Below are 72,089 nucleotides of genomic sequence, written 5' to 3'. Positions count from 1 at the left end.
GCAAAATGTAGTAGTCTACCACATTTTTTACTAACCTTTAAAGACCGTGACTCTTGTCCGGACTCTAATAATGGCGTCTCCTCTCGACGCTGCCGGTGTGTTGACGATTCTGAGACCGATAATGTGCCCTGGGCCTCTTCGGGTTGCTGCTTGGCCGACTGTTTTGTAATGGAGTGCGTTTTTGACTTCTGTGGCCCATCTGCTGCACCCCTCTTGCAAACGGGCGACGGTAGTTTCCCTGTCTCGAAGTAGTGGCTAACATGGAAGCAGATAGCTTATTTCTCTTCACCTTTAGTTGCTCGCCCGACTTCTCCAGCTTTCTTGCAGCTTCAATGGTGTTTTCTAGTTCTTTACCAAACAATAACTCGGAAATCGGAGTATTCTGTAAGGTTTCTTTAAGGTCCTTATTCAAGTTTAGTAGTAAGAGCTCTCTTCTTGACACTGACTCGTGATGAAATACATCACAAAGCAGGCGCAAAACGTCATTAGACATTTCAACCTGTTTAATATTATCCTCCCCCCCTTTTTTAACTAAATCAGAGGTAAATCGAACTAAGGCTGAAATGACCGCAGCTATTTGTTCTTGTATTTTTGATAATCTTGTGTCTCTTTTAAGGGTGTTATCCTGGACAGCTACCCTAACCTCTGGGTTAATTTTGGGAGGCACAATCTCCTTAAAATTTTCAGGGGGGAGATATTTCTTAATGAGGTCTGTCTTTACCTCCTCCTTCAACCCATTTACCAAAAGCTTTATGTAACGTGGAACTAACTCCTCAAGAATGGGTTCAGAAAAGTTCTTCTCTTGAATCTCGTCTCCTTCAAGAATAGAAATGATGTTTGTTTTTGGCCCTGTGTCTGGTGTTAAGGTATCTGTAAAAACCAATAAAAACAAGGAAATATAATATCCAACCACTCTAGGTTTTGCTAGGGAAAAACTCGAAAAAGATAGGTACTTTTCGCACCCATTTTAAGGTAGTATAAGTCACTCTAGACTCATGCTAATTTTAAGACTTTACCACTCTAGGTAAGTACAATCCTAGAGTCACTCTAGACTCAGGCTAACCTTAAAATACTTTACCACTCTAGGTAAGAACAGTTGTTGTACATGTAAACAACTTTAAGCGCATGAACTTATGTCACTCTAGACACAAGTAAAATTTTAACATGCTATGTTAAATATGTGCCACTCTAAGCACAGAAAATCAAGGGAAAAAAACCAGGAAACAATAATAATAACAATATTTCATAAAAAAGAAATTTTCCTTACCAGTACCCCCAGGAATAATATCATTCTTCTGAAAACTATCCTCGATTCGTGGATCATCTTGACTAACAGATAAACTCTCATCTACCTCTTCTCCGTCGCCATAATCAAACTCGCTGTTGCTTCCACCGCTTCCTGTGTATTCACAATCACTAAAAGTAGGCGAATAAGCTGGCGAAGACCAACGACGACGCTTTTGTTTGTGTTCAATCGCATCCAGTCTTCGCATCACTGATTTAAGCATAGATTTAATCTCAGCACCATTCACATCTGTCTTACCCGAACTTCTTGATCTTTTCTTCCCTTCGCCTGACATTTTTCGCGATAAACAATCGATACGAATGAGAAATTATTAAAAAATAAATTTTCTACGCCGCACGTGTGTGGCCCGGCGTGCACAGAAACGAAGACTGGATGATACCGAAGGTCAGAGCCGAGAGTGACGTGCTAGGGGAAGTAGGCTTCTTTCTTTAAAAATCTGTGGTCCGGAGCGGGAAGCGGGGGTACTACAAGACATTTATTTACGAGACGGAACAGTAATATAATTGCAAACTGTGAAAACCTCGTTTAAAAGTAAAATAATCCGAAGGCAAGCACAACGAAAATAAATTTTCGTTACAATTTGTACCAGCTCTGTTAACATTTTGCTGATATTTATTTATTCTTTCATCTCTTAATTAAATCTATTACCTTTTTCAAAAGATACAAATTTTAAAAATAAAACTTTCGTAATGATATAAATTGTAAAGTTAAAGGTATAGAACTGATACGGAACGGAAGCTTACGTATATCTTCAATAAAATAAAAAATACGGAACGGATATGGAATAGAAACGGAAGGTATAGTGAGAATCAACCTTTAAGTGTCCAGGTTTCACATGCATATGTTATGACTGGTAGTACACATTGGTCGAATGTTTTCTTCTTTAGATAAATTGAATTCTAGATTTGAATATGATTGAGTTTCTTCCATAAGTACTCCATGCTTATTTAATTCTTCTATTGATTTCTGGTAGTAGAGATCCAGAGCTGTATATCAGTTTTCCCAAATATCTTTTGCTATTTCCAGTATTGTGTTATTTATTAGAATAGCCAACAAACTCCCCAGAAATATTTCAGATAATTAATCAACTAAATTATACAAAATCTGTCGGTGATGACAACTTACCTGTGCATATCCTTAAGAGTATTTCTCATTATATGTCGGATCCTATAGCGTATATAACAAACTTGTATTTTTCTACGGGTATTTATCCTGATCAGTTAAAGAATTCATTAATTAAAGCTGTGTTCAAGAAAGGACAGATCGACGATGAACATAATTATCCACCTATATCTCTACTTCCAAACATCGGGAAGATTTTTGAAAGAATAATTTACAGTCGAATATCAGATTTCTTAGAAAGCCGCGTCATTATCTCGGATAGTCAAAACGGTTTTAGAAAAGGGAAATCGTCAGTAAGAGCGATTTATCAAGTACTAACAAAAGTACTAAATTCATTGAATAAACAAAGCTAACTGTAGCAATTTGTATTGATTTATCAAAGGCGTTCGATTGTGTAAACCATAAAATACTATGCCGGGTTCTGGATAAGTATGGCATCCGGAGTATGGCGTTGGAGCTAATAAAATCTTATTTAGTTAATAGAACCCAGCAGGTTTTTGAATATGACAGTCAGGGTAGATTGTATATAATTTATACGAACGAGCTACCTAATATAGCGAGAGAACATACAACTCTCTATGCCGATGACACTACGCTGATCTTTGATGCAGAGAATGCAGAATTAATGGGAGTTAAAATTAAAAGAACTTGTGATATATTGGTGGAATATTTTTCGTGAGAATGGGTTTATCGATGAATACATCTAAAACGCAATGTGTAGCTTTTGGTAACAGAGCAGAGAATGCGTTTACACTTCAATATAAAAATGATGAAATTATTACAACTAAGAACGTTTCTCTGCTTGGTGTTGTCATTGACAGCAGATTGGATTGGAAAGCGCATGTTGATGGTGTTGCAAAGGGGGTATCAAGACACGGCATTGACAGCTGCATTGACAGCTTATTATGCTTTTGTGCAATCTAAAATGAGATATGGCTGGGTCATTTGGGGAAATTGTACTGATATAGGTAGAATCTTTCTGCTACAAAAAAGATGTATTTGAAATATATTTAGGATGAGCCGTTTAGAAAGCTGCAATCGGAACAAATAAATGAATATCTATCTATCTATCTACTTTTTTTGTGTGATAGTTTGTTGTACATTACTTTACTTTTTGCTAAATTCATTTTGAGACCTACTTTATTGCCGGCTGTATTTAGTTCGTTAATTTGTGCTTGTAGTTCTTTAGGACTATTGGCAATTAGAACTATGTCATCAGCGAATCTTATATGGTTAAGTTATTCTCCATCTATTTTTAATCCTTTGTTGGTTCCGTCCAGTTGACGGAAGATTTCTTCTAGTGTTGCTGTAAACAGCTTTGCAGATATCGCGTCTCCATGTTGTACTGCTTTGTCAGGGAAATCTGGTGTTGTTTTATATATCATTACTCTTGGCTTTGACTTCTTTGTATATATTAGCGAAATTATCTATATAAGACCTGTCAGTACTTTCTACAGGGCTTCTATTAAATATTTTGCATTAAAAATAAATAAATAATTGAAAAGGCTCCAGAATCGCCATTAATTTTGTATTATTCAGATTAAATTAAAATTCAGACTTTAATCCCCTAAACGAACCTCGTAAAGGAATCTCCTAATTTTCTCGGTTACGGCCGGCTAATATATTACACATAAATTAAATTTTTATTAATCCATTTACAGGCATAATGATATTATTATCGTTGATTTTAATTTTCTCAAAATGTCCGCATCTCATTGAATAGCCATTCTTAATTAAAAGCTTATTAAACGAATTAGTTAAGCCTTATGGCGGCCTATCAAAGGCACCGTACTCATGACAAGGCTCCTTTTGATGAAATAATATATTGACAAAAGATTAACGGAATGGATATGTGAAGCGCTTTATTTGAATGGCGAATTAAATAACAGGTTCGTATGTCTTTTCTAGGAGGCTTGAAGAATTTTATGATGATATATAGTCATAAATACATGTAAACGTACTAGGACAGGAAATATTTTATTATTCACACAGATGTATACAAAATATCAGGGTTGGAAAAAATCATGATTTTTTAAAAAAAATAAAAAAAATCAGCTTTTTTTAATTTAAATCGGATTTTTTTGATTTAAATCAGATTTTTATGATTTTAATTCAAAACAGTATTTAAATCGTATTTCCAAATGACTAGGACTTATTTCCAATTAAAGTTCTATCCTAAATGGCTAAATCTTAATAACTCTGAGCGATACCGATAACATTAACAATTCTACGGGGCGTGTCATTTTTCCACATCGGTCACCAATATATTCTGCAAAAAAGTCACTCGCTTCAGATCAAAAGGATTTTTTTTCAAACGTCTCAAAAGTATTAATTTTTGTCATTCTAACGGCTATAGGCATAAAAGTAAAGCACTGTTACGCCTAAGCACAAAAGTACACAAATATATTATTAAACTGATATTAGGTGTCAAATTCAACGAGTTTACAAATCGTTTCTCGATTACTGTGTATTATTTGCAATGTTTGAAATTGATTAAAAAATTATTTGGAATTTAAAAAAAAATAGTTCATTATTCGGAGTAAAAATGTACTTTTTGTGCCTCCTTGTAACGTCGGAAAAGCTTACGATGGTATAGCTTTACGATGGTCCTTCAAATGTACAGCATCGTCAAAAAAAGTATAATTTCTACTCTTAATAAAACAATACACTATTGTTCGGAAATAGTCTTAAGTCGAGAATGAAAATAGTATTATCTAATGCCAAAGTGTAAAGTACCCGAACTTAAAACCATCTCTACTAGAGTAAACGTTAATACACAATAATTATATTACTGTTCCGTCTCGTAAATAAATGTCTTGTAGTACCCCCGCTTCCCGCTCCGGACCACAGATTTTTAAAGAAAGAAGCCTACTTCCCCTAGCACGTCACTCTCGGCTCTGACCTTCGGTATCATCCAGTCTTCGTTTCTGTGCACGCCGGGCCACACACGTGCGGCGTAAAAGAAATTTATTTTTAATAAGATTTCTCACATTCGTATCGATTGTTTATCGCGAAAAATGCCAGGCGAAGGGAAGAAAAGATCAAGAAGTTCGGGTAAGACAGATGTGAATGGTGCTGAGATTAAATCTATGCTTAAATCAGTGATGCGAAGACTGGATGCGATTGAACACAAACAAAAGAGTCGTCGTTGGTCTTCGCCAGCTTATTCGCCTACTTTTAGTGATTGTGAATACACAGGAAGCGGTGGAAGCAACAGCGAGTTTGATTATGGCGACGGAGAAGAGGTAGATGAGAGTTTATCTGTTAGTCAAGATGATCCACGAATCGAGGATAGTTTTCAGAAGAATGATATTATTCCTGGGGGTACTGAGTGGCACATATTTAACATAGCATGTTAAAATTTTACTTGTGTCTAGAGTGACATAAGTTCATGCGCTTGAAGTTGTTTACATGTACAACAACTGTTCTTACCTAGAGTGGTAAAGTATTTTAAGGTTAGCCTGAGTCTAGAGTGACTCTAGGATTGTACTTACCTAGAGTGGTAAAGTCTTAAAATTAGCATGAGTCTAGAGTGACTTATACTACCTTAAAATGGGTGCGAAAAGTGCCTATCTTTTTCGAGTTTTTCCCTAGCAAAACCTAGAGTGGTTGGATATTATTACCTAAAAATGGGTGCGAAAGTACCTATCTTTTCGAGTTTTCGCAGAAAAAAAATATCCAAAAAAAAAAATTGGAAATTTCCCTTGTTTTTTATTGGTTTTTACAGATACCTTAACACCAGACACAGGGCCAAAAACAAACATCATTTCTATTCTTGAAGGAGACGAGATTCAAGAGAAGAACTTTTCTGAACCCATTCTTGAGGAGTTAGTTCCACGTTACATAAAGCTTTTGGTAAATGGGTTGAAGGAGGAGGTAAAGACAGACCTCATTAAGAAATATCTTCCCCCTGAAAATTTTAAGGAGATTGTGCCTCCCAAAATTAACCCAGAGGTTAGGGTAGCTGTCCAGGATAACACCCTTAAAAGAGAAAACTAAGATTATCAAAGAAATACAAAGAACAAATAGCTGCGGTCATTTCAGCCTTAGTTCGATTTACCTCTGATTTAGTTAAAAAAGGGGGGAGGATAATATTAAACAGGTTGAAATGTCTAATGACGTTTTGCGCCTGCTTTGTGATGTATTTCATCACGAGTCAGTGTCAAGAAGAGAGCTCTTACTACTAAACTTGAATAAGGACCTTAAAGAAACCTTACAGAATACTCCGATTTCCGAGTTATTGTTTGGTAAAGAACTAGAAAACACCATTGAAGCTGCAAGAAAGCTGGAGAAGTCGGGCGAGCAACTAAAGGTGAAGAGAAATAAGCTATCTGCTTCCATGTTAGCCACTACTTCGAGACAGGGAAACTACCGTCGCCCGTTTGCAAGAGGGGTGCAGCAGATGGGCCACAGAAGTCAAAAACGCACTCCGTTACAATACAGTCGGCCAAGCAGCAGCCCGAAGAGGCCCAGGGCACATTATCGGTCTCAGAATCGTCAACACACCGGCAGCGTCGAGAGGAGACGCCATTATTAGAGTCCGGAAAAGAGTCACGGTCTTTAAAGGTTAGTAAAAAATGTGGTAGACTACTACATTTTGCCTATAGATGGAAGATCCTAGGTTTTCATAAAACGGTTATTTCATACATAACTGGTCTTAAAATCCCTCTTGTTAAAAAACCTTTACAAAGGTTTATCCCTTTAGAACCAATCAGATCACAGAAGGAATGTGTCATCATTGATAAGATGATTAAAAAATCGTTATTGGAAGGGATTTTCTCTCTAGTAAAACCCTGTAAAAATCAATATATATCAACATTTTTATAGTTCCTAAACCAGATGGATCTTATAGACTGATTATTAATTTAAAAGCATTTAATAAGTTGTAGCGACCTCACATTTCAAACTAGAAAATCACAAAACTGTTACTCAATTAATTACAAAAAACTGCTTTATGACAAACATCGATTTACAAGACGCCTATTATTTGGTGCCTATACATAAGTCATATAAAAAATATCTAAGATTTCAATTTAATGGCGACATTTACGAATTTAACTGTTTACCGTTTGGTTTGAGTTGTGCCCCTTTAATTTTTACGAAGATTTTACGACCAGTTATCTCTTGTCTTAAAAAATGTGGTTTTCTTTCGTTACCTATATAGATGATTTTTTACTTCTTGGAAAAACTCATGAAGAATGCGCCATAAATACGAAAGAGACTATATTTTTCCTAGAGCATTTAGGGTTTATTATAAATTATAAAAAAGCACACTTATTCCCAACCAAATTTGTAAATTTCTTGGTTTTCAATACAATTCTGTTAATATGACTGTTTCATTGCCTCAAGAGAAACAAGTTAGGTTACAAAAACTACTAGAACGTTTTGCTAAAACTAGGATTTGTACCATAAGGGTTTTCTCAAAATTCGTTGGCAATTTGGTTTCAGCAGCGCCAGCTATAAAATATAGTTTTTGTACTAAATTGTTCGGGCAGAAATTGCAGGGCTTTATGTGAGCAAACCTTAATTATGACGCAAAAATGAATATTTCTCCACATTTGATGTCTGATTTTTACTGGTGGAAAAAACATATAGCTTTATCTAGTAATACTATTCACAATGAAACATTTGCTGTAGAAATCTTTTCAGACGCCTCTAATCTGGTTGGGGCGCGCATTGTGAGAATAAAACCACTTTTGGTTTCTGGTCAGATCAGGAAAAGGAAAAACATATTAATGAACTAGAATTATTAGCAGCTTTCTTTGCATTAAGATGTTTTACCAGAAATCTATCAAACTGTTTTGTGCTATGCAGAATTGATAATACAACTGCAATCTCTTCTATTAATAGATTTGGTAGCGTACGCTTTTCAAATTTAAATAAATTAGCCCGAAAAATATGGCACTACTGTGAGAAAAAACAAATATTTATTTTGCTTCACATTAATTCAGTAAAAAATATACATGCCGATAGGGCTTCCAGGCAGTTACATAGTGATACTGAATGGTCTCTATCGAAATATGCTTTTTCTAAAATCCGTAAAAAATTTGGCGACCCAAAAATTGACTTATTTGCGAGTCGCACTAACAAAATGTAATATTTTCATATCTTGGGTTAAAGACCCAGAGGCTCAAGGGGTGGATGCTTTTACCTTTAACTGGGGAGAGATGAACTTTTACGCATTTCCCCAACACTGCTTTAATATTAAGGGTATTACAAAAATTAAAAAAGACTAAAGCTGGGGGGCATTGTTGTCGTGCCTAGATGGTGTTCTCAACCTTGGTATCCCATATTTAAATCCCTATTGATAGGAGAGCCCTTAATATTCAAACCTAATATAAATTTACTTTCATTTAGCGGAGCCCCCCACCCATTATGGAAAAAGCTTTCCCTGGTAGCCGGGAAGTTGTCAGGGAAGCGCTACTACAGGGAAGAGTGCCTTTAGAGGCCTTGGACATATGTTTAGCCTCAATCACAGAATCGACCTTAAAACAGTATAGTGGGGGTCTACGCTTATGGTGGACGTTTTGTATGAACAAGAATAGTAATCCATACAATGTATTAGTCGAAGATGTTCTGGAGTTTTTAACTATACATTTTAATGCTGGCGCCACTTATGGGACCCTCAATTCGTTTAGATCCGCCATATCTCAAATTGCGGGGCCGAACTTAGGTCAAGATTTTAGGGTCAAGCGTTTTTTCAAGGGAATTTTTGGTCAAAAGACCTCCTAAGAGCTAGATGTAGAGAATATTTGGGATCCATAAATAGTACTTTTCACATGTAGAAAAGACACTTGAAACTAATACTCTTCCCCTAGAGACCTTAAGCAAAAAACTTGCAGTTTTATTGGCGTTGGCTACCGGCCAACGATTACAAATATTGGCCCTTATTAAAATTGGTAACATTTCAATCCAAGCTAACAGAATATTAATAAAAATATCAGACCGTGTTAAAACTTCATCAACAAATAAATCTCAGCCCCTCTTAATTTTGCCATTTTTAATGATCCTCAATTATGTGTTGCCGAGACACTTAAAAGGTACCTAAGCTTTACACAAGAATTGAGAAATTCTTGTGATTCACTTTTTATTACATTTAAAAGACCATATAAGAAGGCTTCTATATCTACTATAAGCCGATGGATCAAAAACATATTAGAAAAGAGCGGGGTGGATATGTCAATATTTAAACCACAAAGCACAAGACATGCTTCAACTTCTTCGGCAGCAAGGGCTGGGGTCAGTTTTGATACCATAAGATTAGCGGCAGGATGGTCTAAGGACTCCAGAACGTTTGCTAATTTTTACAACCGTCCTGTTATTGACAATGATGAGTTTGCAAGAGTTGTATTAGATTCATAAATGTTAGATTTGGGCATTCCCAAAAAAAAAAAATGTCAAGAGAATTTAATTTATCTTTGGAAAGTTTTGTTCATAGGTTACAAAGTTTTTGCTCTTTATTGTTTTAAAATAAATTTTCTTTAGTTCTTTGGTTGTTGCATTATGCTTTAAACATCTACAAGACATTTATTTACGAGACGGAACATTAATATAATAATAAGATCAAACGAACTTACCTTAAGTGATGTTCGATCTTGATTATATTACTGTTCCGTCGAAGTAAATAAATCCTCAATAAAAAATAAATAAATGAATAATTCTAAAATAGATACACATATAGAATTTTAAAATTAATCATTACCCCTTTGCAACAACAACTTTAAAATAACTGGATGATACCGAAGGTCAGAGCCGAGAGTGACGTGCTAGGGGAAGTAAACCTTTCTTCAAATCTGTGGTCCGGAGCGGGAAGCGGGGGTACTACAAGACATTTATTTACTTCGACGGAACAGTAATATAATCAAGATCGAACATCACTTAAGGTAAGTTCGTTTGATCTTATTATAATATGACTTTTCAACGACAGTGACATTACATAAACCATAAACACTATTTTATAAGTGTGTTGATGAGGCATGCTTTCAATGCTAAAATTGCTGTAAAAGCTAATATCTCCAATAACAATAAATCTATGGAGATGAATCAAAACACAAAAAAAAACTATCGAGTAAAGACGTACCTAGATGAAGAAATAATTTTTATATCCTTTGCTTTGTTCCGATCATGTTCAAATTTTACCAAATATTTTATATTTGTGTTCCCTCGTATAATTGAATGGAAGTTTTATTTTTAATTTATAACGAGATACTAAAAAATCAAATAATTTAATTACAAATTGCTTAAAATCATCAAAATCGGGCCACTACAAAAACAAAATATATTATTAAACTTTAAAAATACTTCAAAATTTCAAGGTGCCTGTTTTTCGTGTCAGGTAGGCTAACCCTAACCAAGTATCCTTAAAATATTAAAAGACACCTTATATATTACTAAGCTATTAAGAAATTTGTAATAACTAACTATTATGGGCTAATTTAATAAAATTCATGTTGCAAAATTTTCACTTTGCTTGCAAATATTGACTATCGTATGTATCCCTCACGTAAACGATCACAACATTTTTAACAGAAAGAATTCACTTTACGGTAATCATACCCCATTTAAGGTACTTATTAGTAATCATTTAATAAAATCTTGGTTCGATTACCATTATCTCAATTATCTTACATACGAACGTCTTTCATCAAGTACTAACTCGAAAAAAAGCGACACGTTTTTCGCTTGGCACAAATTATGATGTAATTTCGGAAGAAACAAAGGATATAAAAATATTCAAGACCGAGAAAAATCGGCTCGAAAAACTTTAATTTGAAGGCGGTGTCGCAAGAAGAATTTAAAAGGTACGCTAAAATAAGAAATGAAGAATTCACATCGACATCTGCTTTAGACTATGTTGAGATGTAGATAGATTCTTTCAATGGTACTATTCGAAACAAATACTGTAAAAGTTAAATGCGGACGAATTTTGATATTAAACACTCTATACCTAACATTAACTGTTTTTGAGAGAAAGAAATATTTAAAATTTTTGGACGAAAAAAACTACCTATCAAAAAAGTTTGTATAGCATAAAAGTCAAATTTAGTGATTACCACAGCCACTGTGACATAAAGAGAAGACATGTGGCTATCTATTTCAAAATTTAAATTGTTCCAAAATGTCATATAATAATGGCGGTAGCTGTCATGGAGTTGAGCGATTAAAAAATTATCATAAATCATTTTGTTTAAATGGAAACCCACTTTTTTTACTTCACTAGTGCAAAGGTTTTCCAATTCGTTACATTTTGACTATACATGTTCCTATACCTAAAATAAATCGTTTTTAAGTTATTTAAGATTTAGTTTGAAAACATATATATATTTTCTTGATTTTATCAAGCTTCCTTTGAAATTAAGTGTCAAACAGTCAGACAATTTATTTCCATCTGTCAGAAAACGAATTATTTCAATTTCCTATATTATAAATACTGACTGCTTAAAAGTTTAAAAAGTGTATTTATAAAAATATATCTGGTATTTTCGCTCTTTAGTGATATCTAATAGTTGATATTATTAATAATATACCGTATGATCGAAAAAAAAATACAGAGTTGGCTTGGAAGTGATGATCGATAACATACTGCTTTTTGAACAAAGTATCACAATATGACATGGCCATCATGATACAAAGAATACAAGGTAAGATATTGCGCAGGTTGGTCACTACGTCACAGCGCGCCAATTTCAAATTGTCAAACAGATGACACAAAAAATGTGAAAATAATTTTTCAAATGTCAAGCTCCATGATTTGACATAACTTTTGGGGTTATGTCGTAATTCTTCCCTATTTTAGGTCTTTTTTTATTAGTGGCAATTGAACAATACGGATATTTTTTTGTATGACGTATGACGTCACAGGTGGTATGCGCAAACTTAACGAAATTGGAGCCGCTATCGATCATACCTTGTTTTCTTTGTACCATGCATGGCCATCACTAGACGTTTAAAGTCATAGGCTACTGGTTATAATCAAGAAAAATATACGCTTTAAAACTAAATCTTAAATAACTAAAAACAATTTATTTTAGGTATAGGAACATGTATAGCCAAAAAGTAACAAATTGAAAACTAGTCTTAGTCTTACTAGTCAAATAAAAAAAGTGGGTTTCCATTTGAAAAAAATTATTTATGATAATTTTTTAATCGCTCATTTCCATGACAGCTGCGGCCATTATTATATGACATTCGAATAATTTCATTTTCGAAATAGATAGCCACATGTCTTCTTTTTATGTCACAGTGACTGTGGTAATCACTAAATTTGACTTTTAGAGCGCATGCACACACACCGGCAAAATCGGTGCCGGTGTCGGAGCTGAAGTCGATTGCAATATAAATAAATTAGCCTCTTCACATATACTCCGATCCGGTAAAATAGGCATGGACCGGCAAATGCAATAGAATTAAATGCAACTGTTGGAACGTGTGCAAAGCCGGCGCCGTTTCCGGCACCGATTTTGCCGGTGTGTGCAAGGGCTCTTAGGCTATACACATATTTTTGACAAGCAGTTTTTTTCGTTCAAAAATTTTAAATATTTTTTTTCTCAAAAACGGTTAATGTTCGGTATAGAGTGTTTAATATCAAAATTCATGAAATATTACAGAGAATTTAAATATGTAATAAAAAATGGGGGTACCCATTTAAAATAAGAAAGTTGCTGTTAACTTCCGGTATTTCCGGAAGTGCCGCCATATTGAAAATATTTTTAATCGATAGATCTCGTTGTAAAACAATGATATGCAAAAAATCTCCGATCTAGGTATTGTAGTTCTCGAGAAACTTCTAATGCACTCTCAGCCTGGGACACACTGTATACCCATTGAGAAAAGATTTCGTCGGAGAACCGCCTTGTAAAATTCGATTATTCACCTAACCGAAATTGAACTGTCGGCATTGTGCTGTATGTTCCATGTACAATTCTGACTATGGTACTGTTGTGCAGTCTTTGTAGGGTGAGATAAATATGATAACAAAAATTAATTATTAATAATTAAATTATTGTTGTTAATATTTATTATAGTACGTTAATTTAAGAAATTAAACATACTTGCGTATACGTATACGGGAGGCAAAACATCAGGCATTTACCCAAATTTCAATATAGGGTGGCGCACCTCATTCACCTCGGTTTATTATACGAAAACGGAAAGATGTAGAAACAAAATATTTCATGGGTACCTATATGTGGGAGGGCAATGTACATAATTTAAAATTATTTTGAAATGTACAGGGTGTGTCAGAACTAAGATCCATACCAAAGTTATATTTTTTCTTATGGGACACACACACGGTATTTTATTTCATTTATGGATTCTTGGGCATAAAATAAGGTATTTATTATAACGGTTTAATATGTTTAAATGCTTTGGTTTTTGAGATATTTAAAGATATTTAAATGTACTTGCTATAATATAAAAATTTATCAACACCATGTACATTACTTTTCAAAATTAATTCTTGTGCTGACTTTCAAGCCAGAGAAATAAATCTTACTAAAAAAATTGATTGCTTCTTTAAATTTATACAGGGGTATCAAAAATTGCTGGTCTATTTTAAATATTTATTTTACATAAAAACTTCGTTATATCAAATACAGTACTATGTATTTTTCTGAATAAGTCGAAGCAGATTTAAATGATCTTTCAAACTATATTAGGGTTTCCTATACCTATCTGGCTCAGACTTTGAATAAAAAACGATTTTTCAATAAAATTGGCTGGTGTCAAAAATCAAAATGGCTGGTGTCGCAATAACAATTTTCTAGTGACACCTAGTAGATATTTTCAAAATCGACACTAGTTTATGGACTTTATTTAAATTTATGACGGGTTATTTTTATTTAATTTACCTACAATAAGTATTTATTATTTCTTCTAGTAGGTAAATTAAATAAAAGTAAATTGTTATAAATTTAAATAAAGTTTATAAAACTAATGTCGATTTTGAAAATAGCTCCTAAACTGTCACTAGCAAATTGCCATGGCGACACCAGCCATCTTGATTGCCATTTTATTGAAAAATCGCTTTTTATTCAAAATCTGAGCCAGATAGATATAGGAAACCCTAATATAGTTTGAAAGAGCATTTAGATCTGCTTCGACGAAAATACATAGTGCTGTATTTGAAATAACGAAGTTTTTATGTAAAATAAATATTTAAAATAGACCAGCAAGTTTTAATACCCCTTTATACATTTATCTGCACGACAGAGTTTCCAGACAGTCAATCGTCACAACCGACAGAGTTTCCAGACGTCGAAACACGGTTTCGTAGCTGATGGGCGACACTGGATAAAATCTGTTTTTAAATAATTGGGTATTTTTTAATTTGCTTATGGATGTTTTGGATACTATTATACTTACTGGTGGAAACACTGTCAGTACTGACAGAAAATTTAAATTTGGTGCAGAATGCTTTAGGATATCCACTCAATGCAGATGTTCTAATTATATTTAGGTCAAAGTTGAGAGTTTAAACAAGTAATAAGTATGCTAAAAAAAGGTTAAAGTGTAAATATAATATTATAAAGTTATTAATGGCATTACATTAGTTTGGAGTATAGATTGCAAAAGACGTGTCTATAGTTAATATATTTATGGTATAAAGAGTTCTGTGATCCGATACCTTATTTTTTCTCGAATGCCACAATATAATGAAGGCATTATTGCACGTGGCATGGCTAATTTGACACTTCAGACGTGCGTGTGTGAAAAATTCGCCATAACTAAAGCTCGGTTTAGATTATACCAACACTGCGAGAGCCTGAATAATATACTGAAACAAAGGGCTTTTGTTTTCATGGTAAATGATAAGTACTTTGAATTTTTGTAAAATGATTTTTCTAAAACCTTCGGTATACTTCAATGTAAGTATCAATAAATGATATAAAGCGGTTATGAACTTTTCTGTCACTGTTAACTTAAACGTTTTTATTATTATTATTTAATTATTAATAATAGCGATTTCTTATGGTAGTAAGATTATTCAAATATTATTAGAAAATTACAATCAGTTTTCTACAAAATGTCTTCGTATTGTAATTTTATTGATTCATAATCAATAAAAGGAAGTAAAAATTAAAAAGAATTTTTAGTTTAAGAGATGTATCTCTAAGAATTATTTCGTAGTTTTGTGCTTTTATTCTTTTTGTTTTTATAATAGTAGCTACTTCTAATCAATTTGTACTGCTATTTTCTTGATCATTTCTAAGAGATGATGTTGGCTTTACGTTTATTAATTCTGTTTTATAATTAATTTAAAAATATATTTTTATTAATATATTCATTAATAAATCAGCATTAGATAAATATTTAGCATAAAGAACGATATAAATATACGTGTCAAAGTAAATGTTCTGTCGCTAAATCTAATGTCCTTCATTATAATAAAATTTTACTATTCATGTATAACATCTGTTTATATGGCATATTCATTCAAGAAGCAAAAATTAATATCGAGTTTCATCACAGGTAACATAGTAGGTATGTGTTATCTGTGGTTTCATAGAAACCCAAACAATTATTAAGATATTTTAACAGCTTGTTAGGTTTATTTTTCATTTTAACTTATTTAACTATATTGGTTTTAATTTTCTACTGAATTGAATCTTGTTTTTCTATTATGGTATTATTTACTTACATAGAATTATTGAAATAATTATGTAATTTGATATTATACGTGGTATATATATAGAAGAGTAGTAGAGGTCGAAAATAGGTTACAATAATTACTTAAATAGTATACATATACCGGGTGTTAAAGTGGGCCCCTATAGCTTTTTTTTAGAGGCGCCCCTACAACTTTTTTATTTTTTGCAAATCAAAAACGACATTGGTATGTTAGTATATGACATAAATGAGAATTGATTGACGTTTAGTCGTTCGTAGAGTTGATTTCGTTTATTTCCTGTTTCACCAGAAATAACTACAACTTTTGATTTTTAAATGGTACCTTTACTATTATAGACATGGCCATAAAATAAATGTAACGACAATTTGACTCGAAATACCATGTGGTACCAAATTATTTGTAAAAAATGCTTTTCCAAATATGTTTTGAGACACTCTCATTCCATTAAAAAAAAATAGTTATGATTAAAAATGCGATTTGGGCATCATTGATTGGGCTAATGCGGCCAGGAAAAGAAACAGAAAACATTAGACGATCAGGTCTATTTTTCCAAAGCTCCTTGATTAATAACTAATGGTTTTATTAGTTTTTATTTTTTTTAATGGTTTTATTAGTTTTATTTAATGACTCTCGATTTCAGTTGAAATTTAAAATGCTATTTTTTTTAACTGAAAATATTAAAAATTGACATATGACATATGGGTCATTCTATTCAGAATATTATTTTCTATGAAATAAAGTCAAAAAATACTGAAGGTCCCGTTTAAAAATCAAAAGTTATCGTAATTTTCCGGTGAAACAGAAGGCTACCGAAAATATTTGAATACGTCAATCAACTCCGATTTATATCATATATTAACATACTTAAATTTTGTTATTTTATATGAAAAAAATAACAAAGTTATAAGGATATATGTGTGATAGGATAGCCTATATTTTAAACTAAAAATAAAATTATTCTTTAAATTATCCAGGTAAGAGTACGAGGTTAGCTCTGGGATTGAATAGAGTTGAAGGGGTGAATTATTTTAAAACCTAAATAGTAGTTAGGTCTCTGTTTAATTCCATTACTAACAGAATGCTTTCTCATTCTTTTGCAGAGTGTAAATGCCCAGGGAGTGGTTGGTGGTAGTGACGAGAATATTCAAGAAGTATGCCATTCCTGTCTCAGAGGAGCTTGTAGAGGCATCAACGGTATCTACACTCGTCCAGATCTACCGCCAGGGTACTCATTGGTAGCCCAGGTTCCAGCAGGTGCTTGTGGATTACACGTCCAACAACTCAAACATACCAGAAATTTAATAGGTAAATTAACAATCTTATTACCACTAGTAAATATGTAATATTTAATAATACCATACGATTCGAAAAAAACGGCGTCAAAGTTGGCTGGGAATGACAATCGATGATAATTTCGGCGAGGTAAAACATCATAGGCCTTAAGAAGGTTGCAATTTATTTTTATAGTGAGTAAATATGATTTTAAATGGAGTAGTTTAAAATTCGAGGAGAAATAATTTCTTCGAAATAGATTTGTAAAATGTCTGGAAACGTTCTATCCTTTTTAATCGATGTATAATTAGTGTTAATTTATGACAAATTAGTCGTAGTAGTAGTAAATATCATTTTTTAGTAAATGACGTCTAGAGATTGATCTCGCCAAAATTATCATCGATTGTCATTCTCAGCAGTCTTTGACGCCGTTTTTTCCGATTATATGGTACTAGTATCTAAAGTAATAACACCCGCTTCTACTTAAAAAGACTTCTACCATTATTTTTTACAAAATAAAACTAATTTACCAAAATACACCAAAACACTAAACGCCCGTTTAACTCATATTATCAGATGCGCTTTTACCCTCTACTGAATGAATAACAGTTAGCGAAGTGTTACAGTGTTAAAAATAGTGTTTTGGTGTATTGTTGTGAATTACTGTTTTATTTTGCTGTTGTACCACCAAGAGTTCCAGCCCAAGCTTTATTATACTAACTTTAAAATGATTATAAATTTATTACAAAATAACTTCTCATCTTCAAAATACACACAGATGTAAAAAAACGCAGCGAAAATATTTTCCGTCCAATTTACATTATTATAGTTTTTTTTTTTATTTTAAGCCCTATTTTCATGAGTTTTTTAGAAAATTGCATATAAATATATAAATTTTAATTCGTAAACTCAGTTTTTATAAGCTTTAGTATTTGGCTTATTAAACTTAATCAAAAGCTTGTTTTTTTTTAACCTACGCTACGTTTAAATCACCCTGTGCAATAATTTGGTAGCCAAATATTCATAAAACATTATTTTTCGATCAGAATGCATGTCTTCTGAGCATTTTGTTTTTTGGCACATATCAACACATGCCTTGGTTAATTTTTAAGAGCGAAACGAATTTGCTACCAACAGTTTGCAATTTTTTTAATAATCATTACTTTTTGATGATATTTTTCAATGTGAGGAGGTGGCTTTGGTGACTATCATCGTAATGTCACATTGGCATCGCATTAGAACTCTATATTGAAATTTAAAAAACGTTAAAGAGTAACGATACAGTCTTGGTTTTAATAAACATTATTAACAATACTAGAATTAACGATCTTAATAAAATATAACTGTATTGAATTAGTATAGAAGCAAAGTATGGAAAAAATAACCTTATCTTCTCTGGCTGCTATAATTGTCATGTTAAAATGTATAAAAATAGTTGAACTACCATTTTGATCGTAGAGTGATGAGTGTGTAGCACTCTAGCCACATATTCATAATTTCGGCCATGTTCAACAAGAGCAATGGTTTTTGCAAATTCTTTGACACTAAGTTTTAGAGATGAGCAAAAAATCGCCAACTGCGATTCAGCGAGATTGCGATTTCTTCGATTAGCGAGTTTCAATTTAGGCAACCAATATTACTAGAGCTATTATCGCAGCCATATCGCAGCTATATTACTAGAGCTGCGATTTGCGACCTTGTTGCGATTTGCGATTTTCATTTTTTTTTACAGCGATTGTGATTTTGTAAACTAGGATCGTAATTTAACCTTCTATCTGCGAGTTTCAATTTTTAGGAGTTGCGATTTGAGATTTTGTTTACGTATCTCTACTAAGTACCAATTCAATGGCAGATATACAATTACAACAATAGTCACCAAAGCCATCTTGTCATATTGAAAAATATAATCACTAAGTAATGATAATTGAGAAAAATTACAAATTGTTGGTGGTAAGTTATTGCGCAATGAAAATATTGCACAGGGTGTTTTAAACTTAAGGTAAAGAACAACCCTTTCGATTATTCCTGTATAATAACCCAAATACTAAAGTTTATGAAAAGCTGAGAATTGAAATTTACAAATAAAAGTTGATATAAAGGGACATTAAAACAACTTTGGTTGCACACCGTCATCAATGATACCATGCCATGCGTCGCGTCGTCTTATGGAGTTTGTTGGTGGTCGTATTATGATGTGCAACCAAAGTTATTTAATTTCCCTATATTTATATATACAATTTGCTAAAAAATCATAAAAATAGGATTTAAAATAAAAAACGTATAACAATAACACGTTAAATATGACGAAAAAAATTCCGTTGCGTTTATTTTGCATCTGAGTGTATATTAAGTGACTGAAACTAAAAAAGAAATATGTATCCCTTTTACGAATTCGCCAAAAATTCATCAAAAAATTGTTCTTCTCAATATTTGAATTTTAAACAACTTTTTCCTGTGATCTGTGATGAATTTTCTGTTTAAAGGGAGAATATATAAATCTGGAAAGACATTATGTCCAGGGTTTGAGTTATTCTTATATTGTGAATCTCTTAAAGCGTGATATGTGATATTGATGTTGTTGCTAAAATATTGATGCCTCTAGTTTAGCGTGTATGCCTTTTTGTCTAAAACCGTTCAAAATTTGCTTTCACATTCCATTCCATTTTTTTTGCTATTCCTAAAAAAATTAGGTACGCAATATAATTACCCTTAGCTCTCTCTAGGAGGTCTATATATCAACGATAATTTAGATAATCGTTCGAACTTTGCATAAGTAATAACATGTTAGTTCAAGAATTAAGCCTGAGACGCGATATAAAATGCAAATATGCTCAAGATTTTCTACGCTTGTTTGTTCCTGCTTTCTAGGATTAATGAAGCTATTTTAGCCTGAGATATACGTTTTATTAGTTTTAATTTTATCAAGTCTTGTTGATTTTTGCATTTTTCTTGACTTTTCAGCTTTAAAAGTGTCTAATGGGTCTTACATCCTCAACGGAGATTGGAAATTTAGTCCCAGCAAGTCGTTTGAAGTTGCAGGGACGAGATTTTCTTATATAAGCCAGGATGGGACATCTTTGGAGACAGTAACAGCACCAGGACCCTTACCGTTTCCAGTTGATATAATGGTAATTTTGTTTTCTAAAGTAACTAAAATATCTAAGAGGTAAATTTTAATCTTTATACAGGGTCCGGCAATAATGCGTGGGGCATTTAGAAATTTTGTTCAATTGCAAATCTAAAGTATGTTCTAGGATGTATTTCAGGAAAATATTTTAACTTCTATAGGGTGGCTCAAAAAAGTCTGAGTGGATCGGGATGATGTTTTTTAAATGGAACACCCTGTATATTATTGCATTTTTGGCTTCTTTTCAGATCACTTTACATAATCCTAAGATATGAGTAAATATATTTCGATAGGTTCAGATATACATTTTTCAGCCTTTGTGAAAAAGAATATTAAAAATACAAGAACTGTCCTGAAATCAAAACTATATTACATATTTACTTTAGATGGTCTGTACTTACTTTGCTGTAAATAAGGTACCTGTATATTATTGCATATTATTGCATTTTTGGCTTCTTTTCAGATCACTTTACATAATCCTAAGATATGAGTAAATATATTTCGAGAGGTTCAGATATACATTTTTCAGCCTTTGTGAAAAAAAAAAAAATATTAAAAATACAAGAACTGTCCTGAAATCAAAACTATATTACATATTTACTTTAGATGGTCTGTACTTACTTTGCTGTAAATAAGGTACCTGTATATTATTGCATATTATTGCATTTTTGGCTTCTTTTCAGATCACTTTACATAATCCTAAGATATGAGTAAATATATTTCGAGAGGTTCAGATATACATTTTTCAGCCTTTGTGAAAAAAAAATATTAAAAATACAAGAACTGTCCTGAAATCAAAACTATATTACATATTTACTTTAGATGGTCTGTACTTACTTTGCTGTAAATAAGGTACCTGTATATTATTGCATATTATTGCATTTTTGGCTTCTTTTCAGATCACTTTACATAATCCTAAGATATGAGTAAATATATTTCGAGAGGTTCAGATATACATTTTTCAGCCTTTGTGAAAAAAAAAATATTAAAAATACAAGAACTGTCCTGAAATCAAAACTATATTACATATTTACTTTAGATGGTCTGTACTTACTTTGCTGTAAATGAGGTACCTGTATATTATTGCATATTATTGCATTTTTGGCTTCTTTTCAGATCACTTTACATAATCCTAAGATATGAGTAAATATATTTCGAGAGGTTCAGATATACATTTTTCAGCCTTTGTGAAAAAAAATATTAAAAATACAAGAACTGTCCTGAAATCAAAACTATATTACATATTTACTTTAGATGGTCTGTACTTACTTTGCTGTAAATAAGGTACCTGTATATTATATCATATTATTGCATTTTTGGCTTCTTTTTAGATCACTTTACATAATCCTAAGATATGAGTAAATATATTTCGAGAGGTTCAGATATACATTTTTCAGCCTTTGTGAAAAAAAAATATTAAAAATACAAGAACTGTCCTGAAATCAAAACTATATTACATATTTACTTTAGATGGTCTGTACTTACTTTGCTGTAAATAAGGTACCTGTATATTATATCATATTATTGCATTTTTGGCTTCTTTTCAGATCACTTTACATAATCCTAAGATATGAGTAAATATATTTCGAGAGGTTCAGATATACATTTTTCAGCCTTTGTGAAAAAAAATATTAAAAATACAAGAACTGTCCTGAAATCAAAACTATATTACATATTTACTTTAGATGGTCTGTACTTACTTTGCTGTAAATAAGGTACCTGTATATTATTGCATATTATTGCATTTTTGGCTTCTTTTCAGATCACTTTACATAATCCTAAGATATGAGTAAATATATTTCGAGAGGTTCAGATATACATTTTTCAGCCTTTGTGAAAAAAAAAAAATATTAAAAATACAAGAACTGTCCTGAAATCAAAACTATATTACATATTTACTTTAGATGGTCTGTACTTACTTTGCTGTAAATAAGGTACCTGTATATTATTGCATATTATTGCATTTTTGGCTTCTTTTCAGATCACTTTACATAATCCTAAGATATGAGTAAATATATTTCGAAAGGTTCAGATATACATTTTTTCAGCCTTTGTGAAAAAAAAAATATTAAAAATACAAGAACTGTCCTGAAATCAAAACTATATTACATATTTACTTTAGATGGTCTGTATTTACTTTGCTGTAAATATGGTAATCGTAAATCATACAGGATGTTCAAAATTGTATGCCAAACTTTCTAAAATATAAAATATTTTTTCTTCGTTTTTTTAAATAGAACACCCTATATATTATTTTTTCAATAGATGGAAAATTAAAAAATGAAAATTTTTTGTATTTATAGCATTTCAAAATTTTCAACGGTTTTGCAGATATTCGCTGTTTTATATTTTATATGGTATTTTCCATAGTAAATTTTTATAAAAGCCACCCAATGATTTTTCTCTCGTATTTTACCGTTGAGAGAGCCATATGAAATAATACTGCGTGTATCTGCGAAACCATTAAAAATGTTGAAATACTTTAAATGCAAAAAAAGTTCATTTTTTAATTCTCCATCTAATAAAAAAATAATATACAGGGTGTATCATTAAAAAAAACAAAGGAATATTAGTTTATATTTTAGAAAGTTTGGCGTAGAATTTTGAACTTCCTGTATGATTTAAGATTACGATATTTACACCAAAGTACGTATAGGTCATCTAAATTAAATATCTAATATAGTTTTGATTTCACAGGACAGTTCTTGTATTTGTAATATTTTGTTTAATGAAGGTTGAAAAATATCAAAATATATTTATTCATATCTTAGGATTATGTAAAGTGATCTGAAAGGAAGCCAAAAATGCAATAATATACAGGGTGTTCCGTTTAAAAAAAATTGGCGCCGGGGGCACGTATAGCCGCCCATACTAACATATGTTAATAAAAAGTTGGTAGGCAGCCCTTTTAGTTTCAAAGTAAAGGATTTTTTCCAATTTTGGTCCGCGGTTATTTCCCCTATCCACCACCTGGGGTCGCGTCCGATGGTTTGGAGTTCTTCACACGGATTTTCTCAAAAACAGACTACGGAAACACGGAATATCTGGAAAACTGCGACTTTGACTGATTTTGATGTTATTACAAATTTTGTTGCAAATATTATTCCTAATCTTAAATTGAAAACTGCGTTTCGCTAGCTACTGTGATTTTGGAGTTACGATTTTTTAAAATTTTTAACCCCCTCCCCTACCCTCTTACCAACCCCCCAACCCCACCAAAAACTAATGGCCATTCTCGGGTGCCACAGTATTTTTGTGCCAAATTTGGTTAAAAGCGGTTTAGCGGTTTTTGAGTTATCGTGTTACAGACGGACAGACAGACACCATGAAAATATTTTGTATTTAGGTCATTTATGACCCAAATAACTCATATTGAGTGAAATTAAAAAAACTTTTTTTTGCCGATCTTAATAGCCTACCATACCTGTTGGTATGGTCGGCTAAAAATCATTTCGATCCACTCAAATTTTTTTGAGCCACCCTGTAGAACCGAAAATATTTTCCTGAAATACATCCTGGTACATAGTTTAGGTTTAAACTTAAACAAAAGTTTTTTATTCCAGGAGCTACAGATGCCCGACGCACTATTGCTGGACCCTGTAGAGGAAAGTAGTCTATACTGTATCGGCTCCTAAATCGTACTTCTACATATATGATATTTATAATTGCATTGGCCAAATATCTTATAGTATATTTTGTAAGCCCAATAAGACATCCAGAAGTGGATAATATATTATCTTCTATATAGGGTGCTACAAATTCGAGGTACGAGCATTGGTATCTCGGAAACTACAAACATGGTTAATTACTACCTCGGAAAAGTAATAGATACGAACATGGTTAATTTGTGGTTAGGGCAAATTTGCACCTAAGGATGTTCACGAAGATGCCATCAAAAAAGTTTCAAAAATTTCAAGGTTTGACGAGTCATTTGGAAAAAAAAACGATTTTTTGGGTTGGTTTAAAATCAATTTTATTTTTTCCTGTCGTTACTTTTTAGAAAATCCATAAATTAATTGCACATTCTCATACCCATTTTATCGTGGCTACCTGATAGTATTTTTAGATTTTCAAATTAACTGATAATTATTTGTGAGACATATTGGCCAACTTATTTTGTTTTAATACGGAACTGCAATTTTTTTTTCAAGATTTAAAAGAATTCGGTCTCTTGAGTGCAACGATATTTATATTATTTTTTATTATTTTGTTGTATTTGATTTTCAGTATCCTTTGTTTTACCACACGTTATGTGATATGCCACACTTAATATTTTTATTTTGTTTCGGGCACTTGGAAGCAAATTATTTAAACGAATTTCAAGTATGGCTCTGTTTTTTTTTTCTAGGCATCGATCACTAGAATCATTAGCCATATACAACTCGTTATTGTTAACAATGCAATTACAGGGATCTATCTCAATATCCTCAAGGGGTCCACTCTTACAAGGACAATTCAAAATTTAAAAATCTGCATTGACATTAACATTTCAAGTTGAGTGGACAAAAAGATAAAAAAAAATTAAACACAAAAAATAGAGAAACAAAAAAAGACAAACAACAAGAAAAATAAGTAATTATTTACATCACAGTACAGTGCGTCTATCCGTTCTATGGCTACGGGGTATCTGTGAGAGGGGAAACGATATTCTCTCGATGTTTTTCGTAAAAAAATTAGACGACGCGTCCCATCAATAAAAATTCGACAAATTTGCAAGTAGCCAATAAAATGAGTGGGCGGAGCGATTTGCGGTGACGTACTCGTTAAGTCGACGTATAAAATATATTGCTGTTTATTTAAATGTTTTTTGTCCGCATTCCTTTCATAGACACAGATCCAACAGACGAACTGTATCACAGCTGGATTAGAGTATCACAGGCGAGTTATCACACATCATAAATTTCAAAATATTTTTAATTCTTTCTTTTTCAGTTAAATTTTTACGAATTTCACCACGTATATCGAATCTATTTCTTTCTACCGTATATTGAGGACATTCACATATAATGTGAGTTACTGTCAACTCGACATCACAGACCACAAAACACATACACAAGAAGAAGTGCTAGCGCCTTGCTAAATATTGGAAAGTGAAATTGACGTTTAAATTTGACACTGTTGACAAAGTCTACTGCTACTAGCGACCCTAATATCGCTTGTAGGAACTACGGACTAGATTGTCACGCATGGCGGGAAGTTTAAAAAAATAAAAAAAAAATAGTTCTTCATTTATTTTTAAATATGACATACATAAAAACACAAAAAATACACCATTTTTTAAAAATATGTTTAATATCAATATCAAATATACAACAGAAATTAATTTCACCACAATAAATGAATAAAACTAAAAGAATAATGTTACAAGTAGATCAAGAGACAAAATTAATTATAACAAAACTGAAAAAAATGGCGTCATAGATGGCTTAGAAATGAAGATATATATCATAATTTTGAAAGTAAAATTATATGGGAAATGTCATCGATCATCATTTTTAAGCCAAATGGACGATTATTTCAAACATACAAGCTGAGTTCGTTCATGGTGCTCTGAGAAATCTAGATAAACAAAGAATAATAAATTAAGTATTCCAGGGGAAAAGAGAGGAAAAATCTGTATCGTCTCTGATATCTGTCAGGGTATTGTTGAAAGTGTCATCTTTTTGCTCGAAGTTTTCAGGTAGATCAAAAAAATGACAATTACAACAATACTTTGCCGCAACTTTCACAAATATCAGAGAGAGTACAGGTATTGCCTCTCTTTTCCTCTGGGATGCTTTATATCTGTTGTTCTTTGTTTATCTATATTTCTCAGAGCATAATGCCGAACACGACTACAGTATATAATAATTTCAATATCCTAAGTGGCAAGAAAAAAGATCACCTTTCTGTTTTGTACTATGGTCCCTTTCTTCCGATGGCTCATCTCGTTGATATTTAGGAAGGTATCCATAAAATATATATTTTACTATCGGTCTTAGTATGAAAAAATATAAAATTCAATTTGATTTGATGATCCTTTTCTGTCACCTAAATCAGGAGAATGACAATGAGCATGTTAAGATGAAAAAAAAATATTTTTATCAACACTTGCCTACACGTTAGTCCGAGGAGTTTTATCAAAAACCTATATTTGCCTAAATAATTTATGTATTAAATTTGCAAAGCAAACTGCAGCGTGTAAACAAAAAAAAATAAAATGGCGACAAGTCAACGTCAAGGACCCGACAAGGAGAAAAGTGTTCAAATAACAAATTATGGGTCACCAAAAATTGTTTTTGTCTCCTTTCAACGCACACTTTAGAAAGAAAAAGAGATGAACTGTAATACTGAAAGAACGTCAAGGTTTTATCTGTCACTCTTGTCAATAATTTATCGGTAAGGAAGATTCCTAGAAAATCGCTTGTAGTCAAGTTTTGAACCATTGCCAGTTCTCCCATAAGAAGTGTCATCCACCTGTCACAGACTATGCATATTGGAGGTATTTCTCTTTTAAGCAGATATGCATGAGTCACCGCAGTATGCCCAATACGAACACGATGCACTATAGATTCAGCCGCTCGTCCTAGTGCAAGACGTAAGGATGGGGTTGACGGATCCTGTTTTATTGCGCAAAGCTTTGAAGGTTTACCTGTCCACTCATCCTGCCATTCCCTTTCTGTTCTTTTATGCAGTAGTACTTTAAGATCATATTTACTAATATAAGGGAAATCAATAGTATCTCTTCTAGCAGCTTGCTGAGCAGCTTCATCTGCCATTGTGTTGCCTAGTATCAATTACGGAGTGTGGCTTGGGACCCATACAAATATGAGTTTGTTTCCTTTTTCGATGCACTCTAGAATAAGCGTCTGAATTTTTTGATTCAGAGGATCATGGATAAATATGTCATTAATTATAGACACGATTTTTAAAGAGTCAGAAACAATTAAAACTCTAGATTGATTATATTCCTCATTGATGACATGATGACATAGGATAAGGCTTTCCAGATCCCAAAATGTTCTGTGAAGAAAGCTGATGCTTCATGTCTCAAAGTCTGTTTTTCTTAAATATATGCATCCTAACAATATTGACGAGCTTTAAAATTTAACAATAACGTGTGGTAAAAAATTGAATACGGAAAATCAAATACAATAAAATAATATAAATATAATATAATATAAAAAATCAAATAATTTCCCTGGAAGATGGATTGGAAATGGTTGAGCAGTATAATGGACTGCGAGGTTTCTGGACCTGTCTAAAAGTAATATTCTCCTTTAGGGGGCATTTCTTGACGTCATTGGTAGGATTGAAAGAGTACAAAATTCATTCGGAATTATAAGAAAATCTGTTGAAAGGGCTAAACTTAAAATTGAATAAAAAATAAATTTGTGCATTACAAATGGTGCTGCATTACGGAGGATGCTTTCGAACATGTAGAATATTAGAAACTAGCTTGTAGAAGTTTTATTTATAATAATTACGATTAATATTAAGCATATTATAAGATTGTACACTGAGATTTCAAATTTATAATACAGAAATTAAAAAATAATATTTTTTAAAATACTGACATCCATATTATTTATTTGAAACTTTCAATTGGCTCGATTTTTGTTATTCATTGTTAATTAGCGCTCATCGATATTGTTACGATAAATATAATGAGGCTAACTAATTCAAAAACCAGAGCCGGACTTGAAATTAGTTTAAATATTGTTGTTAACGTGTCCAAAACAAAAAAAAATAAGTGTGGCATATCGTTGAACTCTGCTGATAAAATTAAAAAAATTAAAAAAATTAAAAAAAAATAAGTACCTAGGCCTATGTATTTCAGAAACTGTTAGTTAATTTCAAAATTTAAAAATAGGATTAGATAGTCCTGATAAAGTGGCTATGAGAATACACAATTAGTTTTCCGATTTTCTGAAAAGTAACTAGGTACAGGAAAAAATAAAATTGATTTTCCAAAAAAAAAAAAAAAAAACTAAGCAATCCTTAAATCATTAAAACTTTTTTGATAGCATGTTGGCGAACATCCTAAAGAGCAACTTTGCCCGAATTTACCCATGTTCTTATCTGTTACAGTTTTCGAGATATCTATGCTCGTACCTCGAATTTATAGCACCCTGTATAATACATTACTCCGGTCCTCTGTAGCAGTGCTCTAATATTTTGATGACTTATATAGGTATGATTTGTGATTTTGTATGGCTTGAGGAAATGTAATCGCTTTAGGGTGGCTGCAACGACGTCCCGTAATCCTGCTGTTAAAACATAACCTAAGCTAACCAATTGTTATGTTTTAACAGGATTACGGGACGTCATTGCAGTCACCCTTATTAGAGGAAACCTACGGTAGACCAGTAAGTAGAGTAAATGCTACAAATGGATTTCGGAGGTGTAGTATTTGGTTGTAGTTGTTAGTATAGACATAAATTTTTACACAAATGCTGATTTGAGATAGAAGGTGAAAATTCATGATTATTTTTTCATTACAAAACATAATTTTCATATTATGCGTACTTAAGCAAATGCAGAACTTAGTAATGACTTTTTGAGGTTGAAGCATGTATTCATTCATTTGTTTCTGCGAGAATTTTGTTTTTCGTATTGAATTTATTTTTTTATAATTCTTCTAAAATATTTTCAATTCTCTATAATGCACATTCTCATTTTCTATAATTCACATCTGTAGATTGTTACATACCAAGCTAACCCTGGCATCAAATACGGATATTCCGTACCAGTTGAAGGACCAGCGATAGCTCCGCCTCTTCTACGTCGACCAAGTCCTTCCGAACAACCAACTTTGGATACTAGAAGACTGGACATCGCTCCACCTAGCGTGGCTTTCAACAATCAGAGAGATGACCCCAAACCAGTCACTATTCATCCTGGTCACAGAAGAACTAGGATCAGAAGGAAGTACTTCCATTGGAAGGTGACAGGATTGACGCCTTGTACCAAGTCTTGCGGTGGAGTAAGATTAATACTTACCTTAATATTTTAGAATTATTGCTCTTTCATACAGACACTTTTTTTTCTAAATGGCAGATTTTTACTGCAGATTTGAACAGAATTTGTCGATTAAATATGTTTGCTTGTATATTAACGTACTGACATTTTAAGCGATAAATATTTCAGTACCAAAATTATATTGGACTTGCTACAGAACGGTTACTGCAACTCATCAAATCCCAGTCAATGAAAAACGATGTGCTCATTTAGACCCACCAGCTTTGGCTCCCATTTCTTGTAACGTTGAGCCATGTATCAAAGCTTCCTGGGATGGATTTTGGGGCCAGTGTTCCGTTTCATGTGGAGAAGGAGTCCAACAATTTATTCCACAGTGTAAAAGTGAATTCAACGGTTCGTAGTTTGAATTATATATTTCCCAATTTGGTACTTCTTTTAATGCCTCAAATTTTTAGGTCCTTGCCGTATCATTATTGTCTTTTTCTATAAATTTCTAATACAAACTCAATAATATACTAAGATGCTCTACATAACATATGGTATAATTGTTAAATTTTTTATTTAGGAAAAATAATTGTGGTTAGTGAAGCCCAGTGTCCCAAACCTAAACCCAGCTTAGAATCCCGGGCTTGTCAAGAAAGAGAATGCGAATATTTCAAGGGACTCCAGGACAATGAGTTACCACAATCTATCGACAATCAAGTAGCCAAGAAAGTTGATTGGACAGTAGGTCCATGGTCACAAGTAATTGCTTTAGTTTGTGTGATTTATTCGTGTTACATTAACAAAAATTATGACTTTTAGTGTTCAGCTTCGTGTGGTACTGGTCATCGAGGTCGAACTGTGACATGTCCATCTGGACAGTGTCATCCAGAAGACAGGCCTATCCACGCAGAGTACTGTAACCAGGAACCTTGCGGTAATAAAAGGGCAGTGGATGTCGTCCAATCTCAGTCGAGGATATCAACAATAAGTTCTTCCAGTTTATCTAGTCAAAGCAGTGCTGTAAGTCCGTGGTTGGTCACCGAATGGTCTCACTGTTCAGAACAATGTGGTAGGTTTGGACGTTTTATCAGTTTTAACTAATTCATTTATTTCAACATAGATTGACGTTATATAAAAATATAAAAAAATATTGTTTAGAAAATAGTACGTGATTTTTTTTTCATTTGTTATTAAAAATTAATGAGGTTAGTAAAAGGTCTCAGTTAAATGCAAAATCAGAATACAAATACCCACAATACCTTAACCGCTTCTGTAAAGAAACGATAGTGACCGTCGACTCCTTAGTAGTGGTATTATCATCATCATCATTTTTTTTTTATTTTTAGCCATTTCCAATTATGGTCTAGCCTCGCCATATACTCTCTTTGTAGCTGGGTCCATTGTTTATTGTTGGCTGTAATACGGGCTCAAGTTATCCTGCTAATTTCCTAATATCGGTCCCATCCCAAGGTTTAGGATGGGACCAGGTTGGTTTTCTTCTAAGTCTCTTGGTTCCTCGTGGTAAGCCACAATATATAATGGCTGTGGTAAGTACCAGGCTGTAATTTTTGTCCATCTGTTGTCCGTTCTTCTTGCCAGGTGTCTGCCCATTATCCACTATTTTTTACGGTCTCTTGATTATTCCCAGCATATTTCGTTCCATTGAGCGCTTTGCAGCCAGTTTTTCTTATAATGTCCGTTTTAAGTGTCAGGTTTCGCATGCATAGGTCATGACTGGTAGTACATATTAATCAGATGTTTTCTTATTTAGATAAAGTGGCATTCTAGATTTGAATATAATTGAGTTTCTTCCATAATTACTACATGCTAACTTAATTCTTTTGATAAATGTGATATATATGTATAATAGTATATTGTTTGATTAGGGTAAAGTAAAAGTAATAGTTTTTGCGGCGAGGCTATACGTTTGACATTACAGGCTAGGCACAAAAAGGAACTTTTACTCCCAATAGAGCATGCTATTTTTTTCAAACACAAAATTTAAATAATTTCCAACGTTGTAAATTTTATAACAAGATTTTAAAAAAATACCTTGTAAGTAATTGTATATCGAGAAACTATGGTTACGGGCATGTTACGGGCTCGTTGAATTTGACACTTTATGTCAGTTTAGTAATATATTCAGAGACAACTACGAGACGATCAAGCGCATATGGGAATTAGGCCTAGGCCTGCCGGATCTCTGGCCAGATCAAACTTCTTTGGAAAATTAGCATCTGTAGTGGGAGGGCGCTGTTTCGCAAATTTAAATGACCCGGTACATATTTTACTGCTTTATTTCCGCATCGTTTGGTCACCCTCCCGCTAGTCCCGCTCTACGCGACGCCGCGGCAGCCATTGTTCATATTCTCATATCAAATATCGATTGTCGATTTGATTTTTCATGCGAATTTCAAATTATTTGAGTTGTATTAGCAATATTATGTGTGTTTAAGTGATCACTAATATCCTATATATTGCGCGAATTACCCAGAGGTATCTATTAACCACAATAATTAGTGAATTTCAACGCAATTAGTTAATTTTTATTTGAAGACCAACATGGGAACAAGGCCTATATTTCGCCCAAGAAAAATGTTGTATTGATAGATCTATGGAGGAAATAACACAGATGACTCCAGAATTTAGCCAAAACGCATAATTTTCCAAAAATACTGAAAAGTAAATTACATATAAACATATAAACAATTATAATAAATAATAAAACTGATAAATTTTCTTCTCCGGTGATGGGGCTTCATGACAAAAAGTCAAAGATAATTTCTACTACGAAAATACAATATTCTTTGCCTGAGGCTAGCCAGCTTAACTTGTTTAAAAATGCTATATTAAAAACACATTTGTGAATTTTATTTGTAGATGGACATTTACTGTTTATAAACTTTCGAGTCAGATATTAACTTTCTTTGAGGATCAGCTATATTTTAATAATTGAGGAGTAAGAAAATTAATAATGTTTTGTATTTGTAGACCAAAAATATGACAAGAATCTTTGAAAATATAACACAATGCCTTTTGTAATTATGTTGTTTTGTGATGATAGTAAAATTTGGTTGATATAAAACTGAAACATAACTATTCCTGCTCTATGAATGAACTAATTCAGGTGAGCAGTTAAGCCCTAGGCTCTAGTATATATTTTTTCAAGTTATTTAAAATACAGGGTTGTAAATTAGCTTCATATCTTTCTTCATATCTTCTTCTTTTTCAAGTGTTATATAGTTTCACTTCATGTTTTATATTTTTTTTTTTTTTTTAATACTAAATTTTTAAAATAATATTTTATATGTCAAATAATACCAATGTTTTTTAAAATATGGCCATTTTAAGATTAAACTTACATTTAAAAAATCACAAAATTGTAAATTCACATTTCTTTTTAATTCAGCGTATGTATAAAACTGTCCTCACATTTGATTTATACAAGATCGCTTTAATTTCAAAATATTTATTGATATTTTGCAGCTCCATCAGCACAATAAATGATGTTATATGTTTGTAGAAAAATACAGTATTTTATTTTCTAATGGGACTAATAACAAAATTGAACATTGCAGCATAATCAGGTTTCCCTAGACAAGAGAAATATATGACCATGAAAGTGTATAGAAGATAGGCCTGAAAATAATAATATTCACTGTTAAAATAAATAAAAGTGATTCAAGTTATAAAAGAACTAACCAGTGTAGAAAATTCACTTTCAAAAGAAAACATAAAAATGGTTGTAAGTAAAGAAGCTTATATTCTATTGTTCTTTATATAAATATTTTTTGTTTTATTTATAACATCTAATTTTTATTTAAAAATAAAATATTTCCTATTACTACTTTATTAAATAATTTTTAAGTAATCAGGTCTAATCAATTTTAAAATAGTTAGAAAATAAATTTGTTATATTCAGACGTATATTTTTATATTTTATATTTAATTTAATAGGTAATTGTTTATATTAACTTTTACACATGTATTTATAATCTCTTAGTTATAAGTATTTATAACAAGAAGTGTTGCAGATAGAGGTGATAAGCAATATGTAAAATTTGTAGGTACAGTTAAAGTGGAATGAACTGATATTTTTATAGAAACAGAACAAAACTACTAAAGGAAAACGAGGTGAAGAGCTGTATGACAGATGAATCCGTCACTTGTCTTGTGGAAAACATGCTTTTCTTATGGTTAAGAAGTGGTATATCATCTTCATGTTCTTTCATAATTGAAGCACCATCATTGTGTATCATGTAGAAAAACTGCCGACATTCATAGGTAATCCCAAAGCGTAATATAAAATAATTTACATCCTATATTCCCTATATTTGTAGGAAATGTCGTACAAAATCTGAAATATATAGGGTAAAGGAGCTTCACTGCAACTTCTGATAAGACTATCAGAGAGATAATATACAATCAGAGAGGGTAAAACATAAAGAACAGACAGGATATCTGTTTTTTTTGTCTTCCAATATTGGTTTTCACATATTGGAAAAAATTCATTTATTAATTTACCTTTGTTTTAGTGATTTCAAGATAGTGAAAATTCACACAAGAATATCTATATACTTATTTACCTTATGAGTCTATACCCAACAGAAAATAAAGTGCTATTAGATAGTGGGATAAATTTAAAGGATAATATAATATTAACTCAAAAATTAGGAACTAACAGCGCTTTCAGATTAATACCATCGAAGGTGTAATCTTGCCATAAGGGTTATTCACCTCATTTGACACAGAGTATTGTAGCCAAGATTTTGAGTTTTTCCAGTATAAAGATTTGGGTTTGAAGGACTATTAAGGCTACAATTTTAAGCATTACTTTTACAGGTAAAGAGGCAACAAAGCAATGAGATTTTTTGAATGTCCGGAGTGCGGTAGGCAGATAATATCACGTATCGGGCTTTTCAGTCACAGAAAAGCTCATGAAAGAAAACGCCTTGCGTGACCATCTTCTTTATGTGTGTCGAATACTCGTCAGCGAGTAACGGCTGTATGTATGTATGTATGTATGAAGATATGGAGAAACCAATATCCACTTTATCCATCTTAAAACATCCTTTGGTATTAACTTTTTCAAGTTTGACAATGTTTTCAACTTGACAATTGACATGTTAAGGCACCAGTTTATGGTGCACAGCTCCTTTCAGAACCGTTCTCGAGTAGCCCAGGCTTAAAGATCTGAGGCCCCAGGGGCCATGAATGGAGGACTAACCCCACCCCAGAGCAGACACATACATGGCTATCCTCTGTTCTGTGGTAATACTCTTTAACATAAACCACATAAACTAATTTTACATTAGACATGTAGAATGTAGAATGACTAGGAAGGGGTTAACTCGGTCACCGCGATCCTACAAATCTATTGTGTTCCCCCCTTTCTTCAGTTATAACTTATCATACAGTCCAAGGGCTTTGACAAAAGCCAGTATCTCAGGCGGTTTAATAGAGGGTAGTATACAGGGTGTTCCAGGTTGAGCGTGCATTAGAAGTTTCTAGAAGACTTCTATATCTAGATCGGAAATTGTTTGCACATCATTGTTTTTACAAACAAGATCTATCGATTAAAGCCACCAATATGATGGCACTTTCGGAAATATCGGAAGTTGACAACAACTTTCTTGGCCCACTAAATGGGTGTCCCCATTTTATTACCTCACTAAGTATTTATTGAAAATTCTATGAATATTGATGTTAAGCTTATATCTAACATTAACCGTTTAGAGAAAAAAAAAAAATATTTTTAAGTACGGACAGCTTGTCAAAAAAATTTATATAACCTAAAAGTCAAATTTAGTGATTACCACAGCCACTGTGACATAGAGAGAAGACAAGTGGCTATCTATTTCAAAAAAAATTGAATATGTAAATCAATCCTAATATAATGTCATATAATAATGACGGTAGCTGTCATGGAAATTAGGGACTAAAAAAAGAGGGGGTACAGTTTCCTATATAATAAATACTGCCAACTTAAGAGTTTAAAAAGTGTATTTATAAAAATATATCTCGTATTTTCGCTCTTTAGTGATATTATCTAATAGTTGATATTTTAGTAATATTATTCCGTATGATCGAAAAAAAATAGAGCAAAGTTGACTCGGAAATAATGCTGCTGAACAAAGCGTCAAAAGTATGTTTTATGGCCAGATATTGTTTTACATCTTGACGTTTAAGTCATAGGCTACTTGTTAATATCAAGAAAAAATATACGCTTTTAAGCTGGTGGCGTGACAACAGACTCACGGGCTGTGTGCTTAAGGGCTATCGAGGCCCCTAATGCACTAAGCTATTTCAACATATACTAATCACAGAATAATATGCACTCATATTTTAGGTTAAATAACACATTAACAGAATGGTACATATAGTATTATTTTTAAGACGTATACGACTATAGTATTATATATACAATTAGTATTATACCGGGTGAGTCCAATGACATTTTCAAAAAAAAATTTAAATAAACTTCATTGAGTCCAGTGATTTTGTTGAAATATAATTTTATAAAAAAAAACTTTTTAAAAAATATGTTTATTTTAAACCAATCTTCATTTGTTTGAATTTGATTATGGTTATCAATTTCGTCAAAGAATATTTTTGGGCGAAACATCCTTTTCTCTACAACTTGAGTTGTTTAGTTATTGTACCCCATTGCTTCGCTAGATCAATAGCTTCTGCCATAACTAAATTAAAATCATCACGCATTTTTTTTTATGTTTTCATATAACACCGTGAACAGTTTGGGTGCCTCCTCAATATTTTGCTGTTTGTTTTGCAATAGCTTAACTAAAGTACTAAAAACTTGGGTTTTCAGGCCACTGCTGTTTTTAATGCTGATGCCTCATGCTTCAGGTTCATTAATTTAAATGATTTTTGAAAGAGCTTTTAAAAATCTACATACTTAAAACGAAGAGCTTCTAGCGCATCATGTCTTGATGACCAACAAGTAGGGGTTAGTTTTTAAGCTGTATTTTTTATTTTTGGTAACACTTTGTAAAAGAGCATATCGTTTTATACTATGCCCAAAAAATACATATACACTTTGAATCAAGTCGTAAAAACTTCTTAATTCTTCAATATTTTTAACAGAATCGTTAAGAATTAAATTTAAATTATGAGCTGCGCAATGCACATATGGAGCATAAGATGATACCTTCGATATCGCAGCCTGAACATTTTTATACATCCCGCTCATATTTGCAGCGCTGTCGTAACCTTGTCCACGGAGTATAACAGTATAATTTTTCATGATCATTTTAATGCTACAACTAGCTTAGTTCTATTTCTATTCGATGGTACAGAAATACAGCAAATTTCCTTTTTGTCAAATTTAATGCTCTAATGAAAAATCACATATTTCCAGTTATTTTTATTTTTATTTTGCAAAATACAAAGGAAAACACAGCTACACAATTGGACAAGAACAAGTGTAAAGTAATAAGTTATTTTACGTGCTAGTTAAGTAGTTAAGAAGACATGTGATAGATAAGAACTTAGTTCGGGAGCGCCCGATTCTGCTTAATTCGCTTAATGTGATAGATATGGAAATGCGGCCCGGGCCCGTGTGCTTCGCACACATGGCACATCGATAGTTACGCCACTGGCTTTAAAACTAAATCTTAAATAACTTAAAAACGATTTATTTTGGATTTTTTTTTAAAAAGTTTGTAACTTCAAAAAGTAACAATAAAAGCCTTTCACTAGTGGAAAATAAAAATGGGTTTCCATTTGAAAAAACGATTTATGATAATTTTTTAATCGCTCAATTCTATGACAGCTGCGGCCATTATATATATGACATTCGAACAATTTAATTTTTTTGAAATAGGTAACCAAAATTTTCTCTTTATGGCACAGTGGTTGTGGTAATCACTAAATTTGACGTTTAGAATAAACACATATTTTTTTGACAGGCAGTTTTTTTTTTCAAAAAATTTTAAATATTTTTCCTCAAAACGGTCAATGATAAAAATTAGATATAGCGATGTTTAATATTAAAAGATTTCATAAAATTTACACAGATAATTTAAGTATAATGACAAAAAATAGGTGCCATTTAAAGTAAGAAAGTTGCTGTCAACTTCCGGTATTTCCGGAGAGGTGCCACCTATTAATATTTTTAATCGATAGATCTCGTTATTGAAACTACGATGTCCAAAAAATCTCTAAACTAGATGTTGTGAATCTCTAGAAACTTCATGCACGGTAAGCCCTGGGACACCCTGTATATCGTGTGGCGTGCACCAAAGTTCAAGGCACCAATGGTTCTGGGTGCACTGAGAGATGAAGTGTTCTGGTGTCCAGGAATATCGTCGTGAGAAGCACTGACTATAGTTTGATTACACTACAATGCAAGAAATTATAATATGATCTGTGGTTAACTCAATTTTTATATTTTCATTTTGTTATAATTTCTTTAGTACTACAAACCAAATATTCTTATTTATATCACAAAATTTAGACGAAGAAATAGTTTAGGAGATATGAATATCATCGTTAGAAAGCCAGCTCGATGCCGTTTATTTTTCGATCCTAGAGACCACAAAAGATGGCATAAGATGAATACAGTGAAACTAAACAAAATCAGTTTATTCATAATAAATATTAAAATATAAGTGATTTCATTTGATGATACAATGATACTACTGCTCCATTCATTGTCCAGGCGGCTGCTAGAATCGTCACTGTCAACGCTAAAATTCTTGATTCGTATTCCGTATAATATACAAACCAATTTGTGTAGAATGCAAAACACAGACTCATGATACCTATTCCGTAACCTAAGATTCCCAAGATGTTGTGGACGAACTTGCAGCCTGCTGAGGATAGTGGTATTTCGGGTGATATTTCACTGCTATACCAACAGGGATAGATAAAATTATGCAAATCATGGAGACAAAACCTGTAAATGCAGAATATATATCACATTAATTATCACATAGCGAGCGGGAAAGCGTTTCAATACTGTCGTATTTGTTAATCTTTCATGTTTTATTAAAAAAATATATTAAAGGTAAATCTTTAACAGACACTAATGAAAACTTTCATATTGAAGGTTTTTAATACTTTTTATTACTACCACGCCATTACTAAAAGGTATATTATTTTTATTTTTGAAAAAAGTTTTTTTTTTTTTATAAGAAATAAATTTAGATTGGAAAGCCTGTCAAAATTTTCTTTTGTCATTTTCTTTTTGTCAAAGTCCAGAATCTTCAAAAAGTATAAAATCTTTCAAAATTTAAACCGCCCTCATTGAAAAATACCGAAAAGTGTTTAAAAACCATTCTGAAGAGTAATTATTGCTATCTTATTGAGTTTAATTTAAATTTTACTTATACTCAAACCGGTGATAATTGTGAAAAAAAAAAAAAAAAAAAAAAAAAAATTGTGTTGTGAACTGTGAACTACAAAAACCATTGTGGATCGTGGCATAACGTCGCGTCGGTTTCCTATGTTTCATAGGTATTTCATACATATGTCCTTATACAGGGTGTCTCAGAAATAAGTGCAAGTATTTTTAAGGTGTGGTAGATCTGGTCAAAGAAACATTTTTCCCTCTTTACCGTTTTCGAATAAGTCCAAAAAGTAACCGAGCTATTTTACTTTGAAGATTTAAAAAAAAATGATTTTGCTAAAATTTTGAAATTTTGGATCTTTTCTGGATTTTCTTTCATGTACATTTAGGCTACTACCTATGTTGCCATATTATCAAGAAATTATGTTTTTTAACTTAAAACTAAAAAAATTCCAAAAATGTTTACAAAAAATTCAAAAATTTCAAAATTGTTTTTTCGCAAAAAATACCTCATAGACGTGTTTCTGAGGCCGAAATATACTACCAGTTAAAATACTTGCACTTATTTCTGGGACACCCTGTATAAAATAAAGTTTCTTGTATGCAACACACTGTATTTTATTTATAAAATTAAAAGAAAATATTAATGAATTTGAATAAATGAAGGGTCGGCCGTAACAACGTTGTATATAACAAAAGAAGTGAATGGAATAAATCACGAAAAACGATAAGAGGTCATTTAGGTGATGATCAAACTTCGTATTTAGTATAGTTTACTAAAGTTGCTATAACTATACTGATTATAATTTTTAAAAATACTTGTGCAAATATCCAACTATAGAGGTCATTATTGTGGAAAATGCATGTAACAACGTTGTATGTTCATGTAACTTACAACGTTGTTACACGTAAGTAATGTATATTAAATTAAAGCAAATGATTTTTTAATAAATTTACTTTATTAATAAAGGTTTTAAAGAAAGAACTTACATAACGCAAACATTATTTTCAAAAAACTGGTTTTACAAAATAAAATCTTAGTACTAGATAAATTAGAATATTGCTCTCCAGCATCTCTTGAACGTTTTCTCGCGTTTTGTTTCCAGTTCTCTATATTTAGTTTCCTTTTTTCCCCTATTTAAGTGGGAAATATCCGCGGGTGAAAGTTGCACCGCCCTCTTACTAAGCGCTTAAATGCACGTACAACGTTATTATCGGGAATACAAGGCTGGCACTGACTGAAGGTCGACCTATTGCCAGACATCGGGCAAAAGCCACTGGAACCAGTTGCACCAGCCACATTCAAACAATGCTTATAAAACGTTGTTTTAGGGGCTTAATACATTTCAAGCAAAAATGTTATATACAAACGTTGTTACGGCCGAGCCCCTTCCAAAATATATTTGGCGACATAATTCCGAGGAAAAACCGAAGCTATCCGAAATTAACAACAAGAGCGTTGCTATATCGCCAAATAATTGTTTATTGTCGTATGGGCTTTTCCCTATTTAAACTTTGTTGCATTTATCTATGAAGGAAGTAAGTAAAAATGTCAAAATTGTCATTATTTGTTTTGTCATACGAACCTTCAAAACCAGACTAAATACAAGAAGTTTTATCAATTTTAAGTAAAGCTAGAGATAATGTGAATCTTATAAGGTCTGAAATGTGAACATTGCCTAGTATGACAACATAACATATATTTGACTGTAAATAAAATTATTTTTTTGTTTACCTGTAATTCCATGTGCTGTGTACAAATGATAACCAGGCGTAATATAATGAAAAACTATCGAATCTCCTGATATAATCATTACAGTTCCTACAGATATTAATATGCCGTGCACGGTGTATTTGGCAGTTCGTGATATTTGAGTAGCCCATACTTCATCACTTAGAAATAACATAATGGACTCCGCCATTAGAGGCAGATACTAAAAAAGTAGCATATACTTACATATACATTAGCTTTGTTCGGGTTCTTGTTATTACCGATTGTGAACCGTCCTAGAACTGTGATGCGTATGTGCAGAAGGAAATATGAAGACTTTATTTCATTTGCGCATGCTCTGCAGAGCTATTGTATAGAGGTAAAAAAATATTTTAATTATAAATAAAATTAAATACTAATTCAGAGTTGGCTTGGAAATGAGCATCGCTGTTTATTTCATATGTAAAATATGGTAAATGTCCATGGTTTTCGTCATTTTCAAGCCAAATAAACGATTTTTTTCTACCATACCAAATATTCAGTACCTATAAAAAGAATTTTAATTTTTGTTGTTTATTCTATGTTTAACACCAATAAAGTTTCAATACATAAACGCGGATTTTTCATTCAAGATATTTTGGTCAAGCGTATTATTATTATTTTGGTCAAGCGTATATTACACATTTTAATACGGCAACACTGTCGCTTTCAGTTCCGCACAGTCTTCAATATTCCTTCTCTATCCGAATTAGAGAAAATGAGTGTTTTATGCGTTGGCCGCAGAACGAGTAGAGGCTCCATCGTAGAGCACTTCAGTTGTAATAAGGGGAAATCAAATCAGCCTTGTCAGGAATTTGCGTATTAGGTTGCGTATCTTCTTCCCAATTCTTTCAATTAATGGTACAACCATATTGATTTATGAACAACAATATGGCTTTTCATAAGGACGATTCTGTTAAGAAATCGTCCGAAATTCGAATCTATGAAAACTAGGCTTAGGAATGAAAGTTTAATAAATTTATCTTAACAGAAATTTACTATAGAAAATTCCTCTGAAACATACTATAATAGTAAAGAAATTATGGCAATTTTTATAACACAATAATAATCTTACTCGTAACATTTTGTTAAAAATTAGAAATCCCGATGGCGATAAGGCGATATTCCTTTGATTAAACAAACAGTATTGATTCAACGAATTAAGTATATTCACTGTAATTAAGAAAGTAGATACTATTTTTTTATATAAGTAGGTACTTCAAAGTTAGATGTTTAATTTAAATAAATTAATTTCCCCCATTTGCTTCATTCTAATATGATTTGGTTGGACGAGATTTTACTGTAGATAGTGTTTCTGAGAGATATATTTGCTCTTTGAAGTTCAAGTGCTATATCCTTTTGATAATTGTATTATCACCCTCACGTATTTCATTGTTATTTTTTAATCAAGCAATACTTTCGCAGCACATTTTTTTTTTTTTAAAAAAAAAAATGTGAAATAAAAAAAAATTTCAAGCAAACAGTTAGTTAATGTTGTTAGGTATAATCTCTAAATACATTTAACTGTTTGTTGTGTGTAGAAATTGAGCTGTTTTCGAACATTTTTTACAAAGTTTTTAAAAATCCCTAAATTACGAATGAAATACTAATAGTACTATAATAATACTAATTTTAACTTTTATTCTTTTAAAAGTTAATAAAAATAAACTGTAGAAAAGTAAAGAGTAAATAATATTTACATTAGACTATATATTATTTATTACTATATTTTCTGCTAATTTATAGGATATATTTAGTTTTCAATTTGACTTTATCACAAAATTTCGTAACAAAACTAAATACACTAAACTACTTTGTTATTTTACTGTCAATACTGTCATTCGCATTCAGCAACCTGCAGTGGAATTCTGTAAGCTCTGTAGCAAAAAATTTCCTGTCTAGCCTATGCTATTTCTATACGATTGACAGGAAATACAGAATCAGGTACTCTGCTTGTTATATTAACCATAAAATCGATTGATTAAAGGTTAAATAAAATTTAGTTATTAATTTAATGACAAATAAAATCATTTCAATATATTTTATGGAATAAAATTTGTCCAACGAGTAAGGAAAATTTTCAACAGACAGAAATCCAAAAAATGACAGAAAAATTGATATTTGCTTATGAATTAAAATGACAGGCACCAACTGAATTTGTATAATATTGACATGTAAAAATTTTTTTATTAGAGAAAATTTTTTTTTTTTGTTCAATGATTTTTTATATTGTGAACCGTGTAACTACTTACCCCAAAGGTACACAATATAACGTGCCATGAAAACCAATAATGATAGTTCCTTATGGCTATCCAGCACACATATACAACTATACCCGCTATCGAAAATCGTGTTAAATAATTCAAAATAAATTTTTTTTTTTTTTAAAATAAAACTGTCTCTGTTGTTCACAACTTTCGTTTCAAATTCGAATTTACTTTCTTCGCTAATAATCACCATGGTTGTCTTAAGGTTATTATCAATTAGCCAATAATATAATAAACAATAACATTTAAAATTAACTCGCAATAATATCAACTTATCGATGTAACCAATTCAAAACAAATCCACTTTTCTCGTCTAAAGATAAATATATTACACTGGTATTCCCCAAGCGTTGACATACATGATGTTTCACGGTAAAATGTTGATACTTGGAAAACAACACAATACTGAGACACTGATTTGGTACTAATCATTGCTTATTTAATTTTGCTGATTTATTTCGCAAACAACAATTCTATTAAAAGTACGCTCACTGAGCAATATTAAATGTTTTTAATTCAATTCAATTAATTTTCAATTTCATTCAATTTTTTTTTTTTTTTTTTTTTTTTTTTATTATACAGGGTGGCCATCGAAAACATTCCGCAAAGCATAACGACCGGTATATTTTTTTCAAAATCCAAAAACACGTCAATTTTGTTTTATTGAGGGGGACAGCTTTTGCCCCAAAAATGATTACAAAATCTTTAACCCTCCCTAAGCAGGGTGTCATCCCCCAACTATTTTCAAATGGTAAGGGGGTCAAGTGGTACCGCAATGAAAGGGGCTTTCTATTCTCTATTCTTTCCCTCTTCGTTTGAAAAACCGGTAGAGTCATTGAGAAAATATGAAGGATTGAAATTTAGCAGAAAAAGTTTATTTAAACTATCCAGAGTAAATGATAAGGATAAATTATTTTGTCCAATTTAGGTTTTTCTTATTATTTCTGATGTTTACACATTTTCACTTGCCGCAAGGTTGAATGATCAGGTGCGGTATTTGCTAGACTTGTGTCTGTGACTTGTTCTGTGACTTGTGCCCTTGTGCGTTGAAGTTCTTCTCAATATCGTTAAACTTCTTAACAATTATGGTGTACTCACTTGCAGAAAAAAGTGGAAATAATCGAACTTAATTTTAATAATAATAGATGATCAGAAAGCTTGTATCAGGCACATATTAACAGGCGCCATCCTGACAAAACCCCTTTTATGGCAAAATTGTTCCTGAGTTAGTAGCAAGGGCTTCGCGAAACTGTTTCCGTTATGAATAAAAAGAGGCAGAGGGAAATTCCTGTAGTAAATGAAGCTGGAGGTATTCGTATTGGGCCAAGATGCCATGGGTAGTACGCTGAGTACAAGAGAAAATTAGCCAATAAGACCGACGTGAATCGTACAAAGAGATGTCCAAGGATATTAAATAAAACACAAGTTCCACCCGTACAAAATTCAGTTGGTACAAGAACTCAACAAAGACGATTTTGATCGTCGTTTGCAGTTTTGTGAAACTATGACTGAATGAAGTGTGGCGAATGATAATAATTTCTATTTAATGTGTGGTTTTCGGATGAGTGTACTGCTGAGGTACACACACAAAACCCTCAGAATTGAACGTGTGGGCTGGTATTTTTGGAGATTCTATTGTGGTTAGGTTATAGTTAGGGATTGGGTTAGGTTAGTTAGTCAGTTTAACGATATTGGCTCTGTTCCCAGAAGAATCCCTGACTTAGTCAGCACGTTTCTCATTGGTTGAAATGTGTAGAAACCAGACAACAATCAGGTTTCTATGCATTTTAACCAATAAGAAACGCGCTGACTAGTCAGAAATTCTTTCTGGGGAACGAACAGAAAGAACTTCAACGTACAAGTATCACAGAACAGCTATCTAGCAACTACCGCACCTGATCATCAACCTTGTGGCAAGGGTGAAAAAATGCGTAAGCATCTAAAAATAATAGAAAAGCAAGTGGTCGAAGGAATTTATCTTTATAATTTACTCTGATAAATGTTTAAATAAACTTTCAAATTTCAATCCTTCGTATTTTCTAAATGACGACCGATTTTTAAAAACGAAGCGAGGAAATATAGAGCTCTTTGCATTGAAAAAAGTTGGGGATGACACCCCCACTTAGAGGTTTGAAGATTTTGCAATCATTTTGGAGCAAAAGTTGTCCCCCACAAACAAAATTGACGTGTATTTGGATTTTTTGAAAAAATAAATACCGTTATATACCTTACGGAACACCGATGGGCCACACTGGCCTTATAATGTAGAATGTAGCAAAATGGTTCAATTACTATAGGAATAGAATCTTGAAATTCGACACGAATGAATGTGGAAATGTTTGGGAGAGGGGTTAATCACCTAAGGTGCGTTCACACCGGCTGCGCCGCTCCGCGCCGCACAAAACATTTTTTAACATGTTTTTTTTTTTTTTTTTTTTTTTTTTTTTTTTTTTAAATTATATGTTAAAAAAAATGATTTCGGCTTTAGGTGTGAACACACCTTTAAATCTGTGCTTGTTCCCCTTTCTTCAGTTATAACTGATCATACAGTATTTCGCGCTTTTGACAAAGTCAGTATGAACTTGCTCCACAGAGGCCAGCTCACCTTCAGCATCAACCGTATAGCACGAACCATAGGCATAGGCACGAATGGTTTGATAGATGCTCGGAGCACTGAGTAATAAGGTGTTCAGGTGTTTCCCATTTCCCACAGAATCATTCGTCGATATTTCTCAGTTTCAATTTACTGATGTGTTCGTTGAGGGCAGTGTCCTGTTAAACGGCTGTTTCGATCAGTGTCTTAGATCGTTAGAAGACACCCATTCAAGGAGGTTACGGATTGAGTCTTCCAGGTGCTTCAGTTCCGCTAAGCTGGTTTCCGCAGAAAGCAGAACGGTTCCCGTCGGATGGTGGAGTTTTCGCTCCTTTTTTTTGCTAGATCGTTTACTTTTGCATTGGCTTCAATCTCTTGTTGAGCGGGCTTTAGAATAGGGAGGAAATAAAGCATACCTAAAATGTAAAATTTACAAGATGTTACACACACACAGACATACTATTGTTATATATTTATTATGTGCCATTATTGTATTGTAATGTTACTTTTGTATGAAATGTTTGGATAAATATTCACATATCTGCCCATATAATACAACACAATCCTATAGATATCTTGAGGATATCCACCAAGGATATAGTAATATCTTAGGGATATCCAAAAACCAAAGGAGGATATTTATGGGATATCCAGATGGGACAAAAAAAAGTCATCTTCAAGATCCCTAGGCAAGCCTTTTTCGATTATTTGGGATATTTACAGGATAATACAAGGATGATGTTGGGAGCATTACAGAATATTTTTAGGACATTATATGAGGACTGTTATTTGACAATAATTACTTCATCAACAGTTTATAGTAAAAACGTTCGCGATTTAGTTTATTTAGCCACATTTTTACGTTATTCGTGGATATTTTATTAACAGCTCTAAAATACACCTATATATTATGTCAATGAATTTTGCTTCAAAATTTAAATATGTTGTATGAGTTAGAACTTTCAATTTATACTGTACCATCAAAAAAAGGCGTTCAATTGATTTGAAAATTACGATCGATGACGCGTCCCATATAATTTACATACAAATAAAAGCAATCTTCATTTCCAATTTTCAAGCCACCTCTGATGCCGTTTTTTTTGATCGTATGGTATTATACAAGATTATACTACCCTTTATGGAGTCTAGCAGTCTAGCAGCAACAGTTTACATCAAAGTAAGCACACAGGATACAGGTATAATTTCTAACACCACACATTCCAGAAACTCACAATTTAAACACAAAAATAGGATTTCTATTCGAATAGATCAAACACGAAAATGGGTTTAAGGATAAAGAACAAGCGCTTTTTAACAAATTTTCACCTATAATTTTGTTACAAATTTTTCATTGTGAGACCCCGAGTCGTTCGTCGTTTTTCGACATTAGTTGAGGTTAGGATAGAATTTCTGCTAGAACCAAATACGTTTAAATTACCTATACGGAGGGTACCGCTTAAATTCCTGTCCCGATGTTAAAGGATGGCTATAGAATTTCAATTCATAAGTCTATCCTTGTGTGGTAGGAGGTTTAACTAAACAAGGATGAACCTATGTCTTGAAACCATTCGAATCGATTTTCTGTCCTCCTTCAATACTGGGACATAAATTCTCACATTGCTCTTATGGGGAGGCCGCGGTATAGGTAATTTAGACGTATTTGGCTAGAACAAGGCTAGAACATGGCTAGAACCAACTAGAACTTTGAGTATAAGAAAAAACTAAGTCAAACTCAACCAGTTTTGTTAGTTTCAGTCATTTTTAAGCCCATTCAATATCGACAAACGACCGAATTCACCTCGAACTTCACTACATCAAAGAACTGAATAATACACGATGCAAAAACAAACAACTGTCGAGATGGATTGTGGGAAATTTTTTGCGCGGGCGTTTTAAATTCTCTGTATTACTGGGAGTGACCAAGCTCATAAATATCCAGATTATCCAGAAGATACCAACAGGATATTTTGTTGCCTTGACGTAATATATATCTATCTGTATGGTTTATTGCATTTTATGTAATATAAAAAGTAGTACATTATTTATTTTTCCTAAATATCTAGACGATATTGTTAGGATATTTTATTATCATGAGCATGTTTGGATATCTCAGCTGGATGTACATTAGATATACGATAGAGATATTCATAGGATATTCTATTCTGAGACATCTACAGGATTTCAGGATGTCTGGAGGATATCCTATAGATGTCTTAATAAGATGATCTTATAATGGGACATTCCGACATTCTATGAATATCCTGCGGATATTGTGTGTTATATGGGTGGAAACCGTATTTATAAGGAAACCAAATGTAACCCAGGGAATTGTGCCAAAAATAATGACAGGAAAGAGATGTGTCCAAACGCACTACAGAGAATTAATAAGAGCAAGAACATCTCTAGAAATTTAAAAGTAAGAATGTACCAAACAATGATACGACCAATAGTATTATATGCATGAAAATAGGCTAGAGATTTGGGAAAGCAAAATACTGAGGAAGATTTTCGGAAGAAAGAAAATAGACAACATGGTGGACTACAAACCAAATCTCGTTTTTTTTATCTCAAAAAATAAAAAAGTTATAAGGGTGAGCCACTTTTGAGACGCACCCGGTATATACATACAGGGTGAGTTTCCTACGATGTTCTCTATGGGTATCTCGGAAACTACTGGAGATAGAAAGTCGGTTAAATGGAAAAAGAATTGCAGTTTCTTGGGGTCATAAACATGGGCGCCTTTCAGATTTTTGAAAAAGTTCATGGGTTACCTACTAGACATTTCGAAAAAAAACAAATTTCGGCTATTTCAAAAATTGTTCCTAATTCCATTATAATCTATTTTAGACAAAAAGCTTTCAGATAAAGATGTAGATAATCACATCCTTGACGAGATTGTGTTTTCTGTTTTTTTCTTCTAAAGCCTGTCATTTTTGACATTTGACACAAACATATGTTTTTTCAAATGGAAACCATAGTTGGCCATGACTTCATAAAAAGCGCCATTTTTTAAGCTTTTTAGCAATATAAGCTGTAATATGTTTCTTTCGAAAAATTACTGAGATATAGCCAATTCTTATCATTTTTAAACAATTCCACTTAGTTAGCCATGGGAACAAGTTCAATCGTCTTTGCTCTCAGTAATGTGAAACTGTCACATCCAAACTTTGTAAATTAAAATAAACAAAAATTGTAAATATCAATTTTTCAAATGAAGAAAAGCGTGTAGGATTATTGGTTCAACTTTTCTTGGCCATACTTTTTCAAGCATACTTTGACCGATGCACGTTATTTACGTGTTTTAGAAAAGTTAGAATATACTCGCGCATCAATAGAGTGGTTCCAACATGACTTTCATTATGACACTCCCTCTCATACTGAAAGAAATGTTAAAAATTATTTATATCATAATTATGCAAACTCAGGGTTAGGAACAGGTGGACCAATTGCATGGGCCTCTAGTTAGTTTAGTCAATAGTTAGTTTATAGTTAAATGCCGCGTTGTCCAGTCAGAATCATCCTATGTGTATAGTATCACAGATTATACAGATTATAAACTTATCGTCAAAAGCATTGTTTTTCGTGGTTCCAATTTTCGGAGTCGCGCACTAATTAGGTTACTAGTTTGCGCACAAGCACGCCCACTTATGGCCTCTAAAATTGTGCACAGCGCCTGACCGGCCTTGTAACCGGCCCAGTTATTACGCTGTTTAAACGGGCGTTTATTTTTGCGCACAAGAAAATTTGCTCGTTTGCTCATCGTCATAAAAAACAATTTTCGTACCACGAATTAGGGACAAGATTTTTATCTTTATACTTATAGAATACCTAATCTGTGATAGTATACCGTGTTAACACTAGCACTGTTTTATTTAAGTAATTACATAATATTAAAAAAGTATATAGTACATATTAAAAGTATTTAAATTTAAGTAGTATCTTAATTTTTTTTAAATTTTGACAATGATCCATCCACTGATTTTTTTTCATATTCAAAGAGAAACAAAGATACAATAGATAATAATCTTTTTCCAGGACAGAAATTTACAATTCTGTAAAATTTTAAAAGTTTATAGCATAAGGGTAGGTCATAGTAAAATAAATACCAATATTTAACTTAATAAAAAATAAAAAAATGCTTTCATATGAAGAACAAAGCAAAATGTCAACAAAAATCATGAAATGTATTTCAAAATAAAAAAATAATAATATTTTTAATTTTTAATATTTTTTTTAATAAAATACATTTGAAAAAATCGTCCCACAAAATTTAATAAAAAATAATAATGATAATGAATTTATTTATTTTTGTTGTATCGTCCAAAGGCTACACAAAAAAAAAACAAATTTCTTCTATCTTATATTTCTTTCTATCTTAAATCTTAATACATAAAAAGCATAATGTAAATCAATAAATGTTAAAAAATCTCTTTAATTTGGGATCATTATTATAGATCACACGAGTCGCTATAAAAGAGTGTAATTATTGATAATGGTAAGCTATTAATTGAAATATTTTATGATATGACTTTTATACCTACATATAAAAAAATATAAATTTGCCAATCGGATATTAATACAGGGTGGCCCATCGAAAACGTTCCGCAAGGCATAACGGCCAGGGTAATTTTTTTTTCAGAAAATCCAAAAACACGTCAATTTAGTTTGTGGGGGGGGACAACTTTTGCCCCAAAAATGATTGCAAAATCTTCAACCCTCTAAGCGGGGGTGTCATCCCCCAACTTTTTTCAAATGGGAAGGGGGTCAAGTGGCACCGCAATGAAAAGAGCTTTCTATTCTCTATATTTCCCCGCTTCGTTTTTGAAAATCGGTCGAGTCATTGAGAGAATATGAAGGATGGAAATTTGAAAAGTTTATTTAAACATTTATCAGAATAAATGATAAGGATAAATTCCTTCGACCAATTTGCTGTTTTTTCTTATTATTTCTAGATGTTTACGCATTTTTTCACTTGCCACAAGGTTGAACGATCAGGTGCGGTAGTTGCTAGATAGCTGTTCTGTGACTTGTGCGTTGAAGTTCTTCTCAATATCGTTAAACTTTTTAACAGTTATGGTGTACTCACTTGCAGAAAAAGTGGATATAATCGAACTTTATTTTAAAAATAATGAATGTGGCAATCGGTTTGCGCAGATATTCAATGAACGCCATCCCGACAAACACCTTTATGGCAAAATTGTTCGCGATTTAGTAGCAAAATTTCACGAAACTGGTTCCGTTATGAATAAAAAGAGGCAGAGGGAAAATCCTGTAGTAAATGAAGCTATGGAGGTATTCGTATTGGGCCAAGTTGCCATGAGTACAAGAAAATTAGCCAATGAGACCGCGACCGGCGTGAATCGTACAAGTGTCCAAACAATATTAAAAAAACACAAGTTCCACCCGTACAAAATTCAGTTGGTACAAGAATTCAACGAAGACGATTTTGATCGTCGCGAGCTGGTATTTTTGGAAATTCTATTGTAGGTCAGTTTAACGATACTGAGACCGCACCTGATCGTTCAACCTTGTGGCAAGTGAAAAAATGCGTAAACATCTAGAAATAATAAGAAAAAACAGCAAATTGGTCGAGGGAATTTATCCTTATCGTTTACTCTGATAAATGTTTAAATAAACTTTTCAAATTTCAATCCTTCATATTTTCTCAATGACTCGACCGATTTTCAAAAACTGTCGTGATCCTGGATTGGACCACCGTCGTCACCAATCTTGTAGTCGCTGCCACCAAATGTTGTAGTTCTCTATTTGACTCATATGCCGAGAATGTTATTCTTTATTTTTTATCAATTAAATTCTTACTAAGTTGTTATTACTTTTATTTTTAAACTTTTAATACAAAATATAAATTTAGCAGTGTACGTCCCTATGAAAAATTTTTATGAATGTCCTCGATTCCCTTCTGTGACCGTGCTTTTATGAGAATGTCCTCTCCATCACGGGCATTACCTACTATTTCTTAATAACTCTATATTTTCAGGTAGGTTTGCAAGGTTAAACATGACCATTTCAAGTAGTAAAACCAGACATCGCGTCTGAGAAAGTAAACGAATTACAAAGGAAAACTAAAAATGATGCAACTTATTTATGACTATTTCTTCCAAATTTCATCTTAAGGTATCTTCTGTTTATTTGCATCACCCCATCTTTCTGAGAAGAAGAATAATAATGTTGATGAATTTTCATTGCCTTCATTCTTTAGGCATAACCGTAGAATAAGGGTAAAAATAATATTTTTATACAATTGTCGAATATACACATATACATATAACCTTATTAAATGTATGTTCACAACAAAAGCTGAAAGCAGGAAATATAGAGGCAGAAAGCTCTTATCATTGCGGTTGCCACTTGACCACCTTCCCATTTGAAAAAAAGTTGGGCGATGACACCCCACTTAGAGGTTGAAAGATTTTGCAATCATTTTGGGGCAAAGTTGTCCCCCCTCACAAAACAAAATTGACTGATGTTTTGGATTTTTGAAAAAAAAAATATCTGGCCGTTATGTCTTGCGGAACGTTTTCGATGAAACCACCCTGTATAAATAAACGTATACTACTACTAAAAATGAAAAAAACATGTACACCTCTAAAGATGTATTTAAATTCTGAATTTTAGATTATTATCCAAACTTTTCTAATCAGTTTAAAACTTTGAATAATAAATAGTGTATTATTAATAGTATTGCATTTTCCTGAATCAAATATACATATTTACATTTATTTTAATCAACTACTGCAATTAAACTGCCGCTCTATAATTACTTAAAGAAATCACAAATGGGACCTATCAAGTTCAAGATTCCATAACACTCAAGATCACTATAAAACCAGTGTTGGTGTTATACGTGACATGAGAAAAGTATTGTCTTAATCCATAACCTAAACTAATTGAGCCCAAAACGTAGGCAGCTATTCCTAAGAAATTGTGGAAATGCTTGATCCATACTGGTTTGATTCCAAGTCTATAAGTTAATTTGGAGAAAGCTGCTAGGAATCCGAGAAGGAATGACAGCATGGTGAGCAGAAAAGCAACCAAGCCTAAAAAATCAAAATAAATGCTGAATTTAGGGCCAAGAACGACCAGTGCAAGACTTCCGCAAGATCAGACTGTAACCACGCAAGACTCTTGCGGTTTTGTATTTTTAGAAGAAAGAAAATCCAGAAAAGATCCAGTGGTTCTCAAAATTTTAGCAAAAAATCATTTTTTGGGAAATTTTAATAAATAAGGGTAAAATAATCCGGTTATTTGTGATTTATTTAGAAAACGGTAAAGAGAACATATGTTTCTTTTAACGAGATCTACCAGCCCTGAAAATATTTGCACTTATCTAACACTCACCTTATAAGTAATGACTTATTTGTTCAAAATTATTGTTTTAATTTATTACAAATAATGTTTTCCCGACTATTGCATACAATTTTAAAGAAAGTTGAAAAGTTGAAAAATATTGAAAAATTAAAATTTTTGTCAAGCAAATATTCTAACAATGTCTTTCTTTAAAGTTTTATTTGTATTAAATTACCAAAAACACTATTTATTTAAAGGTTTTCAATGTAGAAAGTGCACATAGTAAAAATCTATTAAAAAATACATGCAAGACTTGCAAGAGTCTTGTGCAAAATATTTTCCTGAAATAAATGCTAACACATACTTTAGGTAGACAAAATTCCTAAGTATAGGAGCTACGCGTTCCTAAGTTTTTTATTATAGGAGCTACACTTTCCTAAGTTTTTTTTATTATAGTAGCTATGCTTTCCTAAGTTTTTTATTATAGGAGCCCTACGCACTATTGCCGGGCCCATATAAAGTAATTAGGAACGACTTTGAACAGTGGCAACCCTTATTTGCGGCAATTTTTTGATAGGCACCCTTAAATATCATGCACAGAATAAAAATAGCTTTAATTTGACATATAAATAAATAAAAAAAATATGAACGTAATTTCATTTTCAAAATCAGTTATATTTAATATTAATTAAACATAGTTGCGGCAACTTTTTCATTGGCACCCTGTTAAAAGTGTATTCTCCTATTCATACGTAAAAATTAAGTTTTGATTAAAAATATAATGTGCGTAATAATACTGCAGCCTGATCTTAGAGCATAAGGTTTAAAATTATATGAGGGAAAATATTTTTTTTCCTCAAAAATATGCACGATGGCGATTTTTTAAAAGAGACAAAAAATATAGTTAATACTATATTTTTTGTAAGTACATTTTACGAATATTTATACTAAAATTTAATGCAGGGGTGAGGGTAGTTTTCACCTTTCCCGTAGTTTTTCTTGAATTTTGTGAAAGTCAAATGTTAGAGTAGTAGTTAGAGATAGCAAAACATAGACACTGACACCCAAAATCTCATTCAATTCGGAATAACGGTTCTTAAAACATCTGAAAAAATGTGTTTATTTTTTTAAAACTTGATGCCCTCTAGCGGACAAACAAAGCACTTTTGTATAGAGTAAGTTTTGTCCGATGAACTTATTTTAATTACAAAAATACGTAGTAGTTCTACGTCCACGGAATATTGGGACACCCTGTATTTCTAAACCTTTTAACAAGGCTTTCTAACAAGGCCTTGATTTGGCCTTAATCACTTCGCGTAAGTATCATTGTAGAATTTTCTTTCTAATATAGTACTATGATAAATGTGGACAAGTTCGATGTAGCTTTATCAACCTGTTACTATCTTTACATTACCTGTTATTCCGTGAGTACTAGTAAAATGACTCCTGCTGTTGTTTACTTTATCTTGAATTTTCACAGATATTCCAGCTATGACAGCAATGGTAGCGAATGTCATTAAAACACCATGAATGAATCCTCTAGTTTTTTTGCTAAATCCGAGTACAAACACGTTTCCAGGGCTAAACACAGCCACAGCTTCAGCCATAAAAAAAGAAAACTAAAAAAACAAAAATAGGTAATTGTAAAGTACAGTACGTTTAAGAAATAATAAAATATATCACGAGGTCGAGCAAAACTTTTAAGACAAACACATTTTTCTCAAAATGTCAATAATAAAAAACTGTTTCCTCTTGTAAAGACAATCCGGAGATATACTGTATGTGTATTTAACGTTAACCAAGTTCATTTTTTAATAAACAATTTTCTAAGCCTGGTTGACACGGTCAATGCGTACTTTAATTAAATGCTCTTTGACGCTGCGCGCGTCTCACTTGGAAGCTAAGAAAAATTATTAGATTTAATAAACCAAACTTACTTTACCTCAATAAAAAGAGAGTAATACAAGAGCTAACAAAGTCGGGAAACAAGAATTTTAATAAAGCTGGCCCCGATTCTGTAAACATGTTTCCTGTCTAGTGACCCATCAATCGTATACAAATAACATTGGCTAGACGTGAAATTTCTTGCTACGAAGCTTACAGAAGCCCATTGCTGGTTCTTTAAAGTATCTTTTACTATGTCGATGCTCCCCTGTGCTCTCCTTACCAAAGTGCGGGCAGTCTGGCTGCCGGTAGACGACTGTGATTTACTACTGCGCATCACATCTATACCGGGTATCCCATTTTTGTGTGTTTTATGGGATTTTCTCATTTATTAGTCGATTTTCTCATTACTTTGCTTTTATTATGAATCTAAATATGCTACACATGTTTGTCCTAGCCTTCTTAGTTATTGAAATACAGGGCCAATTTTTGATGCGGAGTAGTGAACACATGTTGAAAACAGATATGGTGCGCAGTAGTGAACCCAACGTCTACCGGCAGCCAGACGGTCCGCACTCTGCTGAGGTGAGCATAGCAAAAGATATATTAAAGAACCAGCTTCAAACCAGTGAAAAAATATGTAGGTGGCACCCCCTACAAGTAGGAGTGATACTGTCATTGAAATCAAATTACTCATTTCAAAAAACTCCAAGGCACCAATTTTCATCCAAATATTGACTTTACTTCAAACATTATTTGGATAAAATCGAAATAAAAATTAAACCGAATTATCTCCGAAACAAAACATTTTAGGTCATAAATTAAATTTATATGAACTTCTTTAGGTATTTTTTATCTACAGAACGTGCTACCGAAATTGTAGAATGTAATTCGGATCGCCCTGTATACAGTGAATCAAAACCATATGTTTTATTTTCTCCATTATTTGATGTAGAATGTATTGTATTTTGTATTTTCAATCTGTACTTTATGACTGAAATGAACATAGTTTTTATATGTATTATGTTTTTATATTGTTTTATTAATTAACTTGAATTGGACATCAGTAATAATTTTTTGTTTCATAATGATTAATATCAGCAGCACTTGTACAATAAATTGCATTTAATTATTAATTTTGAGAGCATCAAAAGTGTGGAAAATTTAATCTAAAAATGTAGTACTTAAGTTACTTACCCCTGTGGTAGATAAAAATATATGCCATGTGTGCAGTTCATTCCAATTTCTGTTAATTGCCACAATCCAAACTGTTGACGTGACGAAAATAGCCAAAAGAAACTGAAATATTCCTTGAGACACTAGAAATATTCTATGTTTAACAGAAATAGGTTCGGAGGGCATTTTACGTAAATTTTTTAGCCAAAAAAAACTGGCTAAATTAAAAAAACACTATAAATCGCTAACCGCTAAATAGGAATGATGATACGTGTTTTTTTAAAGTACGATTTGGTGATAAATTTAAGCACTTTATTCTCATTTATCAACCAATAATATTGACAGTTACTAATACTAGATTAGAAAAATTTTCTGTACTATATCACAAGGTATGCGAAAAATTAATCCTCCGTATCATTTTAAAACTAGTATCTATTTCAAAAGTAGGTATTACAAATTTTCTCAGTAATTTAAATATATATTATTTATAAATGTACATACATTAAATACCTATTGCTATAGTCATACTTAATATATAGAATCGTTCAAATATACAGGGTGATTCACGGCCATTTTTGCATAAAGGCACCTGGTGCATCTGTTTAAATTGTTTTCAGCGTTACAGTGTTGCCGCTTCATATTAAAAGCATCTTTGTTATAGATAGAACACCTGGCATATAATTATTACATTTTTTGAAACCACTTTTATAACTCACAATTTTTGTATTATACTAACCTATACCTATCTCTAACCGTTTTCTAGATAAAAAATAAAACATGTGTACAATTGACAAAAACGTGATCTTGATAATGTAGTGGTTAAATCATAAATACGAATACTGAAAACTGAAATTTGGATTATAGGTTAAGGAAGTCCGATATATCCAATCTATCTAAATCAACCGACTGGATATCACACAGGGAGATCAAAAAAAAATATTTTTTTCCGTTTGTTATAAAATCGTTCAAAATATTGTTATTTTAAATTCAATCCTATGTATATTATTTAAAAAATCGAGACACAAATAAAACTGCTTTCAACGATATATCATGCTCCTATACACCGAAACCTTCCGCTTTCTTCATTAAAGTCATTTGAAAGATAATAATTCTATTATAATTATTTCCAAAGATTATTTCGTTAAAAGAAACTTGTTACCATGACAAATATTCAAACTTTATAAGAATTATAAGTATCAATTAGACATTACTTGCTAAATTTTTAAAATTGTCATGGTAACGAAATTCTTGAAATGAAACTGTAATAATAGAATTATTAATTTTTAAAAAGCTCTACTTAAGAAACCGGAAGGTTTAGGTATAGGAACATGATATTATATTGTTACGGATTCCGTGGGTCCACTATTTTAAACTCACGATAAAACACTTAACGAATTTATTTTTCTCACTCTGTACACACAACTTATACTATTTACAACACAATTTATGCAACTACTATTACTCTAACGGTTCTGGCACCTTCGCCAATTAATTCACAATTTAAAACGCGGTATTATCAAACTTCAAACTATCCAACCGCCAAGCGTGGGTCTTTATATACCCCTACTGACGGTTTCTCGAACCTTCTATAGAATTCTGTAATATTCTTTTTTTTTACTTTCTGGTGAATTTGCCATGTTTCTGGACACGAAGGCACGTTGCGACAATGTAGGCAACCAGTAATACAGTTTAGCGCTACATACACCTTGACAATATCGTTGAAAAGCAATTTTATTAGTCTTTTGATTTTTTAAATGATATACATAGGGCTGAATTTAAAACAACAAGATTGTAAGCAATTTTATAACTAACGGAAGTAAATAATATTTTTGCCCACACTGTGTAATATCCAATCGGTTAATTTAAACATATCAAATATAACAACTTTCGTTAACTTATAACTATGGAGGCTAGCCTCCATATTTATAACCTAAATGTCAACTTTAAAAATGCTCAATTCATGATTTTACCACTACCAATGGTTATTCACGATCATGTTTTTTGTCAATTTTATGCATGTTTTATATTTTATCTCAAAAGCTAAGATAGGTATACGTTAATATAATAGAAAAATTATTGAGATATCAAAGTAGTTTCCAAAATTGAAAGAATATACAAGGTGTTAGGTTAGGTTAGGTCATGGTCATTTAAAATAAGAAAGATGCTATCACTTTTCAAATGATGCAGCAACAATGTAACGCTGAAAATATTCCAGAAGAATGGAGCATAGGTGCCTTTTGTAAAAATAAAAAATTCTCCAAAAAAACCTATCACCGATTCTCCATAAACGTCGCGCCATAGCCGTGTATATTTTGTTATAGATAATATTACAGGTGATAAAAATTTTATGAGTAATATTTTAAGATTAAGTAAGTACCAATAAAAAATGTTTCATTAATAGTTAATAATAAATTTTCGACTAGACAACTTAATATATCACTAACAAAAGAACAATAATTTCCAAATAATAAAAAATTATATATTTGTTTGTTATCTTTACATATTTCCAGACATGACGTATTCCTTTTTTTTCAGTAGATACTAATATAGATGGGTCAACTTTTGTTTAGGTGAAATCAGTTATCAGAAAAAAAAATTGTCTTTAAAAAGCTACTGTGAACCACGGAAAACACAAATTTTCATGCGGAAATGCGTAATTTCCAAATTTCGCACTTAACTGAAATCTGCTATAAAAAATACATTTTGCGTTTTATTTTTAATATTTTTCTGAACATATACAAACAAAAATTTTCCTGCGGAAATACCTAAGCTGTTTTCATTTTCTAAGAAAATTTATTAGACTTTAGAACAGCTGAAATCAGTTATATAAAAAATAAATATATTTTTGTCTTTTAGAAGCATTCACGAATTGAGGAAAATAAAAATTTTCCTGCGGAAATAAACTGTATCCATTTTCTGAGGAAATTTAGTAGACTTCAGATCAGAATATGCACTGATTAGAAAAAATGCTCTGACTTTTGAATAGCCGAAATCTGTTACATTTATATCAATGTTTGTATTAAATTTTAGACATTTTTCCAATTATAAAAACACAAAAAAAACTGTGCGTAAACTTTTTATTTTCATTTTATATAAAAAATGTTCTGACTTTAGAATAGTCGAAATCAGTTACATTTACGCTAGTTGTTCTGTTGAATTTTAGACTTATTTTCCACTATAAAAACACCAAAAAAAATGTGCGGAAAAGCCGGGGAGGTTGGCACAGTTTCTAGTGCGTTAGTGCTGCACAACTGTAAACCTCCGCGATCTGAGTTCGACTCCCAGCGGAACTAAAGTGGTCAAAGAAGGTAATTCGGTCGAATTACTTGGTAATATAAAAAATGTTTTACTAGTATTCAGACCTTGTTATTATCACAAAAAAGTCTACGGAATTTTGCTTTTCATGTTTTAAAACGAATAGTGATCCTCTTCCCGACCTTTAACACAGATCAATGAATAATGTCTATTCTTATCAGCTTAATATCGCTACAATCGCTATAACATGCACACTATTTTTTAAAAAGTAGACAGTTTATAAAACAATATATTCGCCTTATTATATTATCGGGTCTTGTAAAGTATAAGTACCAACGAATTTAGCAAAAACAATTTTTTGCCAGAAAGTCCTATGCTTATAGAACAGTTTAAAAGAACAAAATCCTTGGATAAAGCAGTTTTGAACCAAAAAAAATAATTTACCAGTCTAATAATTAATTTAATAATATTTTTACAAAATCACAGTTAATTATTAAAATATAAAAACCACAGCTTAACACACTCCACAAAGAAAAGCTAATCAAAGCAGCACAAATCCTAATCAATCTAATATTTTTGTACAATCACAGTTAATTATTAAAATACATATAAAAACCTCAGCTTAAAAGCTCGTATAAAACAAATATAAGTTCATTTTTCATGTAACTGACAAAGCATTATTTTATGTAAAATAAAAATGAAATTTTTATAAATTTTTTTTTTGACATTTTGACACTTTTTTGTGTGTTTATGTTTAGAAAATGTCTAAAACCACCCCGAAGACTAGTTTTGATGTAACAGTTTTCGGCTATACTAAAGTTCGAAAAATGAAAATGACGCATTTCCGCAGGAACATTTTTGTATATTTGTACTCCTAACGCCTTCTAGAACGCATATATAAAGTCATTTTTTATATAACACATTTTAGCTAAACGAAAGTCGAGCCATCTAGATCATTTAATAAACTAATTGCAATTTAAAGACTGAAATATAAATCAGATCATTACTTCTTCAAAATATTATATTTCTTATCTGTCCATAAAGAGATTTCAAAGCTGCCAATATACTCCAAACTGATATGATCCAAATGGAGTAGTAACTGGCTTGATAGACTGGTTCCGAGGCATACCATCGAACAACATCAATTTTATCAAACAAACTTGCAATGCCTATGAAAAAGGCGGCTATTCCTAGGAAATTGTGGATAAATTTGGCTATTACTGGTTTAACGTACTTGGAGAAAAGTTGGGTATTTGCTGCCAATAATCCAATGAAAATTGACACTACAATTAATACCCATGACACCAACCCTAAAAAAAATAATTAGATGTAAGTATATAGGGTGTCACAGGCTGAGCCTGCATTAGAAGTTTTTAGAGAACTGAAAGATCTCGATCGGAGATTTTTTGCATATCATGTTTCAAAACGAGATCTGTCGATTAAAAATATTTTCAATATGGCGGCACTTCCGGAAATACCGGAAGTTGACCGCCAACTTTCTTATTTTAAATTCCCCCATTTTTTATGACATACTTGAATTGTCTGTAAAATTTTATAAATTTCGATATCAAATACTCTATACCTAACATTAACCGTTTTTGAGAACAAAAATATTTAAAATTTTTGGAGGAAAAAAACTGCCTGTCAAAAAAATTGTATAGCCTAAACGTCAAATTTAGTGATAACCACAGCCACTGTGACATCTATTTCAAAAATTTAATTGTTTGATTGTCATATAATAGTGGCCGTAGCTGTCATGCAATTGAGAGATTATAAAATGATCATAAATCATTTTTTTCAAATGGAAACCCACTTATTTATTTCAATAGTAAAAAGGTTCTTCAATTCGTTACTATTTGGTTATACATGTTCCTATACCTAAAATAAATCGTTTTTAAGTTATTTAAAGTTTAGTTTTAAAGAGTAATTTTTGTTGCTTTTATCTAGCTTCCTTTAACATTAAGTGTCAAACCATCAAACAGTTTATTTCAATCTGTCAAAAAAGTTATTATTTGAATTTCGTATATTATAAATACTGCTCCTAAAACTTTATAAAGTGTATTTATAAAAACATATCTCGTATTTTAGTGATATCTAATGGCAATATGACATGGCCAAAAATATACGCTTTAAAAGTAAATCTTTTAAAAACGATTTATTTTGGGTATAAGAACATCTATAATCAAAAAGTAACGAATCAAAAAACCTTTTCACTAGTGAAATAAAGAAAGGGTTTCCATTTGAAAAAAATGATTTATTATCATTTTTTAATATCTCGATTTCGTGACAGCTATGGCCAATATTATCTGACATTCAAACAATTTAATTTTTGAAATAGATAGGCACATGTCTTCTCTTTGTGTCACAGTGGCTGTGGTAATCACTAAATTTGACGTTTAGGCTATACAATTTTTTTTGAAAGGAAGTTTTTTTCTTGTAAAAATCTTAAATATTTTTGTCTGAAAAACGGTTAATGTTAGATATAGAGTGTTTAATATCGAAATTCGTAAAATTTTACAGAGAATTTAAGAATGTCATAAAAATTTTCCTGTATTTCCGGAAGTGCCACCATATGGAAAATATTTTTAATCGATAGATCTCATTGTGAAACAATGATGTGTAAAAAATCTCCGATCTAGATATTGTAGTTCTCTAGAAACTTCTAATGCACGCTCAGCCTGGGACACCCCGTATACAGTGGCATTTCCCTAACTCAAATCTCAAAGGGACCGAAAATGAAATCGAGTTAGAGAAAATTCGAATTATACACAAAACGCTAAATTAAAGGTTTTGTTTATGGTTTATTTTATTTATTAGTTAAAACGACTATAGGTATACAGAGCCTTGCAACAGTGCATCGGGCATATCTAGCTCCTATAATAAAAAAAAACATTTTGTTGAAGAGCAAACCTAAAGCATGTACTAGGATGTATTTCAGGAATATATTTTAACTTTTACAGAATGTCTTGAAATCAAAGATATACTAAGTATTTATTACATTTTAATATCGCAATCTTAAAGCATACAGGATGTTCAAATTTATATGCCAAACTTTCTAAAATATAAAATAAATTTTCTTCGTTTTTTTTTTAATGGATTACCCTGTATATTATTCCTTTGTTAGATGGAGAGGTAAAAAATGAACATTTTTTGTATTTAAAGTATTTCAAAATTTTCAACGGTTTTGGAGATATTCCTTCGAATAGTATATTACATATGGGGTTTTGAACAGTAATTTTTTAACAAAACCACCTATGATTCTTGCCTAGTATTTTACCGTTAAAATTTTTTTACCGAGTATTTATATAAAAGTAATAAAACGGTTTATATAAATTTTAAAACGCTTTAAATACAAAAAAATTTCATTTTTTAATTCTCCATCTGCTAACGAATATACAAGGTGTTCCATTTAAAAAAAACCAAGAACATTAATAATTTTATATTTTAGAAAGTTTCGCATATAAACTTGAACAAGATTACGATATTTATAGGAAAGTAAGTACAGACTAACTATAGTAAATAACTAGTATAGCTTTGATTTCAGGACATTTGTTGTATTTTTAATATTTTTTTTAAAAAAGATGAAGGATATATATTTTTTTATTTATTTGTTAATATCTCTGAAACTATCAAAATATATTTATTAATATCTTAGGATTACATTATAGTGAACCAAAAGGAAGATAAAAATGCAATAATATACAGGGTTACAGTTGAGGGTTGGAACCTTTGGTGTTACACAGCAAAATAAAAACACTAAATCACCACAATACACCAAAACACTTTTACTTTTACACTGGACGGGCGTTTCGCTAACCATGTTAGCATCATCAGCAGATGATTATAAACTAAAGTGCAATCTACAAGTTGAGCGTTTATATACTCGCCCAGTGGGCACCGAGTCGGCGTGGCAAAAACTAGCCAACCGAGTCAGGGCCCACTGAGCGTAACAGTTAGATTTCCGCCACTAGAGTAGTAGGAACAAAGAACTTGAAGGAATTGACCATTTTGTCTCTGTTCATACTATCTTTACATTTATTAATTCTGATGCTTTCATATGCATCTAATTGCCTGTAATTTGAGACTTGTTTAATTAATTTTAAATTATTAGATCTATACAATGTTCTTTTATCAACAATATGTTCGACAACACAAGATTTATCATTCTATATATCTGAGCTAAATGTTCTTTTAAATCTAGTTAATAATAATCTTCTAGTTTGCCCAACATATTTCTGATTACAATCTTTACAAAATTTCATAAATACCGACCTTTCCAGTGGAGTGTTTTATCCTTTGGATACCTAATAATTGTTGTAATTATTATTAGCACTATACCAAGTTTATAATTGACATTCTTAAAATTCCTTTTAGACCACAGGATAACTCTCTATCAAACAGTATCGAAAAATATTTAGAAGTATCTCTCTCCCACTTGAAAAGTCGAATTTTAAGAAATCATTAACCTATACTACGTTTTCTAAGTATTTTATCAACTAGTGAAGAGATAACTCAGTAAACTCAGCTACATTCCCTAATGTAATCTTTGTTTCATATCTTTCGTTGGAAAGTGGGAAACTGAATAATCTATAATAAGAAATTTAAACTAACCATTTTATGTTCAACACTATGATGAGGAATTCATTATGAATATATCTGCGATAAAATTAATAAAATAAAAATATTTTTCTATTGATATCAAATTCCAGGCAATTATTAGTATTTCACAATAACTAATACATAGAAGGTAATCTGTCGTTGTTCTCAATTTCATGCGTAAATTTAATGGAAGGAAAATTATTATTTAACTTAGAAATAAAATTATCTATGGTGTCTGAATGTGTCAAAAACAGCAAAAATATCATCCACATACCCTAAACCATATTCTTGGAAAATACTCAAACTGATACTTAGCCTCCACTTCAAACCTGCTCATGAATAAATTAGCCAAAAAATGGAGACAATGGATTACCCATTGCTACCTTCCCGCTGTTCAAAAAGTTGTTATTAAATTGAAAACAATTTTGTTTCATACATAACGAGGTAAGCTCAACCTGTTCAATCACAGTTTTGTTGTCGAGACCATTTGCGTTCAGTAATTTCTTCAAGTAGCCTAAAGTATATGTGGAATTGGAACACTTGGAACAACGAAGATACATCAAAGAAGACCAAATTTCACCTTCATGCAATATTATATCTTTAATTTTGTTAATGAATTCAATAATGCAACTGAGGAAGAAGGTTCATGATCAGGTAAATTTTCGAACTCCCTGATAACCATTTTGCCAAATTATAAGTCGGAGAACCTACAGCCGAAACAACTGGGCGCATAGACTTGTCCGGTTTATGAAATTTTGGCAAAGCATACAATTTTAATGAGGGATTGGATACTTGCAATTTCCTCTTTAAAAAAAAAGATCAATAAAGTGACCCATTCTTTTAGAGTTTTTTTAACGTCTGCTACCATCTTAGACAAAGGATTTTTTTTTTCTTTTTTCAAATTTATGTAGGGGCCATTATCGATTAAGTTGTTAACCTTATCGTAATAGTCTTTTATCTAATATAACAACCTTATTTCCCATATCAGCTTTTAGGTAGAAACAATCTTTTGTTACACCTTGACAATATTGTGTTAACTCCTTTTTAGATTTTAATGATTTACTTGAAACATTTCATTTTTTTTTGATAACTGATTTCTACAAGCATCTCTTGTAAATACTTTAGAAACCTCGGGCAAGTGCTGAATAGCAGTTTCAACACCAACGACGTTTTCCTCCAAAGCGCTACCAGAGTTGGGCAATGCAAACTTTAAACCTTTGTTTAATAAACTAAGCTCTTGTTTATCAAAAGTCTGCGAAGAAAGATTCTCTACTATGTTTATGTCTCTTTGGAAAATATGTTTATTTTAAGAGCTTTTTAATTTTTTAAACTTATTATTCAAAATTGACATTTTCTTAACAAATTTTCAATTGATAACCACAAACATATTTCTCTGAAAGAGATACCAACATTCATACTCTACATTAGTTAGCTTATAAGTAAGTTTTTTGTAAAGTCCATAGGCTTCAATTTCAAGCATACTTCGTTTACTATACAGAAATTTGATTTCTAAATCCAAGCCATTTTGTTTTGCAATTTTTCTCTAACATCACTAACGCTACTTTTCGGAATATCAACTTTAATAAAACTAGGATAAACTGAATTGGCTTTGCATGATTTAAGAAACCAAATATCTGTTCCTAATAACCTAATCTCAGTACTAAACTTACGATAAAGATTCAGTTCAGTTGACCGTGAAGCCATCAAAGATTACAGTTGAGGGTTGGAACCTTTGGTGTTACACGAAAAAATAAAAACACTAAATCACCACAATACACCAAAACACTTTTTACTTTTACACACTGGACGGGCGTTTCGCTAACCATGTTAACATCATCAGCAGGTGATTATAAACTAAAGTACAATCTAAAAGTTGAACGTTTATATACTCGCCCAACATGGTTAGCTTGAGGTCAGTGTAAAGGTAAAATGTTTTGTGGCTCTTGATACTGGCCACATTGCAACTAGGGTGTTCCATTTAAAAATCATTAATCTACTCACACTTTTTGAGCCACCCTGTAGAAGTTAAAATATTTTCGTGAGAAATACATCTTAATATACGTACTTTAGGTTTGCACTTAAACAACAAAACTTATATTATAGAACACATTTTTAGTGGTAGTAAAAAATAAACAACTTTGAAGTGAACATTCTTTACGCGCGCTGGCAATAAATTTAAATACCCAACAACATAAAATATATCCAACATACATAAACAGGCAAAATATATTAGGTCAATACTACTTACCAAGTATGGCGTGATCACTCTGAAAATGACTAGCGCCTCTCTGTCTCTTAGCATGGGTTTCTACCGAAATACCAGCTGTAATAAAAGCACAGCTGATGAAAAGCAAAACGCCATGGACCCAGTATATTTTCTTTCTTGGTAAATACAGAGTCAAGATGTTGTCTTCAGCAAAAGCTATTATCGCAATGGCCATCAGTGGAAGATACTGCAAATAACCAAGCACTTATTACTTATTTTATTCAAACCACCCAGAATTTATTATAGAATAGTATTTTTGGAATGGAAATTCTATGTCAAATCAGTCAGAGTACAAAAATACAGCATTTTATGTAGTGGGTGGCGCTTTTAGATATTAGCATCAGCAGATGATTAAAAATTTTTACTCAACTTATAATTTGGCAAAATGGTTATCAAGGAAGTTCGAAAATTTGTCTAAACATGAAACCTCTTTCTCAGTTAAAAACAATATAAGGTTTGTTCCAACCAGCATTCTCTACCGGGTGCGTCTCAAAGTAGCTAACCCCTATAGCAATTATTCTGTCATAATCTACTAAGCTTGCTTGAGTCCCTGCCCTTAAAAAGCAAATTAATTTTGTGTGGTGATCTTAATATTGACTTTCTTAGTGTATGTGCTGCTCAGGAGTTTCTTCAGTCCATTTTGATTCTTTTGGAATAGCCATGCATGTAGGCTCACCTACCAGAATATGTACAGTTCTAGTACTAGAGCTATATTTGGCGTAAAATCTTTTTGATCCTAACTCCATCGCCTGCAACGTCTTTTGCTCGGGTCTCTCTGATCATGAAGTAGTTTTAACTGAATTTTCGATGAAGACCAAAAACAAAAATACCCCTCAAGAATTATACCGTATTTTTTAAAGAAAGAATGCTCAAAGGTTCAGCCACTTTTGTAAAACAACCAACTGGGATACCAGCTCTTATGATGTCGACACCGAATTTCCTATTTTCATAAAAAGCATTAACCAGTCTAGCGTTCAAATCCTGCTCTCTTAGGCTATAAAAAATAAGCATAATAAACCTTGGACCACTAAAGGTCTACACATATCTTCTAAAAACATCCGTTCATTATCTCACTTAAAAAAGTTCTCAGACAGTCTCTTCTTCCACAATTACGTAAACTTATACAGAAAAAATTTATCCTTAGACTATTAGAGCCGCTAAGGACCTTATTATAATAGGAGAATAGTCAATTCTGGTAATGTTGCTAAAGAAACATGATCTATTGTGAATGAGTTGAGAAACAAAGCTTTCTTCATCTAGCAATATCTCTACCTCACCCGAGAACCTTAACGATTACTTTGTAAATGTGGCAACTTAGCTAATACCATACTCCTCATGATCCACTTTCTTATCTCTCTAATGATATTGTAAGCTTACACAGTTCTTTTTTCGCCGTAGTTTTAGAAGAGCTTCGCAGTACAATTATTACCATCAAAAATAAAATCCTCTTCTGGGACCGACGGGCTAACTTTAAAATGTTTTCGAATCTGCCAGAAAGCACTCTGAATCACCTAACAATTTTTAATAAACATGTCGTTTCCAAATGGTATTTTTCCAAAATGTCTTAAGAAGGCAATAATCATTCCTCTGCATAAGGAGGAGACAAAGATGAAGCTTCCAACTATCGCCCAATTACACTCCTTCCAACGCTATCTAAGATCATAGAAAGGTTGGTTAAAGAAAGGCTGGTATCTTTTCTGTTTAAGTACAAAATACTTACTGAATATCAATTTGGATTTCTAAGCAACAAGTCCACAAATGACGCTATGTTTTCCCTCCTTAATAAAGTTTACTCCAGCCTAAACAACCATCACTCTACAGCAACAATTTTCTGTGATTTTTCTAAGGCAGAATAGCCTTTCTAACTCAGAATATGTCATCCTAATGACATATCATATGTCAGCTTTTGACATTCTTGCTTAATAAAAAATCGTATTTTAAATTTCAATCTAGAGTGTCATGGCTATGTTAAAAACAATAATTTTCAATCAAGGGGCTTGCAAAAATAGATTTGATCGTCTAATGTTTTTAGTGTCCTAGTTAAAAGATGCCCAAATCGTATTTTTAATCATATCTCAATTTTTTCAAATGGAACGAGGGTGGCTCATTAGCATATTTGGAAAAAGCATTTTTTACGAATAATTTGATACAACTTTTCGTTACGAACCGCAAGTTAAAATTTCAAATAAACCATATGCAAAAATGTCAAAAGTTGACATATGATATGTCATTCTATTCAAAGTGTTATTTTCTATCTGACCCAAAGCAAATGAATACGTCAATCAATCCTAATTTATGTCATATACTAACATACCAAATCTCGTTTTTTTCACTGAAAAAATAAAAACGTTATAGGGGTGAGCCACTTTTGAGACCTACCCGGTATATCTATATAATATTTTCAAAATGAGCGCTCTCATTGCCCCTATATTTTGTAAAAAAGATTGGAGTAAAAATTAAAAAAATTATAGGGGTGAGCCACTTTTAAAAACACCCAGTATATTAAATGTTTATTATTTTTTATAATAAATATACTAAGTATATTATATACTTAATAAATAAATCCTGAAACTGGTAATTTTATAACTGATAGACCAAGAAATTTTATAATTTCTAATTTCTAATGCAAAGTTATAAAACAATAAAGATAGGACAATACAAAAGCATAGTATCAGCTTTTTATAAGATTCCTATAAGTCAATATTTAGCGTAAAACCCAGTAATTAATTATTTTATTATGATATTATAAATTAAAAGGTATTAACTTTTATTTAAAACGAAATATTTTGACTGACAAAAAAAGGTAAAACACGTATATTTATCCAATTGTAATAGTTTTGGTATAACTACATTCTTTAGTGCCTCTTACAATAAAAAAATTAGAATTTGAGCTTCATTTGCCGACTTACGGCGATTTCTTATGTAGTCATTGACACGCCTAGATTGGCTTAAGATGAAGTGGTAAATATCTTCTCAAGGTATTTTATTCCAGGCTATCAGAACTTTAAGAGAAAGTGCTGCTAAAGTATGCGGAGGGTAGTGCAGGTTCAACAATCTGCGACCAATCATAATCATGTGCATTACGGCCATCACGGTCTTTCTGCCGAGGAGCAAGGGGAAAGACACCACTTACCTGCCAAGACTTATCCAGGGTCAAAACTTCAATGTGAGGACATCGAGTTGGCGAGTCATCAACTCGAGGAAGGAGGGTCATGGTCAGGTCCGCACAAAAGGACTATTGACTATATCAAGTAAGATCAATATATAATATATATAGACTTCAAATCCGAGGAGGCAATAGAGAAAGAGGGACAACCAGAAGGGGAGACCAAGTTAAAGAGGTGGAGAAAATGGAGACAGGTCCTCGAGCCTCCACCTCACGGGTTACTCAACAGGAGGCAAGCTCCTCGACTGTGAAGGGAAGGGCGGCACGGAGGGCCAAACTCCAACCGTGGAAGGGTGTGTACCCTCGGAGGAAGAACTGTTGTCAGAGGAGGATGGGAAATACCCTATCCCCTCTACAACAGGGATTGTGTGATGACTCAAGGAAGGGGGGCACAATAGATCTTTAAGGTTGCAGTGATAAACCCCCCGTCTTACTCATTCTACATTCTACACACTAGGTCGGTAAGGTCGAAGTGATTATCGCCCGTCGCATACATTCTACATTCTACATGTGGGCTATAAGAAAAAAGACCGAAACGTGTATACGGCGATATACTCGTACTGTCTGTACGTATTTACATTTTGCCATTCTCTTATTGTATATCAAATCAAATCAAATCAAATCAAAATATTTATTATAAGTATATAAGTCTCAATCGGCAATCTTGTGTCTATATAGTTCCCTTGGCCGTCAAAAGCCTCCTCACTCTGTATTCTCAGCCTTCTTGTATCCATGGTCATTCAATAATAATATCCAAAATACTAATAAAAATCCTAATACACCAAAACAGGGTTTTAATCATCTGCTGATGATGCATGGTAACATGGTAAGCGAAACGCGCGTCCATTGAAAAAGTAAAAAGGTTTTAGTGTATTATTGTGGTGAATTAGTGTTTTATTTTGCTCTTCCAAGATCACTGAACTGCAGAAACTGCCGAATTCTACACACTCTAAGCATATCTATTAATTCACAAAAACCTAAATCACCTTGCAGCCACCACAAAAACTTAACAGATAAACGTGAAAAAATAACTTGTTCGGGCAAAATGCCTGGACGTATAAAAAATTAAATCGGATTATAGGGGTTTTACCTTTTTTCAGTCAGGATATTCCAATTTCTTAAATAATAGGAAAAATAATTAAAGTAACAATTGAAAAAAGGCGCTATCCATGTTGCGAAACATAATAATTAATACTAGCCTTTAAAATATGCAAAAATAAATTACTTACAGCTGCAGTGGACAACAATACATGCCAAAATCGTAAAGTTGTTCTATCATAATTCTCAATGTAGATCCATATCAACAAAACGCTTAAAAGTGTCAATGCCTGATGATAAATATAGTTTGCAAGCCATAGTAGTCTTCTTAATAATGAAATCTCTTCCTTTGCCGTCTTCCTTCCGACCAATGTTGTAGTTGAAACGCTTGTACCGTTTTCCATGTTGTTTTTTTAAAGAGAACTACCTTACACTATGAATTTTGACAAGACTTATTAGCGTAACACATAAACTAATATATAAATGTCACTGACTTGTTGTATGTTGTTCGATAAGAAGTTGAAAGTTTTATAACAATTGGTCGATGTTGTATATATAAACAGACGCTTGCATCTGATTGGCTGGCTCAAAATGATTGAAATAACGTTCATCTGAAGCATTATACATAGTATATTTAAAGGATTATATTTTCTATTAACTAAGATTATCAGGTATTTAAGTTATTTACTTTATTTAATTAATTATTTTAGATAGAATTGTATAAAGCGTAAGGAGCTTTCAAGTTTGGCTGCTAAAAAATTTACAACTTCCTGATGTATATTATTATTATCTGCATTTTAAGCAGTACCTACACAAATTTTTTGGGTTTTACTGAAAATTCCTTTACAAATTAGTATGTGGTACTAAATCTAATTCATAAAACAATATGGATTGTTTTATAATCCTATAGTATGAACTTAGAATAAATTCATCAAAGATATTTTATTTTTGGAAATGTATTTGAACATGTCGATTAGTATTTCGAATTGTGCTCCTTTTGGTGTAAGAATATTTTATACAGGTTGTCCCAACTTTGATATAGGACGACAAAAACATTTTTTTTTAAATGGCAAATCTATTTATCAAGTTACACATTCGTGTACTCCTCCAACAACTACCAAAAATGTACAACTTTGAGGAACGCCTCACTGTAGTATTGAACAATAAAAAAGAATGTAAGAGAGAAACGCTTGCTCAGCATGTAAGTGACCATATCATAACGTAGTATACTGATGCTTCCAAAACCAAAGCAGGGACAGGGATAGGAGTATTTGGGTCGAAAACTAAATACCCCGGCACCTGCCCCAGCATCCTTCAGGCAGAAATCGACGCTATCGAAAGATGCATACAATTTAGCTTCGATAGGAACTATCGAAAACAGGAAATAACCATCTTATCTAATAGTCAAGCTGCACTAAAAGCGATCAACTCAGTAACCATTAATTCGAAGTTGATCAACCTAAAGAAGCTGAACAAACTAGTAAAGAAAATAGTCAAAGTCAGAAGTCAAAAGTCAAAATGAGGCAAAGAAAATAAGGTCTTTCTGCTTTGGATGTCATCTAACCAAGGGATAAAAAGCAATCAAAGGTAAACAATCTAACTCCCACTAACAGGACCAGAACCGTTCTTCTTTCCAAATGGAAACAAACTTAAAGCGGAACTTAAGAACCTTTAAGGCTCCATCCGTAACCTGGAATGGGAATTCTCCAACGGTCTAACTTACTCGAAAAAAATTCTCAGAACTTACGACCGAGAAAAACCAAAGATTTTCCTTGATTTAAGTAAGAACAATCCTCGGATTGTCACGGGGTTTTTAACAGGTCTCCTCAAAGAACACGACCTCAGTAGATTGAAGCTAAGAAACAAAATGGTGAATGCAGACTCTGTGTGGAAAATGGAAAAACTAAATCACCTCGTCACTAAATGCGCCGAGACGACAACCATTCGTGCCATAAACATTGGTGCGGCTGATGTCGGAGATGGAGAGCTGACCTCTGTGAGACCGTCTCTGATACTGTTTTTGTCAAAGACCCAAAAAACTATATAAATGGAGACACACAATAGATCTGTT

General features: G+C 32.1%; 4 protein-coding genes and 1 long non-coding RNA gene across 5 annotated transcripts in view; 1 reads left to right on the top strand and 4 right to left on the bottom strand.

Annotated features, from left to right (window-relative positions):
* The window catches only part of LOC115888501, a 4,486-nt gene extending 2,807 nt beyond the window's left edge, over nt 1–1,679 (bottom strand). Inside the window, exons 1-2 of the mRNA XM_030908252.1 lie at nt 1,268–1,679; nt 36–870 (exon numbers count right to left, since the gene is read on the bottom strand). Of these exons, the coding sequence (XP_030764112.1) occupies nt 65–870; nt 1,268–1,580 (1,119 nt within the window). The 5' untranslated portion in view covers nt 1,581–1,679 and the 3' untranslated portion in view covers nt 36–64. The remainder of the gene's footprint in view (nt 1–35; nt 871–1,267) is intronic.
* LOC115888504 (thrombospondin type-1 domain-containing protein 4-like) overlaps nt 1–30,507 on the top strand; it is a 194,842-nt gene extending 164,335 nt beyond the window's left edge. Inside the window, exons 7-12 of the mRNA XM_030908253.1 lie at nt 17,162–17,366; nt 20,295–20,461; nt 29,141–29,420; nt 29,590–29,814; nt 29,987–30,165; nt 30,226–30,507. Of these exons, the coding sequence (XP_030764113.1) occupies nt 17,162–17,366; nt 20,295–20,461; nt 29,141–29,420; nt 29,590–29,814; nt 29,987–30,165; nt 30,226–30,507 (1,338 nt within the window). The remainder of the gene's footprint in view (nt 1–17,161; nt 17,367–20,294; nt 20,462–29,140; nt 29,421–29,589; nt 29,815–29,986; nt 30,166–30,225) is intronic.
* A 7,753-nt stretch (nt 30,508–38,260) lies between these two features.
* On the bottom strand, nt 38,261–42,838 carry LOC115888503. The gene is made up of 3 exons (XR_004051276.1): nt 42,719–42,838; nt 40,452–40,650; nt 38,261–38,323 (listed from the first exon to the last, which is right to left on the bottom strand). It is a non-coding gene; the product is annotated as an uncharacterized LOC115888503 (long non-coding RNA).
* Nucleotides 42,839–52,139: 9,301 nt separating this feature from the next.
* On the bottom strand, nt 52,140–56,041 carry LOC115888495. The gene is made up of 3 exons (XM_030908245.1): nt 55,716–56,041; nt 54,049–54,253; nt 52,140–52,384 (listed from the first exon to the last, which is right to left on the bottom strand). Exons 1-3 carry the CDS (start codon nt 55,878–55,880, stop codon nt 52,140–52,142), a joined length of 615 nt encoding a protein of 204 aa, XP_030764105.1. The 5' UTR covers nt 55,881–56,041.
* Nucleotides 56,042–58,926: 2,885 nt separating this feature from the next.
* LOC115888496 lies at nt 58,927–70,427 on the bottom strand. The gene is made up of 3 exons (XM_030908247.1): nt 70,210–70,427; nt 65,797–66,001; nt 58,927–60,259 (listed from the first exon to the last, which is right to left on the bottom strand). The coding sequence occupies exons 1-3, from the start codon at nt 70,420–70,422 to the stop codon at nt 59,961–59,963; spliced, it is 717 nt and encodes a 238-aa protein (XP_030764107.1). The 5' UTR covers nt 70,423–70,427; the 3' UTR covers nt 58,927–59,960.
* Nucleotides 70,428–72,089: the final 1,662 nt, after the last annotated feature.

The sequence above is a fragment of the Sitophilus oryzae genome, unplaced genomic scaffold, assembly GCF_002938485.1.
Source record: "Sitophilus oryzae breed Bouriz unplaced genomic scaffold, Soryzae_2.0 scaffold_771_pilon_pilon, whole genome shotgun sequence".
Classification (NCBI taxonomy): domain Eukaryota; kingdom Metazoa; phylum Arthropoda; class Insecta; order Coleoptera; family Curculionidae; genus Sitophilus; species Sitophilus oryzae.
The sequence above is the reverse complement of the archived record's forward strand: the minus strand, read 5'-3'. Positions and strand labels throughout refer to the sequence as shown.

What these genes read in the sequence shown, in the direction of transcription:
- LOC115888496 (XM_030908247.1), bottom strand. Translation starts at nt 70,422, where the DNA reads ATGGAAAACGGTACAAGCGTTTCAACTACAACATTGGTCGGAAGGAAG. An exon ending in TATTGTTGTCCACTGCAGCT is followed by an intron (nt 66,002 to 70,209) that starts GTAAGTAATTTA and finishes GGTTATTTGCAG; the next exon opens with TATCTTCCACTGATGGCCAT. An exon ending in GAGTGATCACGCCATACTTG is followed by an intron (nt 60,260 to 65,796) that starts GTAAGTAGTATT and finishes TATTTTTTTTAG; the next exon opens with GGTTGGTGTCATGGGTATTA.
- LOC115888495 (XM_030908245.1), bottom strand. Translation starts at nt 55,880, where the DNA reads ATGCCCTCCGAACCTATTTCTGTTAAACATAGAATATTTCTAGTGTCT. An exon ending in TATTTTTATCTACCACAGGG is followed by an intron (nt 54,254 to 55,715) that starts GTAAGTAACTTA and finishes TTGTTTTTTTAG; the next exon opens with TTTTCTTTTTTTATGGCTGA. An exon ending in TAGTACTCACGGAATAACAG is followed by an intron (nt 52,385 to 54,048) that starts GTAATGTAAAGA and finishes TTGATTTTTTAG; the next exon opens with GCTTGGTTGCTTTTCTGCTC.